Consider the following 72,089-nt stretch of genomic DNA (forward strand, 5'->3'; position numbering starts at 1 on the left):
GACGGCGGCAGCGACTTGAACCTGTTATATCAGGACACAATCCGCAAACTTGGGGTAAACCCAATCGCAATCCATCTCGGCAACACTTCCTTTCAAGGAGTAACGCCAGGTTCGGATACCCCTAGTATGGGTTCCCTTACGTTAGAAGTCACGTTCGGATCACCCGACAACTTCCGAAGAGAAAAGCTAACATTCCACATCGCCCCATTCGTAAGTAGCTATCAAGCGCTACTGGGACGTGAAGCTTTCGCCCGCTTTAACGCAATACCGCACTACGCATCCCTTACACTTAAAATGCCCGGTCCAAAGGGCATCATCTCATTAGAAGGGAACATAAATTGACCCCCAAAGTACGGGCAGGGGTGCGGTTGCCTAGACAGCCGCCCACAAATCCATCCCTACTATCCCGGACATGCCTCGACGAGTCCGGCGTCAATATGCTTAAATTACCGCATACCCTCGTGCAAGGGGCTCCGTATGCTCACGCCCGGAGACAATACGGCCCAACTCTTGCTCCAACTATATTTTGTTTACTTCGATATAGATTTCTCGCACGCTTATTTTTTACTAAGTTCCTCTCTTTCGCAGACGAGCATCGTGCTACGCCCGTCCAGGATACGGCACGACGGAGACACAGGCGCAAATGTGCAGCAGGGACCCGTTCCAAGGATTCTTTTCAGATTAAGACCCTGCGTAAACCTTTTTTACTATCTCTTGTTGATAACATCCCCCGGTTTTCTCTATAGCCAAGGAGGAGGCTGGCGTCTTGGCATGTGGCCACGCCAGAATTTTTGCACATACCTGGACACTAGGGGCTTTTTTACCAAGGGCTCTATTTCGGCCCGTCTTCATAAAGACCGAACACCTTAGGGAGTGTTCGGCGTCGCGAGTTTGGCCCTATATGCATCATCTCCGAATCATGTCTTTGGTCAAATGTTGGGTTTGCCCGGCTCCTGTGTTTTGCTGCCTTACGTTCCGTTATATCGGCTAACACGGCACCAGGAGAACTACTGCGATTGTGCCCCGGTTCGGCCGGGTGAGCACCTTAGTAGAGAAAGCCGAAAACTGACTGTCATGATATAGCGAGAGACTGGTCAACCACTCGATGACCTTCGGAATCTTTAGGATTCCCCCGCATTAACGAAGGGCCGCTTCCCGGTCAGGCACACTCGCGCCCCGAATTCAGGCGAGCACGGTGCCCCTAGGGGCTATTCAGTAGTCCCACTGTCAAACTCCTTTGGCTAAGTGAAAGTGATAAAGCATTATAGTCCGGTTGCCTAGTTCGATGCGCCACCACCTCCTTTATAGGACCAAGACGTTGGATTAAGTGTGAACAGGCGCCTTTTTGTGAACACCCCCGCATTCTATGCGTGGGGGCTGAAGCCAACGACTGCCATCTTTCAGGTTATATACAAATATATACATTAAACGGCCGCACAGGAGGCATCATGATTCCTGCAAGCACAAGTATAAAAAAAGCTTTTTTCATAAAAACACAATTCGTCTTACAAATAGTATAAGCTATTCGAACACAACATCCTTCGAGCACTGCGACTCTATTATACGAGCGCCAGGAAGAACTTCCTCAAAATAGTGCTTGGCAGGTACTCGGCTTTCGTCCAAATCTTGGGACGCAACAATACTGGCCTTCATATCTGCCCAGTATGTCTTGACACGGGCAAGAGCCATCTGTGCGCCCTCTATGCACGCCGACCTCTTCATTGCATCAGCATGCGGCACCAAACCAAGAAATTGCTGCACCAAGCCAAAATAACTCTTCGGCTCCGGCTTCTCCGGCCACAGATGACTCGCAACATATTTCATGGCGAGTCCGGATAATCTGTTCAGCTCTGCCCAGGCGGCTAAATGGTCGGAGACTGACAGTGGGCGTTCTGGATTGTGGTACTGCGACCAAAAAAGCTCTTCCAATTCATGGTCACCTCGGCTGCAGAAGTGTTCGATCGCGCCCGCCGCACTTGCGGCCAAATCCAGATAAGCGTTGTCCGAACTCCACTGCCGGTCTAATGGAGCATACTTGGGGTCTCCGAACTTCATCCGCAGCATATAAGGCTTTCCAGCCGTGATATCTCCGACCTGACGCAGCTCCTCCTTCATCGCTCTCATGGCAGAGCGAGTATCCTTGGCTTCAGCAGTGATCTTTTCAAGATCCTTCTGAGCCGCCCTATCTTGTTGTTCAAGCAATCTACAGCGGTCGGTAGCATCCCTCAATTTTATGGCCATCTCGGCCATTTCCTTCTTGCTCTGGCAGTGAGCAGCCTGTTCGGCTTTTAGCTCTTCAGCCGCTTTAACGGTAGCCGCATCACTCTTCCTTGTTTGCTCCTTTGCTCGGGCAAGTTCCGCCCAAAGGTTCTCCACGGCAGCAGCACCATCTACATAAAACATATATAAGGCCCGAGCATCAAGCCCCTATTGCTGGGTGTCTTTTGAACATACCTTGAGCCTCGTCTAGCCGCTTATGTACAAGCGCGATGTCGGCATCTGCTACGTCAAGTTGCCGCTTCAGTTCGGCAGATTCATCAGTCCGGCTAGCCACCGAACGCCTCGCCACCTTCATGGAATAGGCGGCACATTATACCTGGGGTTATGATCCTCTATGCACCGTCACTCGTGACGACACACAGAGTCTCAGGGGCTACTACTCATACAGGGCACATTTAATATGCGGCTCTACCAAAAGATACACCTTTTTACATACCTCAAGCCTGCTAGTAAACTCCTGGCAGCCTCGTACAATCCGCTTTCCGCGGATGAAATCCTTCCGATCACCGTATCCATCAACATACGGTGTTCTTCTGAGATGGACGCCCAACTAAGTAGATCCTTCAGCCCCTCCGCCGGCGCGCAAGAGGGTGCCGGACTAGTCTCATGACCTTTCCCAGGGTCCGGACTTGAAAAAGCCCTCCGGGACGATACCTCGGGGTCGCCAGCCTCATAAGACGGTGGAACAAGGGGAGGCGTTTCGCTCTCTATCATCTCTGGACGAAGATCCCCTGAAGATGAGCTCTGCTGAGAAGGGTTGAGATCCGAACTGCAAGATAATGTTTCGGTTATTTTCCTCAGGAATAAAACATGAATGTGATTCATTATGGAACCCCTCCCTTCACTTACGCCTCGGGGGAGAGTGGGTCCCCTTTAGGGGGCGATTCGACTGAAGCGTTCTCCGGTGTCGAACCCTCTGACGAAGATTTCTTTCCCCGTTTTGAGGTTATCACCTCCGGGTCTTCAGAGGCAGTCCTTTTCTTTCCCTGGTCGGGAGAATTTTCGATTCTTCCCTTCCTAACGGCCTCCTTCGTGGATGTGGTAGCTCCTTGGTTCCCCCCTTCACCTTTCGCCAATGGCGTGGCCTCTAGCATCCTGGTCAGCATGGGATTCGGCACGGTCTCGGGCAGGGGGGCTGGACACCTGATAAGCTTTGCCTTCGCTATCCACTCATGTTCAAAGGGCAACTCTGCTAAAGGGTAGATTTGATAAAAATATGGATGGTATGTGCAAATACGGGGCTACTTACTTTAGCATCCAGGCGGTTGCAGCTCAGACCAGCGTCCTCGGACAAATCCGGACACCTTGCTTGTGATCCGAAGAACAATTTGTACATCTCCATGGGTGTCATTCCCATGAAGTGTTGTAGGACCCGTGGTCCCTCAGGATTGAACTCCCACATGCGGAGAGGTCGACGTTTGCAGGGCAGTGTGCGGCGAATCACCATGACTTGCGCCACCACGGTCAGATTGATATCTCTTTCTAGGATATCTCGAATACGGCCCTGTAGCAAGGGCACGTCTTTTGGCGGCCCCCAGATAAGTCCTTCATTAACCCATGATGCCAGCCGTGGTGGGGGGCCCGAGCGAAAAGTAGGTGGTGCCACCCATGTGGTGCCCCTAGGGGCTGTGATGTAAAACCAGTCCCGTTGCCATAAGCCGAGCTCCTCTTGAAAAGAGCCTTCGGGCCATGGAGCGTCGTCCATCTTGCTTATTATAGCCCCTCCGCACTCAGCGTGCTGCCCCTCGATCACTTTCGGTTCCACTTTGAAGGTTTTTAGCCACAATCCGAAGTGAGGGGTGATATGGAGGAAAGCCTCGCACATGACAATGAATGATGAGATCTGGAGGATGGACTCCGGAGCTAGGTCGTGGAACTCCAGCCCGTAGTAAAAGATAAGCCCCCTCACAAAGGGATCGATCGGGAAGCCTAGTCCCCGAAGGAAATGAGATGCGAACACCACGCTTTCACCAGGCTGGGGGCGGGAATAGCTTGCCCTTGAGTAGGCAGTCTATGCGAGATTTCACCGGTTAGATACCTGGCATCTCTTAACTTTCGCACATCTTCTTCCGTAATGGAGGAAGGCATCCACCGGCCTTGAGGGTCGGAGCCGGACATCTTCGAAGGTCCGAAGCGCCTAAAACTAGAGCTTTGGGTGTTGGAACTCGAAGTGAGGGGCGGATTTGATTGGTTCAAGAACAAGGTGGCTGGGCCTTGGTTCCTTTATAAAGGAGGTGAATACCAAGAGCCCTCCCCGTAACCGTTTGAGACTCGCTTTCAATTAGGGAGTCATACCTGAGTCACGGTTGGGTTACCCACACCCGTATTGATGAGAATCCCGGAATAAGGGGACATGATCTCTGCTTTCACAAGACGTGCCAAGGAAACCGCCTCGCTAAACGCGCTGAGGTGGAACAATAAAATGAATAAAAGCCGGGCCGTGGCATGATGTCACGCCGTGGCATACGTCAGCAGATCCAATTGATACAAATGTTATTCTCTCTACGGTAGAACGTGGAACTTATTTTTCAGAGCCGGACACTACCCTGGTGTTCAACATCTTCTATGAAATATTCGGAGGAGGAACCCGCCTTGCAATGCTGAAGACAACTTGCGCGCCAGACTCGTCGTCATTGAAGCCTGGTTCAGGGGCTACTGAGGGAGTCCTGGATTAGGGGGTGTCCGGATGGCCGGACTAAGACCTTTGTCCGGACACCCGGACTATGAAGATACAAGATTGAAGACTCCGTCCCGTGTCCGGATGACACTTTCCTTGGTGTGGAAGGCAAGCTTGGCGATACGATATGAAGATCTCCTCCCATTGTAACCGACTCTGTGTAACCCTAGCCCTCTCCGATGTCTATATAAACCGGAGAGTTTTAGTCCGTAGGACGAACAACAATCATACCATAGGCTAGATTCTAGGGTTTAGCCACTCCGATCTCGTGGTAGATCTACTCTTGTACTACCCATATCATCAATATTAATCAAGTAGGAGTAGGGTTTTACCTCCATCGAGAGGGCCCGAACCTGGGTAAAAACATCGTGTCCCTTGTCTCCTGTTACCATCCGCCTAGACGCACAGTTCGGGACCCCCTACCCGAGATCCGCCGGTTTTGACACCGACAATGATCATCACACTTTTATTTTTCTTACAACTCAACAATTACAACTCGATTCTTAGAACAAAATATGACTCTATATGAATGCCTCCGGCGGTGTACCGGGATATGCAATGAATCAAGAGCGACATGTATGAAAATTATGAAGGTGGCCTTGCCACAAGTACAATGTCAACTACATGTTCATGCAAAAAGCAATATGACAAAAGTAATGTGTGTCATATGAGTGGAACGGTGGAAAGTTGCATGGCAATATATCTCGGAATGGCTACGGAAATGCCATGATAGGTAGGTATGGTGGCCGTTTTGAGGAAGATATATGGTGGGTGTATGATACCGGCGAAAAGTGTGCGGTATTAGAGAGGCTAGAAATAATGGAAGGGTGAAAGGGTGCGTATAATCCATGGACTCAAGATTAATCAAAAGAACTCATGCACTTGTTGCAAAATTTTAGAAGTCATCAAAAACCAAAGCACTACGCGCATGCTCCTAGGGGGATAGATTGGTAGGAAAAGACCATCACTCGTCCTCGACCGCCACTCATAAGGAAGACAATCAATAAATAAAATTGTGCTCCGACTTCATCACAAAGCAGTTCACCATACGTGCATGCTACGGGAATCACAAACTTCAACACAAGCATTCTTTAAATTCATAATCACCCAACTAGCATCACTTTGATATTATCACCTCCATATCTCAAAACAATTATCAAGCATCAAACTTATCTTAGTATTCAACGCACTCAAAAGAAAGTTTCACATATCTTGAATACCAAGTATATTAATATTAAGCAAATTACCATGCTATTAATGACTCCCAAAATAATCTAAGTGAAGCATGCGAGATCAATAGTTTCTTTAAAACAAATCCACCACCGTGCTCTAAAAGATCTAAGTGAAGCACTAGAGCAAAAATTATCACGCTCAAAAGGTATAAGTGAAGCACTATGAGCAAAACTTTCAAGCTCAAAAGATATAAGTGAAGCATATAGAGTATTCTAGAAAATTCCAATCTGTGTATGGCTCTCTCAAAAGGTGTGTACAGCAAGGATGATTTTGGTAAACTAACAAGCAAACACGCAAATAATACAAGACGCTCCAAGCAAAACACATAACATGTGGTGAATAAAAATATAGCTCCAAGTAAATTACCGATGGAAGTAGACGAAAGAGGGGATGCCTTCCGGGGCATCCCCAAGCTTTGACTTTTTGGTGTCCTTGGATTATCTTGGGGATGCCATGGGCATCCCCAAGCTTAGGCTCTTGCCACTCCTTGTTCCATAATCCATCAAAAGAATTCACCCAAAACTTGAAAACTTCACAACACAAAACTCAATAGAAATCTCGTGAGCTCCGTTAGTGAAAGAAAACAAAAGACTACTTTAAGGTACTGTGATGAACTCATTATTTATTTATATTAGTTTTAAACCTACTGTATTCCAACTTCCTTATGGTTTATATACTAATTTATTAGCCATAGATGCATTGAAATAAGCAAACAACACACGAAAAACAGAATCTGTCAAAAACAGAACAGTCTCTAGCAATCTGTAAGTAACGCAAACTTCTGGAACTCTAAAAATTCTAACAAAATAGGACGTACTGGAAAATTTGTTTATTGATCAGCAGAAGGAAGAATCAATGCAAAATCACGTTTCTGTGATTTATTGAATTTTTTCTCGTGAGCGCAAAGTTTCTGTTTTTCAGCAGAATCAAATCAACTATCATCGTAGGTTATCCTATAGGTTCTACTTGGCACAAACACTAATTAAAACATAAAACCACATCTAACCAGAGGCTAGATGGATTATTTATTCCTAAACAGAAGCAAAAACAAAAAATAAAAAATAAAATTGGGTTGCCTCCCAACAAGCGCTATCGCTTAACGCCCCTAGCTAGGCATTGAGATTTCAATGATGCTCACATGAAAGACAAGAATTGAAGCATAAAGAGAGCATCATGTAGCATGTGAAAAACACATCTAAGCCTAACATACTTCCTATGCATAGGCATCTTGTAAGCAAATAAATTATCAAGGCAAGCAAAAACTAGCATATGCAAGGAAGAACAAAGAGATGAAAGCAATCTCAACATGAAGAGAGGTAATTTAGTAACATAAAAATGTCTACAACCATATTTTCCTCTCTCATAATAATTACATGTGGGATCATAAGCAAATTCAACAAAATAGCTATCACATGAACTATTTTCAACACGATCCACATGCATGCAAAGTTGACACTCTTCCAAAATAGTGGGATTAACATTAACTAAAGTCATGACCTCTCCAAACCCACTTTTCTCAAAAATTTCATAAGATTGAACATTATCCAAATATGTGGGATCTAAAGTTGACACTCTTCCAAACCCACATTTAATATTGAAAACACTATTATAAATCTTATATTCATCATGGGGCTTAAATAAATTTTCAAGAACATAAGAAGAATCACCCCAATCATGATCATTGCAACAAGTAGTGAACATAGCAAAACTAGCATCCCCAAGCTTAGGGTTTTGCATATTATTAGCACAATTGACATCAAGAGAATTTATAGTAAAATTACTGCAATCAAGGTTTTCATCGAAGGAACTACCAAGTATGGGTGCGATAGCAACAATCTCATGTTTAACATAAGGAACTATAGCAAATTCATGTTCATAAATATTGGCATCATGGCCACAAGGATAGTAAGCATTTTGTTCATCAAGGGATATTTCAATCAAATCATCGGAATCATCATTATCTATAGATTCATGCATATCATTATTTTCTTCCAAAGCAACGGTCATTCTTTCAATAAATTCTTGGACATAGACATTATGAGCAAGGTTTACATTGCAATATTTAAGTATGATGGAATTTTCAGATTTGTTGAGAGTAAAATCATACTTTTCAATCATAGAAGCAACTTCATGAGCACCCTTAAAAATGACAAATTCTTCAATTTGTTCGATATCATAGTAACTATAAACACCCTTTGCATAAGAAGATAAGATTTCATTATCATTGAACTCACATAGGTAGGGAAGGTGTTTTTTAGGGTTCTTAGAGCAACAAGTAAAATCACACATTTCACAAAGATTCCAAGCATATCATAGCAAACTATTTATATGATACCGTAAGAGTCTCCCTTTTTCAGATAAACGATGACGCACAAAATGAGCATGCTCATCTAAAGATTTCCCATCAACTAGGCTTGTTGGGGTTTCAGCACAAGCACATAAGGATCGAAGATGGTCCAAGTAGAACACTTTAAGTGGATCCATATCAATAGATTTTTAGCAAGCAAAGATGCAAGCATATAGAAGGCACAAGGAAACACAAACAAAGATACATACGGGAAGAAGGCGAACCAAAAAGAGAGGGCGAATAAAATGGCAAGGGTGAAGTGGGGGAGAGGAAAACGAGAGGCAAAAAATGTAATGCGAGAGATAGGGATTGTGATGGCTACTTGGTGTGGTTGACTTTTGCGCAAACTCCCCGGCAACGGCGCCAGAAATTCTTCTTGCTACCTCTTGAGCACTGCGTTGGATTTCCCCGAAGAGGAGAGGATGATGCAGCAAAGTAGCATAAGTATTTCCCTCAGTTTTTGAGAACCAAGGAATCAATCTAGTAGGAGACCACGCACAAGTCCCTCGTACCTACACAAAACGATAGCTACTCGCAACCAACACGATTAGGGGTTGTCAATCCCTTCACGGTCACTTACGAGGGTGAGATCTGATAGAGATGATAAATAATATTTTTGGTATTTTTGATATAGAGATGCAAAGTGAAAAGTAAAAAAGCAAAGTAAAAATAAAGCAAATAATAAAGTGATGGAGATTGATATGATGAGAATAGACCCGGGGGCCATAGGTTTCACTAGTGGCTTCTCTCAAGAGCATAGATATTCTAGAGCATAGATATTCTATAGTGGGTGAAGAAATTACTGTTGAGCAATTGACAGAATTGAGCATAATTATGAGTATATCTAGGTATGATCATGTATATAGGCATCACGTCCGAGACAAGTAGATTCTGCATCTACTACTATTACTCGACCCATCGACCGCTATCTAGCATGCATCTAGAGTATTAAGTTAAAAACAGAGTAACGCCTTAAGCAAGATGACATGATGTAGAGGGATAAATTCATGCAATATGATAAAAAACCCATCTTGTTATCCTCGATGGCAATAATACAATACATGCCTTGCTGCCCCTGCTGTCACTGGGAAAGGACACCACAAGATTGAACCAAAATCTAAACACTTCTCCCATTGCAAGAACTTCCAATCTAGTTGGCCAAACCAAACGGATAATTCGAAGAGACTTGCAAAGATATTCAATCATACATAAAAGAATTCAGAGAAGATTCAGATATTATTCATAGATAAGCTAGATCATAAACCCACAATTCATCAGTCTCAACAAACACACCGCAAAAAGAAGATTACATCGAATAGATCTCCACAAGAGAGGGGGAGAACATTGTATTGAGATCCAAAAAGAGAGAAGAAGCCATCTAGCTACTAGCTATGGACCCGAGGGTCTGAAGTAAACTACTCACACTTCATCGGAGAGGCTATCGTGTTGATGTAGAAGCCCTTCGTGGTAGATGCCCCCTCCGGCGGAGCTCCGGAACAGGCCTGAACATGGGATCTCGTGGATACAGAAAGTTGTGGCAGTGGAATTAGGTTTTTGGCTCCGTATTTGATCTGTCGGGGGTATGTAGGTATATATAGGAGGATAGAGTACGTCGGTGGAGCAACAGGGGGCCCACGAGGTAGGGGGCGCGCCCAGGGGGAGGGCGCGCCCCCCACCCTCGTGACCTCCTCGGTTGTTCCTTGGAGCAGGGTCCAAGTCTCCTGGATCACGTTCGGTGAGAAAATCACGTTCCCGAAGGTTTCATTCCGTTTGGACTCCGTTTGATATTCTGTTTCTTCAAAATACTAAAATAGGCAAAAAAAACAGCAATTCTGGGCTGGGCCTCCGGTTAGTAGGTTAGTCCCAAAAATAATATAAAAGTGGAAAATAAAGCCCAATATAGTCCAAAACAGTAGATAAAGTAGCATGGAGCAATCAAAAATTATAGATACGTTGGAGACGTATCAGTCGCCTCGGCGGTGCCGCCACTAGACATTGATGCTGCCTCCAAGATGATTTCTAAGAAGGATCAACTTACTAGTATGGAGATTGCGGCTGAAGTGATTGGCTTCTTCACCGAGTCCACTTAGCATACCTCTTTGGTTATCATGATTCCATGATTTGATACAATAAAATTGAATAAATTTGATTTGGTTGTAAGCTCTATGAGAGCATAAACTTATTCTTTACTTTGGCGATTGGATGACATTTATTTCATTCATTTATTCCATTATTTATACATGATAGCATGTTATGTTTTGAGATGTGTGCATTTATTTTTCATGTATTTTCTTCCTCATTACATTAATTAGATGTCATATTTTAGAACACTTGTGGCGCCCGAATGGAGGAAACGTGCCTTGTCGATAGCGCCACCACTCATACCATTTTAGGAGATACTAAGTACTTTGAGTCCATTAAAAAATCTCCGGGAAGTATTATGACAATCACCGGCTGTGGTTCTCACATAGTTGACTCCGGACAAGCCACTATTATACTCCCTATGGGAACAACTTTGACCATTAATGATGCGTTGTTGTACCCGGAGTCGACTCATACTCTTTTGAGCTTTAGAGACATCCGCGCTAATGGTTTGCATGCTGAGACCGGCGATGAAAACGGCAAGGAGTGCCTACTCATTACAAAGCGGGATGCAGGTGGTAAACATGTTATTGAAAGGCTTCCTTCATTTGACACAGGGCTATACTACACTAAGATAGTAGCACCGCCCATGTACACTACCCTTAAGACCGTATTTAGAAGCTTTGAACTCTTCTGCCTCTGGCACGATAGGTTAGGCCACCCCGGACTTAGGATGATGAGAAATATAATTAACAACTCGCATAGCCATAATGTTAACATGAAGAACTTCCCGAATCCTGATGATTTCGTGTGCTCCGCATGCGCTAAGGGGAAGTTAGTCATTAGGCCATTGCCCTTCAAGGTGAGGGATGAAATCCCCGCTTTCTTGGAATGTATCCAAGGGGACATATGCGGTCCAATTCAGCCCCTCACGGGGCCGTTTCGGTACTTCATGGTGCTCATTGATGCTTCCTCTAAATGGTCCAATGTTTGCCTGCTGTCAACACGGAACCATGCCTTTGCAAAGTTGATCTCTCAAATCATACAAATGAGGAATAATTTCCCGGATTATCGTATAAAGTCTATTCGAATGGACAACACCGGAGAATTTACTTCAAAGGCGTTCGATGATTATTGCATGGCAATGGGAATCAAAGTTGAGCACTCGGTACCACATGTTCATACACAAAATGGACTTGCCGAGGCATTGATCAAAAGAATTAAATTCATTGCCCAACCGCTCCTTCAGGGTTGTAATTTACCAACTACATGTTGGGGCCACGCGGTGTTACACGCGGCTAATCTCATCAACTTTCGACCATCGCCCTACAACATCCACTCTCCTGTTCAACTTACGCAAGGGTCGGCACCGAAAATTTCCCATCTTCATAGGTTCAGTTGCCAGGTATATGTACCAATACCACCCCCTCAGCGATCGGTGATGGGCCCACTCCGTAAGTCGGGGATATACGTTGGTTATGAGACTGTGTCCATAATCAGTTATCTGGACCCCCATGACAGGTGACTATCACACGGCTCGTTTTGCTGATTGCATTTTTGACGAGGATTTTTTCCCGACTTTATGGGGAGAGAATCAACCCCTTGATGCTAAAAGTTGAGAAATCACGTGCCAAGCCACGAGGATCCACGCTCATGACCCGTGCACTGCTGACACTGAGAGAGAAGTCAAAAAGATAATAGATTTGTAGTCTTTAGCAAATCAACTGCCTGACCACTTTAGTGACTTAAAGACTGTGACAAAATCGCATGTGCACGCGCACAATGCACCGGAAAGGGTTGAAATACCGAAGAAAAATGATGGTATACCCGCTCCTGTCCAAAAGCCTAAAAGGACAAGAAATCCGGCTTCTCAAATCCCAAGTACTCGGGGACGCCTGACGAAAAAGGATAAGAGAGATTTATTACAGCCTATCACCAAAGTACCCCAAATTGAAATGGGGAGCCAGTCGAGACCTGGCACAAGTACGGAAAATTCAGTGCACGAAATCCCGGACTTAAACTTTCCCATAGGGGAAACACACAACGGAGATGTGAGCGCACACATCGGCGCGGGAAATCTAAAGGACCTTGCTCCCATAATGGGAAATTTGGTAGAGCAAGTGTTTGCACCGGATGTGCTCCATGACGAAATGGCCATAAATTATATTTATATGGGGGAGTCCCTGAACCGAGGAACGGTGATTGTCGAAATCAACTTTGCTACGAAAATTGCCTCAATCATAGATCTTGACCCTGAGCCTAACACGCTCGCTGATTGCAAGAAAAGGTTGGATTGGAAAGATTGGCAGCAGGCAATTACTGCCGAATTATTATCTCTCAACAAAAGGAAGGTGTTCGGACCAGTTTGTCGAACTCCTCCCCACATTCGCCCTGTTGGCCGTAGGTGGGTTTTTGTTTGAAAGAGAGATGAAAATAATAAGGTAGTACGGTACAAAGCAAGGCTTGTCGCTCAAGGGTTCACTCAACCACCAGGTATCGATTTTGAGGAGACTTATTCCCCGGTCATGGATGGAGTTACCTTTAGATACTTGATCTCGATGGCAATAAACATGGGCTTGAAAATGAAACTAATGGATGTTGTCACTGCTTACCTGTATGGTAACTTGGATTCGAACATATACATGAAGGTTCCAAAAGGTATCCCTATTCCGAACCATGATAGAGCAAATAGGGGTCTATACAGTGTTCAACTTCAAAAGGCACTGTACGGACTCAGACAGTCTGGTAGAATGTGGTACAATCGCTTAAGCGATTTCCTTCATCAGAAGGGCTACACGAGCAATAAAGATTGCCCATGTGTTTTCATACGGTGATCCCAAGATGGATTCTATATAATCTCAGTGTACGTGGACTATTTAAACATAATCGGTACACCTGAGGATATTGAGGAAGCAAGTTCCTACATGATGTCGAAATTCGAGATGAAGGATTTGGGTAAAACCAAGTTCTGTCTAGGTCTGCAACTTGAACATTCCCCTAATGGGATTCTAGTGCACCAGTCGGCCTACACCCAAAAGGTGTTGGAAAGATTTGGATTTGATAAGGCATATCCTCCTAAGACCCCGATGGTCGGGAGGTCTTTACAGCCAGACAAGGACCCGTTCAAGCCAAAGGAAGAGGGGGAGGAAACTCTGGGACCAGAGGTTCCTTACCTGAGTGCAATTGGAGCACTCATGTATCTCGCAAACTGTACACGGCCAGACATTGCGTTCGCCGTTAGTTTTCTTGCGAGGTACAGTTCTGAACCTACCAAAAGACATTGGAAAGGTGTTAAGGACGTCTTATGTTACCTGCAAGGGACCAAAGATCTTGGCATGTTTTATAAAAGGAATCAAGACCTATCTATTATAGGCTATGCCGATGCTAGGTACCTATCGGACCCGCATGATTGCAAATTGCAGACTGGATATGTTTTCCTTTGTGGTGGAACTGTGTTTTCCTGGAAATCATCCAAGCAAACTCTTGTGTCGGCTTCCACGAACCACTCGAAAATCATGACACTATTCGAAGCATCAAAAGAATGTGTGTCACTTCGGCAGATAATCGGCCACATTCAGCAGACATGTGGGATGAACACCGTACAAACCCCTACCATTATCTATGAAGATAATGCTACTTGTGTTGCACAAGTCCAGATGGGTTATGTGAAGAGTAACCTCACAAAGCATATTAGTCCCGAGTTCTTCTATGCACATGAGATGTAGCAGTTGAATGAGGTGAAAGTTTCGCGTACTAAGTCCTGTGACAATCTTGCTGATATGTTCACTAAATCATTACCGACATCAACCTTAGAGAGGTGTGTGCGTGGAATCGGTATGATGAGACTTAGAGAGATGCAAGGTCCAGGGGGAGAAACTTCACAAACTCATCGCTAAAATCTCAATCCTGATGATCGAGTTCTCAACTTGATGGTTGAGTGATTTTCGGGATGTGTCAGCTCATAAAGCTTACAAATGGCTCTAGAAATCTTCTGCCACAATGAAAATCAAAGTCTTTGGGTGGCTACTTCTCTCTGATCGTCTTAACACAAGGAATATGCTAAAGAGAAGAAGCTATAATATTGGAGACAACTATGGATGCATCCTCTGCGGTAGTAATGACAAGGAAACTCTTGAGCATATGATCTTTCACTGCCCATTCAGCAAGTCTTGTTGGGACACTTTGCATATCATCTGGGGTACACAAGGAGATAGATTGTTTTGGATCCAAGAAGCCAAAACTGCTTGGAACAACCCAATGTTCATGGAGATTTTCATGTATGCCTCTTGGAGCCTGTGGAAAGAGAGGAATAATAAACATTTTTGAGGCATTGCTCCTTCTATCAGCTCGTGGGCAATAAGATTCAAAGAAGACTTCTCTCTCCTTATTCATAGGGCCAAGGAGAAACACAGAGGATTTGTTACCTCTTTCCTAGAGAATTTTGTACATCCGTAGGGTAGTCCTTTACCTTACTCACCCCACCTAACACTCTGTTTTATATCATGGCCATGGATATAAGGTTATGATCTTGTAAGAACTTTTTGATACTTTAATTAATATACACAGTAGGAGCCTCTCCTACTGTTTCAGGTGACAAAAAAACTTGATGGTTGAGTGGATTGTACTCTTTTTCCCTTGAGTGAGTTTTCCCGATGTTTCTCACATGAGGTTTTTGACGAGGCAATTCGTGCAATACAACAACGTATATTGTGTGCTCTTTCTCCATATTTTTTCCCACTCGGGTTTTCGAAGTTTTGAGGCATGGATATACAGATAATTACCCAAGCGGGAGTGTTGGGAAACCGGGGCCACCATGAGGGTGGCGACGGCTAGCACACGAAGCGCTTGGGATAGCCCCTCCCGTTTCCCCTCTTTACGTTAAGTGGGAACTTATCCCTTGACCCCCTAGTCCCTATATAAAGGAACGAGGAGCCATCATTATAACCCCTGATCATTGATTAATAAAGCTGCTCTCCTCCATATCTCTCTGTGTCATTTACTTTCGCGTGTTCGACTACTTCAACTACTTCATCTACGACGCTCGTCCCTCGCTCCGCAACCTTGGACCGGACTCGTCGGCGGAGTTGCGCAACACATTTTACCTTGATGGAACCGCATGTAAGAGTTCATCCGTGGCATCTCTCACTGTCATGTGGGACCAGCTTGCAGGGGTCTACTTGGATCATGTACTCGCAACAGCACAAGAAGTCGCTTAAAAAAGGGTCCCGATAACTGCCACACGTGTGGCGTGGGCAGGAACCCGCCTGCACGCCTCGTGTGGCATGGACAGGAACCCGCCCGCACGACCGCGTCCGGGCGCACAATGGCACAGCCCGCACGTCCGGTGTGTGGCAACCCCGCCCGCACGACCCCGTCCGGGCCAAACGACCCTGCTGCCCGCACGACCCAGTCGTTCCCGGCCTCCGATCGATCCCCACTCTCGACTGCCGCCATCATCCCCTACCTCTCGAACCCCTACCTCCATCACCAGCCTTCTCTGGTTGCCATGGCAACCAGAGCAGATCCGTAGGGGCTTCCCAACGCAAACCACACCCTAACCCTCCCCCACCCCCTACCCCCCACTCCAACTCTTCCCTCCCAAGACGATCAGCTAAAAGCAGGTGAAAATCTCCCGATCTCATACTGCTTCTCATCTTTCTTATGGGCAGAAAATTGCAAATTTACAGATGAAGGTGGCGACTGGATACACGCCATAGGGGTAAAACACTACATGGTTCTGTGTATCTATGCATTTGCCCTGCAGAATACACCAGATCTGCCATGTACTATGCTTGAGATTACCTTAAGTTCCTAGTTCGCTTGACGCAAGTAGTTGGTAATGAAATGGATGAGTAGGAGTCCCTAAAAACGGAGAAGAATGAAAAATTTGGAATAAAGGAGGTGGGAAAAATTAATTGCCACTTGTGTCTAATGTCAGTTGCCACCTTTCGTTGTCAGTGATTGCCACCATGTTAACCTGTTGCTTGTCATCCTATTGTAGTGGTTGTTGCCATCGAATTGAACAGATAGCTAGCACCCAAATTTTAGAAAAAAGAGTGTGGATGTGCATGTCCTACTTGCCGCGATGTGTTGGTTGCCTACGCATGAAAATGTGATAACACTGACGTGTTATCTTCTACGTGCAAGCAGCAGAAGAATACAATTTTTGTGGATTGTTGATGCGTTCTTGTTCGTGCAGTGATTGAGAACACATTGGAAGAAACGAGACGCGGAAAGGATGAATCACGAAGATGGCGCTGATACTTGGGGTTCTCAAAGGCCAGAAACGCCCCCTTGGGATGCATCAGAGTACATGCAGTTCATTTCTGCAGGGCCGCTGCTGCCACTACTAGAACAGTATGCAGGCATTGGTATGATGCGTGATAACAACAGAAAAGAACAGTTGCCATGTTCGCAACTATGAAGATGACATTCTACTTATGTCATACACTGTCATTTTTTCGCAGGTTCTTATGACCAAAACACACTCAGGGGGCCTCCGTGGCAAGTTCAGTCACAGGGCGCTAACACTGACAAATGTACGGGCAACCAACTTCAACTAGCTAATATGGCTAATCAAGGTAACACATATGAAAAAGAACACATACTAGTCTGGACATGAAAAATAAACTTGCAAAGGTTGGCAAAAGTCTCACGAGTTATGACGGGGGAAAAAGCAGAGCCTTCATGCAGCACGTGGCATCAGGCAGCACCCATGTACCTGCCGTCGATGTCATACGCAGGTGAGTCCATAAAAAGTAAAGTTGTGGACGGTGAATTAACAGAAGGAGCATAGTTGACAACTGCAGTTGCCATGACTGGACAACTACAATTGCCATGAATAAATAACTGTAGTTGTCATCCCTGGACAACTGTTGTTGACCTCAAAGAACAACTGCAGTTGCCATGGAAGGACAACTGCAGTTGCCATGCCAGGACAACTGCAGTTGCCATGCCAGCACAAACTGCGGTTGCCATGTATTGACCAACTACTACGATGCTTGCAGGTTATTACGGTGGTGGTACCCCGGCAAACGTCTCGTGGCAAGCTTCACAGATTGCAGATAGAGCACGTCAATTTGGTGTGGCAGACCACACAAGATGGGCACATGCAACACAACAAGGTAAGAAAAAAAATTGAACCACAAAAGAGCACTACATTTGTTTTTGTGGAAAAAATAGCACGTGACCAAAGAGAAGGTTTGTAGCAGTGATGGTGGACAAAATCAAGCATAAAACGCTAACAAGCGGTTGTGTGCAATGAGTCATATATTGTATTCGGAAATTTGCCAACTGCTAAAAGCATGTGTGCATCACTAATGGTTGATCGCATTTGCCTAGTGAGATCAAGCCTAGAATGCAAAAGTTTTGATGCTAGAACACAGTGGTTGCCATGTATTGGTAGCAGTATTTGCCATGTATGGAGGAATGCAGCTGCCATGCATATAGAATCCAAGTTTTTGTACTAAAAAGGAGTTGGTTGTCGTGCATTGGCAAACAATAGTTGCCATGTTTGTTGGACTGTAGCTGCCATGATTGGACAACTGCAGTTGCCATGCATGTCCACACGCAGACTCACGGCTTGCTGTTTGAATGATGTCATGCCAAATCACTCGAAGTTGATGTGATCCGTTGCGATAAACATGTTATTCAAGCGAAATCTTACTCTCGTATCTGTTTTTCTATTACAGGGCCTACAACTACAGTGAATATCGGTGCGGGGACATCTACTGCGGGGAGCTCTGAGCGCACGAAAGACGCGTTCCACCAGCCAGCAGACAATCATGCCGCAAACAGTGCCGAATCAGAGTCGGAAATGGCAATAATTCCAGCAATGCCGACAGGCACCCCTTTGAACACAAGCACTGGCAACACTCAAGTAGATGAAACTGTCGCCGATACTGGAGTGAATGATGAAACTAATGACAAAGCACAAGGGGATGAAGATGATGGGCAATCAGAGATCGTGGTACCTCAGCCACCGTACGTTGGGCAGAGATTTGAATCATTTGAAGAAGCAAAGGAATTCTACCAGACATATGCAAAGTTCCATGGGTTTGCGGTCAACACCGAATACCATAGGAAAATTAAGAAAACTAATGAGTACAGCAGAAGTGAGATGAGGTGCCACAAGGCACGAAGGAACAAGAAGGGGAAAGGTGTTGTGCCTGTCGTTCCGGAACAAAAGAGAGGTATCATTCTCAAGAAGGGATGCCCTGTCCGGTGTAAGCTAAACGTAGACGGAACATAGTATGTGGTTACTGAATATTTGGACGAGCACAACCACAAACTCATAAAGAAGTTCAACCTGGTAAAATTTCTGACCGCCCACAGAGGATTCACCCCCCTTGAAAGGAAATTCATAAAGCTGCGACATGATTGTAACGTCGATCCATCAAGAATGGTCCAGATACTATCACTCATCCACAGCAAAAAGGGGACTCTGAGTAGCATGCCCTACATACCAGCTGACGTCACAAACCTAAAGGCAAAGTACCATAGAGAGAGCAAGTTGGCTGACATAGAGGCCACAATGTCCTACTTTGATGAGAAAGTGAAGGAAGATTCAGATTTCTTCTACAGGATAAGGTTGGACGATGACGACCGGGTCAGGAACATGTATTGGGTGGATGGTGCTGCAAGGAGAGCCTACAAACATTTCTAAGATTGCATTTCATTTGACGCGACGTATCTAACTAATATGTACAAGATGCCATGTGCTCCATTCATAGGAATAAATAACCACGAACAGTCGTTGCAGTTCGGCTGCGGGCTCGTTCGGAACGAAGACACAGATGGGTACGTTTGGCTGTTCAAGACCTTCTTGGAGTGCATGGATGGACTTGCTCCCATGAACATAATAACAGACCAGGATTTTAGCATGCGTGCAGGCATAGAGGAGGTCTTTCCGTTGGTAGTGCACAGGCACTGCAGGTGGCACGTTATAAAGAAGGCTGAGGAGACGCTAGGACCGTTCTTTGCTGACCGTCCGGAGCTGCACAAGGCATTCGAGATGTGCATGGACCACAGCTTGACGGTGGAGGAGTTTGAAAGGAGCTGGATGGCCATGATTGAAACATATCAAGTACAAGACAACGAGACTCTTGCTAGCCTGTGGGAGAAGCGAATGTACTGGGTGTCGGCCTACTTCATGCACTTCTTCCCATTTCTGCAGACTACGCAGCACAGCGAGGGGTTCAATGTTGTTTTGAAGCGGTGCGTGAGCCGTGGCAACTCATTGCTACAGTTTGTCAAGCAGTACATGGCTTTGCAACAAAAAATACTGGGATCTGAGCTACAGCAAGAAGCGAACACCGCGCTAAAGCAGCCAAAATTGCTAATGTATTTACCGATGGAGAGGCAAATGAGCAAGATATACACCAACAAGATCTTTAACAAGTAAGTCAGTTGTGTTACAGTCTTATTTGCGCAAAGCATGAAGGCAGTAGGTGCCATATAGAATGCAATGCAGTTGCCATGATATGTGGTTGCCATGTTTAATGAAATACTGTTTGCCATGCTTACTCAGCTGGAGTTGCCATGTTCAATGAAAATTCTATTTGCCATGCTTGCTTGGATGCATTTTCCATGTTCAATGGAATGCAGTTGCCATGTGTAATGAACTGTACTTCCATTGGGCATGTTGGTATGCAAATGCCAATGTCGACTGAAAATGTTATGTTGTCACCACATATGCTAAAATGCAACTGCCCCATGTTTACTAAAATGCAACTGCCATGTTTGTTGAAATGCAATTGCCATGTTTACTCAACTGTAGATGCCATGTTTAATAAAATGCAGTTGCCATGTTTTATGCAATGTGCTTCCATTGGGAATGTTGTCCGGAAATGAATGATGGCCAGTTGAGAATGTACTACAGTTTCCATGTCTAGTGTACTACAGTTGCCATGTCTAGTGTACTGCAGTTGCCATATTTACTATGCTACAGTTGCCATGTCTATTGTACTGCAGTTGCCATGTCTAATGTACTACAGTTGCCATGTTCAAGGTACTATATTTGCCATGTTCAATGTACTATGTTTGCCATGTTCAAACAAAATGTATTTTTATTTCCACGACAACATAAGGTGCTACAAAAAAAGAGTGCATGATAGTTTAACAGAAAACACACAAAACTTGCAGATTCCAGGAAGAAATAAAGCGTGCCAGCATGTTCACGGCTTTCCAGGTGGACGAACATACATTTAAGGTGTGTTCTATTTTGGGCATGTCAGATTCAGAACCTGAAGACCCAGACAAAGGAAGGAACTACTTCGTGAAAGCCTCGATCGGCCAAGGCGAATACTACTGCCAATGCTGCAAGTTTGAACGGGACGACATTGTGTGTTGTCACATACTAAAAGTAATGGACATGAACGCTGTGACACGGATGCCCCGCCATTTCATACGGCAGCGATGGACTTGGGACGCTGACGATGCGTTGGCACCGCAGACAACAAATGCAGTTCTGGATGTGCATGACGAGAGACCTGAGTCAACCATGGAAGCCGTGAGGCATGTTGTGCTGACAAAGAAATATGCTGAGCTAATTGATGAAGCGTGCAAGAGTGATGAGACAGCGAGAGTCACAGAAAAACACAGGAAGGCCCTGAAAAGAGAGCCTGATGAGATCAAGAAGAGGAAAGCTGAGGAAGCCTTACACCGGTTCCCCCGCACATCGAGTGTGCCTTCATCCACGGGGCCATCATCTGAAAACTCGGAGATAGGATCTGGAACAGCAAGCACACAAACCCAGGTCAAGGACCCGCCCCGTTCCATCACAAAGGGTCGTCCAAGAGAGATAAGGTACAAATCGGGATTGGAGATTCAAGCAAAACACAAGAAAACGAAGAAAGGGACGGGCAATCCATAAGCAAAATTGGGGCGCTATGACATGGTCCTTGTGGACATTTTGTTTTCTACCCTAGATGTTGTGAATTTTTTGTTAAATTGGGAGAATGACTCTTGAGGGGCAGCAGAAGTTGAAGGAAAATACGTTGAATGGATAAATGCAGTTGCCATGTTATGGGTACTTAATCTGCCATGTTATGTGTAGTTAATCTGCCATGCTATTTTATACTAAATATGCCATGCTATTTTGTACTAAATATGTCATGTTAATTGTACTGGATCTACCATGTTAATTGTACTGGATCTGCCATGTTAATTATACTGGATCTGCCATGTTAATTATACTGGATCTACCATGTTGCTTATGCTGAATCTGCCGTGTTGTTTGTACTGAATCTGCCATGTTAGCTGTACTGCAATATGCCATGGTATTTGTAATGACTCTGCATCGCCAAATGAAAAATGACGATGACTTTCACTAACCATATCTGATGAACTACATTTTGCCATGTTTTAAAACATCGTAGACGCATTAGAAGCAGCAAACTGTTGCTACAAACGATGAAACCATAATAATAATGATAAACATAAAACGTATCTGCTGTCACGCCTAAATAGGTTCACATCCACACATATATTACAGAAAATATTCAAATGTCTCTCACACACCACCACTACATACTAGGCTACGCGGGGTTGCAGTCGTAACATGGCACACGAACATAGTTTTGACACAGAAACAAAAGATAGTACCTTACATTCCTCAGCAACAGAATGTAAGGTATGCGTCCGGTGTGTAACGCCACGTGACCACTTGTACTTCTTGATGAATTTCTTGACAGCTTCCTCCACGAACTCGCGTGCTCCGGACCGCTTGTTGAAATCTTCATTCGTCAACCAGTTCCATGTGTAAATTTTCCGGAGCTCAACAACCATTGCAGCTGTGACAGCGGGGACAAGTCTACCTTCCCACTTTGCAAAGTATTCCAACGTGTGAAAGCCATAGTCCGTCCTGCACAAGAAAAAGAGTCAGGTGAACTCGCAAAAAGGACAGACATAGCAATGATAAACTTCAATTCAGATGTAACAACATGAAGGAGGGGGTAGGAAATTACGTGTTCCCTTGATTCGTGGTCGCCACGTACTCAATCGGGAAATGTCTGATCTGAACCTTTGAGTTTTCGTAGTGACGGTTCCATGTCTCTTTGACGTTGTTGATGAAGAATTCAGCATGCGAAGTAAGGTCTGCATCAGCTGTCGAACGCATTGAATCAAGCACCTCAAAGCGTTGGTTCTTCAGGTCAAGACAGATCGCATAGTGGTGACCACACTTGTCGTGTGGGTCGTGTGGTGCAAGCTCCTGGAACATGGGGAACATGACCTGCATGTAAAAGTGAAGGAAATGAGAAGCAGAGTTCACATGAAGAACAACAGAGGGACAAAAAAAGTAGAATCACGTAGAATGTTTAGTTATGGTGGGGTAGTTGAAAGAAAGTTGTCGTCCATGTATGAACAAAATTTGCCGTGTATTTTACTTCGAAGTTGCCACATAGTTTGCACGTGATGCAAAAAATCAAAAAGTCAGTTTGCATGGCAGCTGATGCCACATGAAACATCTGCCACATAAACAGAGTGCAGATGATGGCAAAAAACCATACCATGTGGAAAAAAGTGCAAACAGGGGAGGAGAACTCACATATTTCTTTAGTGTGAGCTTGAATTCACCGTGTTAAGCAAAATTCTTCCTCGGGATTTTGTGGTGGAAGTCACCATCCCATATTTTGCAGGTCACACTATAATGCATGATTGTTTTGTCAGCACACACATCCATATGATTGTTGATGTAGTCAATCCCGCATGCAACTACATTCGTCAACATTTTACCATTTGGCCTCACGGACTCGGCAAGATCACCCAAGTCGACGTACGTCGCTTCGCATTGAATGACCTTGGTTCTGTCCAAACATGAGCTGTATGAAAATGATATAACACGAAAGAATCATGCCTACTAAGTAAAATAATAAAAGAACTAAAACGTAAGCGGATCATGTATAGAAAGTACGAAGAAAATGAATGGTAAAAAAAGAGCAAAGCAAATTGAGAGATTGTGTGGTGTGGTCATTTATGCTTTCAGCTCCTTCATGTGCTTGCTGCTGGCCCTCGCATTTCCAAATCGCTTGACAATATCGTACAGCTGGGTCTGTTCCTTTGTGGCCCTGAATTCAGGCTCGTAGTCTTCCTTGGGAGGTGGGTGAACTACCCTCTGCTGCCTCACAGAACCAGGGGTGACAATCCTAATGGTATCCTCAGATACCGTATCTGCAGGCATGTTGGAACTTGATTGCCCCTGACCTCATGAGGACCTCCTCTACAATGTTGCCTCCTTGATCCTGCGGTAAGCTTCATCAAGTGATGGTGAAATCTCCTCAGGGGTGCCTGCAGGGAGCAAAAAAGTGGATTAGGATACCTGGAAATCAAAAACAGATGGATTATGAGAAGATAGGGTGCATGATGTGAAATGTAGGTACAAAAAGCAGTGAGTTGCCATGTGGAGGCAAATCCAGTTGCCATGTGTGGTGCACTGTAGTTGCCATGTCACAGCAACTACAGTTGCCGTGTTGTGTCAACTCCACTTGCCATGTGATTGCCGAATGGAAGAATGCAGCAAGGAAAACAAAAATGCAGGTGACATGGTGCAGCAAATCCAGTTGCCATGTGTATTGCACTGTAGTTGCCATGTGACAACAACTACAGTTGCCATGTTGAATCAACTTCAGTTGACATGTGGTTGCCGAATGTAAAATGCAGCATGGCAACAAAAAAATGTAGGTGACATGGTGCATCAGACCCAGTTGCCATGTCATCACATAACAGTTGCCATCACAAGTGAGAACCCCAAAAAATATGATTGGGACAAAAGTCAAACTATAAAGATGTATACAAGAAAATGATAAGCACATGAGAAATGTACCTTGGACTATCGGCTCTGCGAACTTGACAGCCTTCCTGCCCTCGACCATTGGCTGCGCCATCATTACGGGCATGCCTCCCGAGAAAGCAAAGGCAATTGGCATATGATCTGGCACCACTGGTTGATCTTGACTGATGCCAAGGCTGAAGCTCAGTGGGGTGAAGGCCATTGGGTGCCTCTCATGCCTACTGGCCGGACCACGAACAACTTGCCGGGAAGAATCCAAGGGTGAAAGATCAACAAACATATCTGAATCGGCCGCTACAGAATGATCAGGCTTATTTGTAGGGCGGGGCGTGTTGTCAGCGGTGTCAGCCGTAGCTTTCTTGACAATCTTCTTGTTTGGGCTGTAGGGGACACCCACATTGACTGGGAGCCTGGAAGTGCGTAGATTTAAGCTGGGGATTTCCACTGCGGGTAAAGGCGCAGTCTGCTCCGAATGTTCACTTGTGTCACTCGTGCCTGGCTTGACACCTGCATCAGTTGTGCTCTAGTCTTCTGGTTTCTCCATCACATTGCTTTTGGCAGGTGGCGGGAACAGTGTGGACGCAGGAACATAACCAGACTCGTCTCTGCTGCTCCTAGCTACAGCTGGTGCGTTGGGTATGCCTGTTGATTGCTTGCGGGGGCTACGACGCCTAGGTGGAAGACTAGCACGCGAAACAGTCGCCTTAGCAGTATCTGCACCAACAGGAGCTGGAGTTGTTGTGCCAAGACTCTCACCCGTAGATGGCATATCATTATGAACTGTCACCTCAGCCACTTTTGTCGTGGGCACAGGAGTGCCACCACGCACGCGCTTGGAATCTTTGTCAGATGAGCGGGAATCTTCCTTGCTTAGGTTGGTCTCAGGAGCGTCCACTTCAACGCGTGCTGATGGGGTGGCATGGCTCACAGCAGCATCCTTCATTGCCAGAAGAGTTGGCAATATTTTAGCTGTCCTGGCAGATACCGACTCGTCACTCCTCGATGTACGGATGCCTGTTGTTCTAACCTCCACATCTGCAACCGTCGGAGATGGTCAGCCACTTGCGTCAGAGTTAGTGGGAACAGTTGACGGTGCAGCAGCAGTTTTGTCGCCTGGCGCCTCATGAACATCTGAGTTGCCCCCTGTTGACAACTTTGAATGAAGGCGTTTTCTACCTCTTGAGCACTACGTTGGATTTCCCCGAAGAGGAAAGGATGATGCAGTAAAGTAGCGTAAGTATTTCCCTCAGTTTTTGAGAACCAAGGTATCAATCCAGTAGGAGATCACGCACGAGTCCCTCGTACCTACACAAAACGATAGCTACTCGCAACCAACGCGATTAGGGGTTGTCAATCCCTTCACGGTCACTTACGAGGGTGAGATCTGATAGAGATGATAAATAATATTTTTGGTATTTTTGATATAGAGATGCAAAATGAAAAGTAAAAGGCAAAGTAAAAACAAAGCAAGTAATAAAGTAATGGAGATTGATATGATGAGAATAGACCCGGGGGCCATAGGTTTCACTAGTGGCTTCTCTCAAGACCATAAGTATTCTACGGTGGGTGAACAAATTACTGTTGAGCAATTGATAGAAAAGCGAATGATTATGAGGTTATCTAGGTATGATCATGTATATAGGCATCGCGTCCAAGACAAGTAGATCGAAACGATTCTGCATCTACTACTATTACTCCACTCATCGACCGCTATCCAGCATGCATCTAGAGTATTAAGTTAAAAACAGAGTAACGCCTTAAGCAAGATGACATGATGTAGAGGGATAAATTCATGCAATATGATAAAAAAACCCATCTTGTTATCCTCGATGGCAACAATACAATACGTGCCTTGCAACCCTTTCTGTCACTGGGTAAGGACACCGCAAAATTGAACACAAAGCTAAACACTTCTCCCATTGCAAGAACTACCAATATAGTTGGCCAAACCAAACGGATAATTTGAAGAGACTTGCAAAGATAACTAAATCATACATAAAAGAATTCAGAGAAGAATCAAATATTGTTCATAGATAAGTTGGATCATAAACCCATAATTCATCGGTCTCAACAAACACACCGCAAAAAGAAGATTACATCGAATAGATCTCCACAAGAGAGGGGGAGAACATTGTATTGAGATCCAAAAAGAGAGAAGAAGCCATCTAGCTACTAGCTATGGACCCGAGGTCTGAAGTAAACTACTCACACTTCATCGGAGAGGCTATGGTGTTGATGTAGAAGCCCACCATGGTAGATGCCCTCTCCGGCGAAGCTCCGGAACAGGCCCCAAGATGGGATCTCGTGGATACAGAAAGTTGCAGCGGTGGAATTAGGTTTTTGGCTCCGTATTTGATCTGACGGGGGTACGTAGGTATAGGAGGAAGTAGTACATGGTGGAGCAACAGGGGGCCCACGAGGCAGGGGGGCGCGCCCAGGGGGGGTTGTGACCTCCACGACTGTTCCTTGGAGCAGGGTCCAAGTCTCATGGATCATGTTCGGTGAGAAAATCACGTTCCTGAAGGTTTTATTCCGTTTGGACTCCATTTGATATTTTGTTTCTTCGAAATACTGAAATAGGCAAAAAACACCAATTCTGGGCTGGGCCTCCGGTTAATAGGTTAGTCCCAAAAATAATATAAAAGTGGAAAATAAAGCCCAATATAGTCCAAAACAGTAGATAAAGTAGCATGGAGCAATCAAAAATTATAGATACGTTGGAGACGTATCAGGCATCCCCAAGCTTAATTCCTGCTCATCCTCGAGTAGGTAAATGATAAAAAAAGAATTTTTGATGCGGAGTGATACTTTGGCATAATTTCAATGTGAATCTTCTTAATTGTGGCATGAATATTCAGATCTGAAAGATTCAAGACAAAAGTTCATATTGACATAAAAGTAATAATACTTCAAGCGTACTAATCAAAGCAATCATGTCTTCTCAAAATAGCATGGTTAAAGAAAGTTATCCCTACAAAATCATATAGTCTGGCTATGCTCTATCTTCATCACACAAAGTATTTAATCATGCACAACCCCGATGACGAGCCAAGCAATTGTTTCATACTTTAATAATCTCAAACTTTTTCAACTTTCACGCAATACATGAGCGTGAGCCATGGACATAGCACTATAGGTGGAATAGAATGGTGGTTGTGGAGAAGACAAAAAAGGAGAAGATAGTATCACATCAACTAGGCATATCAATGGGCTATGGAGATGCCCATCAATAGATATCTATGTGAATGAGTAGGGATTGCCATGCAACGGATGCACTAGAGCTATAAGTATATGAAAGCTCAACAAGAGAAACTAAGTGGGTGTGCATCCAACTTTCTTGCTCACGAAGACCTAGGGCACTTTTGAGGAAGCCCATCATTGGAATATACAAGCCAAGTTCTATAATGAAAAATTCCCACTAGTATATGAAAGTGACAACATATGAGACTCTCTATCATGAAGATCATGGTGCTACTTTGAAGCACAAGTGTGGTAAAAGGATAGTAGCATTGTCCCTTCTCTCTTTTTCTCTCATTTTTTTTATTTTGGTGGGCTTCTTTGGCCTCTTTTTTTTTTATTTGGGCTTCTTTGGCCTCTTTATTTTTCATAAAGTCCGGAGTCTCTTCCCAACTTATGGGGGAATCATAGTCTCCATCATCCTTTCCTTACTGGGACAATGCTCTAATAATGATGATCATCACACTTTTATTTTTTCTTACAACTCAACAATTACAACTCGATACTAGAACAAAATATGACTTTATATGAATGCCTCTGGCGGTGTACCGGGATATGCAATGAATCAAGAGTGACATGTATGAAAGAATTATGAACAGTGGCTTTGCCACAAATACAATATCAACTACATGTTCATGCAAAAAGCAATATGACAAAAGTAATGTGCGTCATATGAACGGAACGGTGGAAAGTTGCATGGCAATATATCTCGGAATGGCTATGGAAATGCCATGATAGGTAGGTATGGTGGCTGTTTTGAGGAAGGTATATGGTGAGTGTATGATACCGGCAAAAAGTGCGCTGTATTAGAGAGGCTAGCAATGGTGGAAGGGTGAGAGTGCGTATAATCCATTGACTCAACATTAATCAAAAGAACTCATGCACTTGTTGCAAAAATTTAGAAGTCATCAAAAACCAAAGCACTAAATGCATACTCCTAGGGGGATAGATTGGTTGGAAAAGACCATCGCTCGTCCCCAACTGCCACTCATAAGGAAGACAATCAATAAATAAAATTGTGCTCCGACTTCATCACAAAGCGGTTCACCATACGTGCATGCTACGGGAATCACAAACTTCAACACAAGCATTCTTTAAATTCATAATCACCCCAACTAGCATTGCTTTGATATTATCACCTCCATATCTCAAAACAATTATCTAGCATCAAACTTATCTTAGTATTCAACGCACTCAAAAGAAAGTTTCACATATCTTGAATACCAAGTATATTATCTTTAAGCAAATTACCATGCTATTAACAACTCTCAAAATAATCTAAGTGAAGCATGAGAGATCAATAGTTTCTTTAAAACAAATCCACCACCGTGCTCTAAAAGATCTAAGTGAAGTACTAGAGCAAAAATTATCACGCTCAAAAGATATAAGTGAAGCACTATGAGCAAAACTGTCAAGCTCAAAAGATATAAGTGAAGCACATAGAGTATTCTAGCAAATTCTAAATCACGTATGGCTCTATCAAAAGGTGTGTACAGCAAGGATGATTGTGGTAAACTAACAAGCAAAGACGCAAATAATACAAGACGCTCCAAGCAAAACACACAACATGTGATGAATAAAAATATAGCTCCAAGTAAATTACCAATGGAAGTAGACACAAGAGGGGATGCCTTCTGGGGCATCTCCAAGCTTTGACTTTTTGGTGTCCTTGGATTATCTTGGGGGTGACATGGTTATCCCCAAGCTTAGGCTCTTTCCACTCTTTGTTCCATGATCCATCAAAAGAATTCACCCAAAACTTGAAAACTTCACAACACAAAACTCAATAGATATCTCGTGAGCTCCGTTAGTGAAAGAAAACAAAAGACTACTTTAAGGTATTGTAATGAACTCATTCTTTATTTATATTGGTGTTAAACCTACTATATTCCAAATTCCTTATAGTTTATAAACTAATTTATTAGCCATAGATGCATTGAAATAAGCAAACAACACATGAAAAACAGAATCTATCAAAAACAGAACAGTCTGTAGCAATCTGTAACTAACGCAAACTTCTGGAACGCTAAAAATTCTACCAAAATAGGACGTACTGCCCAGTTTGTTTATTGATCAGAAGCAAAAAAATCAATGCAAAAGCACGTTTCTATGATTTATTGATTTTTTTCTCGTGAGCGCAAAGTTTCTGTTTTTCAGCAGAATCAAATCAACTATCATCATAGCTTATCATATAGGTTCTACTTGGCACAAACACTAATTAAAACATAAAACCACATCTAAACAGAAAGTAGATGGATTATTTATTCCTAAACAGAAGCAAAAACAAAAACACAAAATAAAATTGGGTTGCCTCCCAACAAGCGCTATCGTTTAACGCCCTTAGCTAGGCATAAAAGCGAAGATAGATCTAACGAGTGCCATCTTTGGTAGGCGATCCATAAGTGGCTCTCATGATAGATTTATATGGTAATTTAATTTATTTCTAGGGAAGTGTTCCATACCCTTTCTCAAGGGAAATTGGAATCTAATATTCCCTTCCTTCATATCAATAATCACACCAATCGTTTTAAGGAAAGGTCTACCAAGAATAATAGGACATGAAGGATTGCAATCTATATCAAGAACGATAAAATCTATGGGCACATAATTCCTATTTGCAACAATAAGAACATCATTAATTCTTCCCATAGGCTTTTTAATAGTGGAATCCGCAAGATGCAAGTTTAGAGAACAATCTTCAAAGTCACGGAAATCTAGCAAATCACACAAAGTTTTGGGAATAGTGGAGACACTAGCACCCAAATCACACAAGGCATGAAACTCATAATCTTTAATTTTAACTTTAATAGTAGGTTCCCACTCATCATAGAGTTTTCTAGGGATAGAAACTTTCAGCTCAAGTTTTTCTTCATACGATTGCATCAAGGCATCAACAATGTGTTCGGTAAAGGCCTTATTTTGACTATAAGCATGAGGGGAATCTAGCACGGATTGCAACAAGGAAATACAAGCAATCAAAGAGCAATTTTCATAATTAAATTCCTTGAGATCCAAAATAGTGGGTTTAGCAACATCAAGATTTTTATTTCTTTCAATCCCACTTTCATCAATTTCATCATCAAGATCTAGATCCTCCGAATTCTTAGAACGCCTTCTAGGTAAAGGAAGATCATATTCAGTTTCATCAAGATTCATATTGCAAAACAAAGATTTAATAGGAGACACATCAATAACTTTTAGATCTTCATCTTGATTTTCATAGGAATCGGAAAAACACGTTTTAATAAAGGCATCTTTGGAAGCACGCATCCTAGCGGTTCTTTCCTTGCACTCATCAATGGAAATTATCATAGCTTTGAGAGACTCATTGATATCATGCTTAGGAGGAATAGATCTAAGCTTTAAAGAATCAATTTCAAGAGAAATTCTATCAACGTTCCTAGCCAAATCATCAACTTTAAGCAATTTCTCTTTGAGCAAAGCATTAAAATTCTTTTGTGAATTCATAAACTCTTTAACACTACTCTCAAATTCAGAGGGCATCTTATTAAAATTTCCATAAGAGTTGTTGTAGGAATTTCCATAACTATTAGAAGGATTACTAGGATAAGGCCTAGGATTAAAATTCCCTCTATACGTGTTATTTCCAAAACTATTCCTACCAACAAAATTCACATCCATAGATTCATTATTATTCTCAATCAAAGTAGATAAAGGCATATCATTGGGATCAAGAGAAGTATTTTTAGTAGCAAACATCTTCATAAGTTCATCCAACTTTTCACTCAAAACATTGATTTCTTCTATAGCATGCACTTTTTTACTAGAAGATCTTTCGGTGTGCCATTGAGAATAATTAGCCATAATATTGTCAAGCAATTTTGTAGCATCTCCTAACGTAATTTCCATAAACGTGCCTCCCGCGGCCGAATCTAAAAGATTTCTAGAAGCAAAATTTAATCCGGCATAAAAATTTTGTATGATCATCCATAAATTCAAACCATGAGTAGGGCAATTGCGAAGCATCAATTTCATTCTTTCCCAAGATTGGGCAACATGCTCATGATCAAGTTGTTTAAAATTCATAATATCATTCCTAACAGTGATGATCTTAGCGGGAGAAAAATACTTAGAGATAAAAGCATCTTTGCACTTGTTCCAAGAATCAATACTATTTTTAGGCAAAGACGAAAACCAAATTTTAGCACGATCTCTAAGTGAAAACGGAAATAACTTCAATTTGACAATATTGTTATCCGTATCTTTCTTCTTTTGCATATCACACAAATCAACAAAATTGTTTAGATGAGTAGTGGCATCTTCACTAGGAAGGCCGGCGAATTGATCTTTCATAACAAGATTCAGCAAAGCGGTATTGATTTCACAAGACTCATCATTATTAAGAGGAGCAATCGGAGTACTAAGGAAATCATTATTATTGGTATTCGAGAAATCACACAATTTGGTATTATCTTGCGCCATGGCAACAAGTAATCCAACACACAAGCAACAAAAAGGCAAACGAGAAAAAGGCAAAAGAGAAAGAGAGGAGGAGATTGGGAAAGAGAGGGCGAATAAAATGGCAAGGGTGAAGTGGGCGAGAGGAAAACGAGAGGCAAATAATGTAATGCGAGAGATAGGGATTGTGATGGGTACTTGGTATGGTTGACTTTTGCGCAAACTCCCCGGCAACGGCTCCAGAAATTCTTCTTGCTACCTCTTGAGCACTGCGTTGGATTTCCCCGAAGAGGAAAGGATGATGTAGTAAAGTAGTGCAAGTATTTCCCTCAGTTTTTAAGAACCAAGGTATCAATCCAGTAGGAGATCACGCATGAGTCCCTCGTACCTACACAAAACGATAGCTACTCGCAACCAACACGATTAGTGGTTGTCAATCCCTTCACGGTCACTTACGAGGGTGAGATCCGATAGAGATGATAAATAATATTTTTGGTATTTTTGATATAGAGATGCAAAGTGAAAAGTAAAAGGCAAAGTAAAAACAAAGCAAGTAATAAAGTAATGGAGATTGATATGATGAGAATAGACCCCGGGGCCATAGGTTTCACTAGTGGCTTCTCTCAAGAGCATAAGTATTCTACGGTCGGTGAACAAATTACTGTTGAGAAATTGATAGAAAAGCGAATAATTATGAGGTTATCTAGGTATGATCATGTATATAGGCATCACGTCCAAGACAAGTAGATCGAAACGATTATGCATCTACTACTATTACTCCACTCATCGACCGCTATCCAGCATGCATCTAGAGTATTAAGTTAAAAACAGAGTAACACCTTAAGCAAGATGACATGATGTAGAGGGATAAATTCATGCAATATGATAAAAAAACATCTTGTTATCCTCGATGGCAACAATACAATACGTGCCTTGCAACCCTTTCTGTCACTGGGTAAGGACACCGCAAGATTGAACCCAAAGCTAAACACTTCTCCCATTGCAAGAACTACCAATCTAGTTGGCCAAACTAAACGGATAATTCGAAGAGACTTGCAAAGATAACTCAATCATACATAAAAGAATTCAGAGAAGAATCAAATATTGTTCATAGATAAGCTGGATCATAAACCCACAATTCATCGGTCTCAACAAACACACCGCAAAAAGAAGATTACATCGAATAGATCTCCACAAGAGAGGGGGAGAACATTGTATTGAGATCCAAAAAGAGAGAAGAAGCCATCTAGCTACTAGCTATGGACCCGAAGGTCTGAAGTAAACTACTCACACTTCATCGGAGAGGCTATGGTGTTGATGTAGAAGCCCTCCATGGTAGATGCCCTCTCCGGCGGAGCTCCGGAACAGGTACCAAGATGGGATCTCGTGGATACAGAAAGTTGCAGCGGTGGAATTAGGTTTTTGGCTCCGTATTTGATCTGACGGGGGTACGTAGGTATATATAGGAGGAAGGAGTACGTCGGTGGAGCAACAAAGGGGCCACAAGGCAGGGGGGCGCGCCCAGGGGGGCGCCCCCCACCCTCGTGACCTCCACGGCTGTTCCTTGGATGTCGTCGTACGAGGAGATGACCTGGTGGAAGGGGGTGTCACCAGCAATGGGGGCACCTTTGTTCAACCGAGCAGAAGCACGGGTTGGTGTTGGTGCCTGTTTCTTCGTAACTGCTCGTCCACCAGCTGTCGCCTCACTGCACGTATAAGATGGAGGAAAAAAAGGTGGCAATTGTCAGACAGCAAACTCGTTGCCGCGCTTAGTAAAATCAAGTGCAAAAAGGGATCATTTTGTTCCAAAATATAGATAAAGCAAAAAACTAAAATTAAAGTCGAACCCCCTCCTGGCAGCTACGGGATCGGTCCTAGACCTCTTGCCAGGAGAACCCTGCCCAACATCCTCTGGAGCCCTCCCCCTCTTTAATAGCAACACCCCCTCGCCTCTCGCAGCCGTATGTTCTTTGACTTTCTCTGGTGGAGGGACATCTGGTGCATCCTTCCCCTTGTTACCACCTGCACGAACTTCAGCATGTTCATCATCGTCGGTGTCCTATTGCACGTTCTCCATGTCATCATCGTCATCCTTGCTGAAACCATCGTCTCCCTCTGGTTCATCTTGTGTGTCAGAAAGCTCTTGGGAATTGTTGTAGTCATACCGGCCACGGCAACCAGTTGGCCGATGTGTCTGTTCTGGGACAAATGAAGTGAACTAACTCGCAATTGCGTCGCTGTCAGAGCCACTAAGAGACGTCCACCCCTCAACCAACTTCCCGAGCAAGCCGGTCATTCCGGATGCAAACTGCCCAATTAGATGCTCAACAGGTGCCCTCGCCTATGCACGAAACAAGAAGGAGCAATAACAACCCATATTACAGTCACTTGCGCGACATCAAAAATAATCCAAGGCAACCATAGATGTAGATCTTTTGATTACCTTAGTAGGGCAAGACGGAGCTGAGTGCACGTCCATCCACTTTCCAAAGTTTTGAGGCTCCCCAAACACGCTGTAGTCTATAGCATGCTTGGCCATCAGCTGGAAAAAACAAAAAAATAGCTAGGATGTAAGAGAGAGAATGATGAACACTGACTAGCAGTTCATGTGTTGCAAAAATGGAAAAAAGAAGAAGACGCGAATGTAAGTTTCAGCACGAACGACAGAGTTGCCATGTGGAGTGAGACATGGATACCATGCGTAGACAACCATGGCTAACAAAGGTAGTCATCTCTTGTGAACCACAAACGGTTGCCGCATGCCAAATTTGTAAGCATGCCGTGTAGAGAAAGAAACCAGAACTAACTTGCAGTTTTCCATATTTGGTATCAATTACCCTATCTACAGCAAGCACAACCTTGACAGCGTTGATAGTCCATGCAGAAACAGCAAACTTGTGCGTAGGCGACGGGCCTCCTGTCCTAGTGAAATCCACGGTGGACAGATCAAGACAGTCGATGTACATGAGCTGATGTACAACAATTTTAACAAGAAAGAAATATCAGTTGCCGTCATGGTACTTTGCGGAAAAAATAGGATAATCTATGTTCCCATGATAATCAAGTTGAAGTGCATGAAAAAGAGAAAAAGAAAAAGTTGCCATCTGTATGCGCTAGTTGTCATCGTAGTGTGATAGCAGTTGCCATATTGTCATGATGGCAGTTGCCATCATAGTATGATGACAGTTGCCATCATAATATGATGGCAGTTGCCATATTGTCGTTATGCCAGTTGCCATATTGTCATTATGGCAGTTGCCATCTTGTTATGATCAGGTTGCCATGCAAGAATAAAAGGGTGTTAAAAAAGAGTGTTCATAGAAAAGACTGGTAAAAAATACCATTAAATGCAATCAACAACCCTTTTGGTACATCTTGCTTGAGAATGCATCGTGCAGGAAGTCGGCTGTAAACTTACACCAATTCATGTTCTTCACATCTTTCAGTTTTGCCTGCACCGCACAAAATTTCAGGACAATGAGTTGCCGCATCAGAAATCGAATGGAAAAAAACATCAAAAAACACTGGCAGTGACTAGATTTACACATGACATCAGAGCCAAAAGATTGAAGGAAAATAAAGTAGTAAAGATGGATCATTCACCAGGATGGGGAAGCATTTGTTGCTTGGGCGAAGAGAAGTGGTCAGCGCGAAAACAGCTGAGATGAGGTACATGAGAAGCTTCATCTTAAAAACATCTCCATGGGTTGTCATGGCCTGCAGCGAATCTGCCAGTACAGACGTGTTCGGCATGGATTCCAACCCAGGAAACAAACGGGGGAATAGCGCTTCCTCGATCTCATTATTGACCTCGTACGGGACTTTGATCTGTCCATGAGGCACACCCAAAGTGCAGAACACGGATTCCTCATTCAATGGTAGTCTTCCACGTCCGGAATCACAAATTCCCTGGAGGCGGGGTCGTAAATCTCACCAAGCCAGTCGCATACAGGGTTGACAAGATTCGTGCACCGGACATTCATCAGAGCCTGCATACCCATCCCAGCGGTAGCTCCCTTCTGATCGTTGGTAAATCTGTCAGTCAATGTAGTCAGTCGTTCTTGGGAGGCTCTGTTGCGAATACGTTTCTTCTTCTGCAAAAAACAGACAAAAAGTGATCAGTTGTTGCCATGTTTTGCACTGTCATGAAATTTTAGTTCATGACAGACAACTGCAAAGCTCGAGGTGGCAACCAATAACATATGCACGAGGAGAAGGGGTGTGTGGACAGTTACCTCATCGCCCTCTTTCTCCGTCCAGTTGCCCGATTCTGTTGTGGTGGATCCATGAAATCATCATCATCATTTTGATGATGAACGCGAGCCATTCTGCTGAGGTAGGAACGGAACAAATTGTCACGGTGGAAAATGAAAACGGAATGCAGGAAGTAAGCAGTTGCCACATAACAGAAAATGTCAACTAGTGAATGCAAAATATCACATGAACACGCACGCACCCCCCCTATGATTGTCGAAAACATAAATGTGGCAATTAAGCACATTGGTTACATTTGAAAAAAGTGTACTGATCATAAATGCACTTGAAAACAAAATGTTGAAGTTGCCATGTTAGCACAAGATAGTATTTATTGAAAGTCACAAAATCCTCCACTGCACAAAACCTAAGATGTGGCAGCTCACACCCTGTCCTAAATACACCAATGAAATTGCCATGTGTTCAGCGGCAAAAATGTGCTAGGTTGAAATTGCCATGTTAAAATGCAACACATAATACAGAAAAGCGATGAAAAACATCTAATGAAGAACCAGAAAATTGCCACAATGTGTTCAGATATCGCAAGTCATCATGGCAAAACACGAAAATTGCGTCTGCCGTACAATGAATTTGCCACATTATACTGATTGTAACATGGCAACAGACATGCTGTGGTCAGACAAAAATACTTGCCACATGGAAAGCATATGGCATCTGACACAATTGATTTGCAAATTAGTTGCCATGTTATGCAGCCAATTTACCACATTATCCTGTCTACAATATGGCAACAGACACGGTGTGTTCACATTCTATTTGCCACAAGAATATACTATCTATGTGGCAACAAACACAGTTGATGTGCAGATTAGTTGCCATCCAGTGCAATTGGTTGCTGAAACTGCAGTGACTACCGATTAACTACACTTTACCATTCATACAGTGTGGCAACTATCACAATCATTCAGAAAAAATAGTTGCCACAATGAGAAGCATGTTTGTGGCTACTATCACAGTAATTCAGGAAATGAGTTGCCACATGGAAAAGCATGTTCGTGTCAACTATCACAGTCATTCAATAAATTAGTTGCCGCATGAGAAAACATGTTTGCGGCAACTATCACAGTCATTCAATAAATTAGTTGCTGCATGGAAAAGCATGTTTGTGGCAACTATCACAGTCATTCAGGAAGTTAGTTGCTATACAGTCATGATAGTTACTCAAGCTACCACGTTTGCCTTCATACTGCAGTTTCAAAAACAACTAAACTAGATCTAGGGTTCAATGGCAACTATATGACTTGAAATTCAACCTCAAAATTCTCCCCGAATTGATCACAAATACCAATTCGAAGCAATGCGCAACTAACAGACCGAAAAACGACGACCCAATCCTAAGACACAACCAGTGTGTGTCTCCAGACAGGCAAAACCACACCGGCAAGACAGCCGCCGCGGCGGCGATGAAACTGCCCAGTGCCACCGAAAACGGCAAGCACAGGACTCCGCCGCCGGCGGGAACACCGACGCATCGTCAAATCGCCTGAATCTCTACGAATCTCGAGCGAAGCATTGAACAGGGAGGGAAGGGGAAAATGCAGGCAAGGATTGTGAGAGTAGGAGCGAGCATTACCTTCAATCTGCAGGCGCTCCGGCGAAGCCGCTCCGGTCCGACGAGCACCACCGACGGGCGCGAACACCGTCGACTCTTCCGCCTCCGCCGTCGCCTTCTCCCCTCGTCTTCTCCCCCAATGGTTTGAAATGCGAAGTGGGTTGTGCGAGTAACTGCGGGCATGAGTAAATGGAACCGTGGGGGGAGGGGGGCGAAGTGCGCGACGTGTTTGACGTCAACCACGGTCGGCGCGTGGCGTGCGGGCGCATAGCAGTTCCACCGCACGCCCCCGAGTGACAACCGCTGACCGCGGGAGGGCAACCAACGCGCGGACGAACTGTGTTACAGACCACACACGCGTCTTGTCCTACGTGGCACAGAAAATCGATCATATTGTGCTAAGCTTCGTGCATAAAGTACTGGACGGTGATCGATGCGTGTGGTCAAGATGGTGAACGCCCACACGTGTGAGCGTTAACGTTTACGGAAAAAAAAAAGCAGCACAAGAAGTCTCTACCCTCTCTGGTGAGCGCCATCATCCATCCACATCCACTCTTCGATTCTCCGCTTCTCGCCAACTCCCTACGGCTCAACCGCCATGGCCTCCACCGTGGCCTTCACCCCCGCCGTCGCCGTCGGCGCCAATGTGCAGCACTCTCGGAGGACATCCTCGCTGCGGCCCGTCCCGAGAGCCAGGCCCGTGGCCGCGAGGGGCAGCGCCGAGCGGGACGGCGCCGCGGCGGCCGTCCAGGCCCGGTCGGGGCGGACCATCGAGGAGTGCGAGGCGGACGCCGTCGCCGGGAAATTCCCCGCCGCGCCGCCGCCGACCAGGCCGCAGCCGCCCAGCGGCACCCCGGAGATCAGGCCCCTCGTACGTGACACCCCTTCTCATCCCGGCATTTGCCCAAGTTCCAATTGCTGTGCTGAATTGTGGCCATGTGGGTGTTTGTTTGATGTGTGTGTGCAGGACATGGCGAAGCGCCCTCGCCGGAACCGGAGGTCGCCGGCGCTCCGGGCAGCGTTCCAGGAGACTAGCATTACCCCCGCGAACCTCGTCCTCCCTCTGTTCATCCACGAAGGTTGGTGATTGGGATACTGAAACATGGTTGGTGCAAGCACATAACTGAGATTGGTGGGTACAGTTTGGTTGATTGGCATTTTGGTACTGATGTGCAGGTGAAGAAGACACTCCCATTGGAGCTATGCCTGGGTGCTTCAGGCTTGGATGGAGGCATGGGCTTCTGGAAGAGGTATCGAGCTTACCGCAGTTTACATGATTCGGTGCCATTGGAGCTATGCCTGAATTATCATACATTAGGTGATTTTCTGTAGTAAGGACATTGCTGTCCATATAACTTCAATATCACCATACTAGAAACAGCGCATGTATATCCATATTACGAGTTTACGACGATAGTTAATAATGCGATGGAAAATTAGCAACTATTGTCATATCCTCTTGTTCTAGTCTTAGTTAGCCACATCTATCTTCAGGCAAATTTGTGACTGAAGAGAACAGTTTTGTTGAGCTGCTATTTTTAACAGGTTTACAAGTCACGCGATGTTGGTGTTAACAGCTTTGTGCTATTTCCAAAGGTTCCTGATGGATTAAAGGTGTTGCCAGAATCATAAGCTTTTTTTTCCGCCCAATTGAGTTGCATTGGCCATATGGAATAACATAGGCCTTCTTTGTCAATCAGACGCAAACGGGAGATGAGGCATACAATGATAATGGTTTAGTGCCCCGAACAATCCGTCTGCTCAAGGATAAGTACCCTGACATTGTGAGTCATGTGTTTCGTTTGATAATCATTGCTGCATTACATCACTTATGCTAAATGCTAACATGTTTGCTTTAGGTTATCTACACTGATGTTGCTTTGGATCCTTATTCTTCTGATGGTCATGATGGCATTGTGAGGGAAGATGGTTAGAATTTATTCCTTACACATTTGCTTCCAGAGAGATAATGTTTGTAGTTTACTTCCATCCATTGCTTCGATGTGATATCCTGAGAATTTAATTTGGCATGTGCCAAAAATCTAGTCATATTAAGGTAACGGTTATGGCTTAATACTGCTATTGCTGTAGTGTTACAGATTAAACCAAACTTCATTATCAAGTTCTTTCCAGACTAACAAATATACCTGATTTAGAAAAACAGTGTTGTATAGGCTTTGCAGGCATATGAGTCCCTTCGATCATGCTTGAATTGTGCTATCACAGAGTCCCTGTTCATTATGTGGGTCACAACTGATTTCTACTTTTGGATTGTGTCGGACGATGTTATTGGAGACTGCCGTTTTACGATTTAATCGTAGTTTGTGGGACTGATATTGATTTATATGTTCTAAATCAAGCAGCTTTGATGGAGTTCTGTGGCGTATATATGAGTTCCATCAAAATTCAACTGGCCATGATGCTGTTTGTATACAAATGAAAGGAACAGAACATCAATCTGTTGCTTCTGACATTGTAGATTTAAAGAGAAAGAAGCTGTTAGGTTTCCCCTGTTTGTGTATGAGATGAGGACGTTAAATTCCACAACGAATATGTTTGCATGCTGAGTCACTTAAATGTGCATTCCATTTTAGTATTTCGTACCAGCAAATGTGCATTTGCAGAAATTGTGTTTATTAATAGCCATGGTTCCACCTAATTTTGGGCCTTTTATGTTTTATTCCATTGTAGGAGTCATCATGAACGATGAAACAGTGCATCAGCTGTGCAAGCAGGCAGTTTCCCAGGTTCCTTTTCTTGGATCCACCTTGTAGTCATGGCTTAGTATATCTTTAAATACATATTTTATAGGAAATGTTGCTGTTGCTAAATAGGCTCGAGCTGGTGCTGATGTTGTCAGTCCTAGTGACATGATGGATGGTCGTGTTGGAGCAATTCGGGCTGCACTAGATGCAGAGGGTTTCAATGATGTCTCCATCATGTCCTACACTGCAAAGTACACATCTATCCTGAAATAGAACCTATTGTCATCTTATTATTTGATAATTGCCTTCTCTCCTGCATTGTGAAATGCAAGTGGGATGGCATGTATGATGTATGTGATATGTTATTGCAGGTATGCTAGTTCGTTTTATGGTCCATTCCGTGAAGCTTTGGATTCAAATCCACGATTTGGAGACAAGAAGACGTATGTATCTAGCAGCAAAACTTGTCGTTTCATCCAGTGTACAATTTAAAATCTTCGTATCTAAGTGCACTTGTGCGCCTCTCTCGATTCTTAAGTTATCAGATGAACCCAGCAAATTACAGAGAAGCCCTTATAGAAACTGCAGCAGATGAGGCAGAAGGGGCAGATATTCTTCTGGTAATTCTGTTACTGTGTACACAGAGCGCCAGATTATCAAGGTCTTTCTTTGCTTCATTGCCTGTGTCATGTACTAAAAGCTATGTTATCAATTGTCAGGTGAAACCCGGATTACCATACCTGGATATTATCCGACTTCTACGGGATAATTCAGCCTTGCCGATTGCTGCATACCAGGTTAATTTGCCAGCTCTCAAATGATTTCAAAAGGATTATTGCTTGCATGTTCCCTTAACTCTGTTCGTACTAGACCGGGTGTATTGTGGCGATTATTTTGAGTACTACATCTAGAAATCTGCGTCAATTCCTCATTGGCACCTTTTTGAGCACAACTGATGCATTCCAAAATAACTCTGATTCTAACATCTTTTCCCTTGGCCATGAACCTCCTTTCCTTTTTGGATTGACTTAACTTAATTCTTCTACAAGCTTTTTACCTGCAACTGTATCTTCCATATTTCACCTGAAACCAGAAATTATTTTGCTAGCGTCAAGTACAATGTTGTCGATGAAGCCATTTTCAGGGTGACATGTACTGCATAGTGCCACCTAGATTCGTCTTGTTATTCTCTCTTTACCCAGAAGCAGATTTAGGTTGATGTGTAGGCCAAATGATCTTTAGCAATAAGCAAAGCAGGCATTTTCGAGATGGTTTTCTCAGAAATAGCTTCTGGCCTTCCCTTGAACCCTGTCCCTGTCTATAACACCACCCTGAAACTGATCTCCAATATGGATGCTCTGGAGAATCCCCTTGAATCTGTTTTGCACGTCCTCCAATGCGTATCACCTGCTTGATGTGATCATATGAGATGTACTAGTAATCTGTCAAACAGATCAATGCCACTTATTTCGACGCGTTGTTTGTAACCGCATCAGGCTTGCTGTGTTCAGGTGTCGGGCGAGTACTCGATGATCAAGGCCGGCGGCGTGCTGAAGATGGTGGACGAGGAGAAGGTGATGATGGAGTCGCTGCTGTGCCTCCGGCGCGCGGGCGCCGACATCATTCTCACCTACTTTGCCCGCCAGGCCGCCAACGTCCTCTGCGGGGCCAACCGGCCGTAGCTGATCACGGAAGTCAATTTCTTGTACTAGTACCATGGCCATGGCTTCTCCAGGTACGTGGAGCGGCACGGCCATGCTCTTCGGTAGATAGAGGTTTGTTACTGGCTTCAGTTTGGTGCAATTAACGAAGCTTTGTCCTGAGTAATTATTTTTAACTGATTTTTGGACAGTTACTAAACTAATTAACTGATTGTTTAGGTTTTTTTTAGAAGCGATAAGAATTGAGAGGCTTGCGATAAGGAGACGCTCGTTCATGATCACTGACAGGTGGGCCCGCCAGGCCTGCTTGCGTGGGCTGGGCCGCCGGGCTGCACGCACGGGGTCAGCTTGACGTTCCGGTGACATCACCGGATTTTTTGAATTGCACGCGACCTGGGACACACCGTCCCTCTGCTCTGCTCCCACCGAGTGCTCCGCTTCCCTAATTTCTCCGGGGTTCAAATGGTTCTTCACACACACGCAGAACCCCTGCACCTGCTGCACACACAATAACAAGCACCAGCGCATCCAGGGCCGGACAGCATCTGCACACTCCTGCGCCACCACCATCACCGCTCCTCTATTATTGCGTCATGACATTTCACACCATCTCCTTTTTAGAACCATTTCACACTGCCTGTCCGTAGGAGTACTACTGCACTATATTTCCCTCAGCAGAAAAGAAAAGATAAATCTTAGGTCTCCTCTTCGTTTCTTCGTTTCTTGTTTGACTGTCCGTAGGAGTACCACGTGTTTGGTTTACCGAGCACACATGTCGATGCCGCACACTCGTTTTCTTGCCACCATTTGCTTCAAAAGATCAATGTGCGGGTGCCCCGTACACTTGTTCGGAACTTCAGTGGTCGTCGATAGGGGATCACCAGATCAGATCATGAGAGCAAGGGCAGGTCAACTGTAGTTGTTGAGGCAGACCCGGTTGACCCAAGCAAGGCCCCAAACCAATACCGGCTCACCATGCTGGTCAGTGGTCACTGCCTGCCTTCTTTACTACGAGTAGCATTTTTAGCAAATGGCACGTACATGACCAAATGTGTAATTTGCTCCGGTCGACATTTGTTTCTTTACACCCATCTGAGTACTACACATTTTCTTTCCGAATCTTATCTGAAAACACATGATTACTGCCTGTTTACAAGAGGTCCGTACTACTACTAAAATTTCAGGAACAGTGTTATTTTAGCTTGGATCTGCGGCCGCCCCACGATGATGCCCAGCAGCCAGCAGGCCAGTACCCACCGGCCACTTCCTTGCCATTCACAGTGAGCGCTCGCTCGCTCAGTCCCCTTGTCTGTCTCCGGACACGGCTCCTCTGCCGTGCGCTAGGTGACGTTGGGCCGCTGACATGTGGGCCAGGTTTCCCACAGGCCCACATGTCAGTGGTAGAACGGCAGGCTACCGAACGGTAGAGGATCCTCGCGCGTCTGTCTCCATGGATGGATCGGCACCGACAGCGACACGACTTTTCCCCTACCCTGGCTGCTTTGCCCTTGGCGCGTTGCCAATGGCCAATGGCCATTGCCGTGCACCCATGCGTGATGGCCGGGCAGGTGCTGGGGCCCTCCATGATCGAAATGCCCATGCATGCATGTACGTCGTCCTCGTCCTCTTCCTCCTTCCCCCACGACAAGTACAACAACAAGGTGGTGGATGCGCTGGTGGACGCATGGAATGGATGTCTGATTTATTGCAGCATCGCGCAGCTGGCGTGAGCCGGGAAAATGGCATGGCCTTTTCATGTGCAGCAGTTCTGGGGGAGGGAGGGACCAACCCGTGTGCGCCCCGCACCTGCGCCTGCTCCCCCAAAACGCCGCATTTTCATCTTGATCTCATTCCTCTTTCGCGCCGGGAAAATGTTGATCCGAAAGAGGAAGAAGAAAGAGCAATTGATGCCCAAGCCTTTTTGGCAGCTGCGTTTTGCGCCTCCCCTACCACTACCAGTATGTAACCCGTGTTCAGAGCTGGGAGGAGTAGATTTACTTTTCTTTGTTGAGAAACTCAACCAATTGCACATTTGATCATGTTCGTGTATGCATCAGGGACATCGAGATGTTTTACTGCAGTAGAAGGTGCAACTCATTATCTTGTGTAGGCTCAAAGATTACACATCCAAATTAATTTAATAAATCCGGGCATCCAGGGCAGAAAGAATACATAGGAGGGCCTCTTTTTAACTCCATCCAATCTCTGTAGATCGTGGATCAAATACTCGCAACAAATTAAGAAGAAAGAAGAAGAGATGAAAAAAAAAATCCAAGGTGAAAAAAAAAATACTACGGGTAATGGCAGAGCGCGAGATGAGGTATTATACTGGCGGCGGTGGGCGGCTGCTCCGGCGATGGATCAGGAGGAATTAGTTGTACGGCTTCATTGGCGGCGGCGGCGACCCGTATGCCATGCCGTACACCGGCGGGAACGGCAGATTCGCGCCGGCCGGCGTCGGCGACGGGTGTCCGGTGCTGCCGCCCTGGGACGGCGGCGCGCAGTGCTCGGGGGACGACGGCGTTGTTGACCCCGACGGCGAGGACGGGGTGCCTGGGTGTGTCTGCGATGGAGGCGTGGTGCCTGGGGTCCCCGACGAGTGGGGAGGCAGCGCGTAGCCGGGGTACTCTGTTGGCGGCGACGGCGTGTGCTGGCCGGACGGCGGCTGTTGGCTGCCGGAGGAAGGTGGCGTCGAGCCGGAGGGCGGTGTGGACGACGACGGGGGCGTCGATGGGTTGGGGCCGTACGAGCCCGGGGGAGGCGCGAACCGCCCGTCTGGCATGTGGGCTGAGGTCGGCGGAGGCGGCGCGTGGCCTCCTACTGGCGTCGGGGTTCCTGACGAAGGAGACGGGTACGACGGAGTTCCCGGCGTGCTCTGCGGCGGCGAGTGGGATGACGGGGTGCTGGAGCTGGACGGCGGCGTCGGGTACGACGGTGTGGTTGAGCCTGGAGGCGATGGCGTGGTGGATCCCTGGGGTGGCGAGTGGTACGACGGGGTGCTGGAGCTCGACGGAGGCGTCGGGTACGACGGCGTGGTTGAGCCGGGTGGAGATGGCGTGGTGGATCCCTGAGGTGGCGAGTGGTATGACGGGGTGCTGGAGCTGGACGGCGGCGTCGGGTACGACGGCGTGGTTGAGCCTGGTGGCGATGGCGTGGTGGATCCCTGGGGTGGCGAGTGGTATGACGGGGTAGTGGAGCTTGACGGTGGCGACGGGTAGGACGGGGTGGTGGATCCCTGATGCGGCGACGGGTATGCCGGCGTGCCGGAGCCCTTGGGAGGCGAGTGGGACGACGGCGACGGGTAGGACGGGCTGGAAGGTTTGCCACCACCGGGCATGGGAGTAGCAGGAGAGTACGCCGGGAACTGGCATTGCGCCTTGCTGCAGTCGAACGGGTGGGAGGCCGCGGCGGCGCACTGCGCCGGCGGCCGCTGCGCGGGCGCGCCGGGGATGCAGTTCCACGCGCCGTCGGCGGTGGCCTGCGCGCAGCCGGGGCGCGAGGTGATGAAGTTGTCGGTGTAGGTGAAGTTCTTGAGCCCGGCGAGGCCGCAGACGGCGGCCGGCACGGCGCCCTCGAAGAGGTTCCCGGCGACGTCGAGCTCCTCGACGGCCGCCATCCCGCCAATGGCCGCGGGGAGGGCCCCCTGGAGCCGGTTGCCGCTGACGTCGAACACCGTCACCTTCTTGAGCAGGCCGACCTGCGGCGGGACGCAGCCGGTGAGCAGGTCGTCGATGAGCACGATCTCGTTGAGCGTCTCCGCCATCTTCCCGATGGAGGGCGGGATGCATCCGCCGAGCCGGTTGTGCGCGAGCACGACGACGGAGGCCGGCGAGTTGCCGAGGTTGGCGGGGATGGGGTTCCGCAGGCGGTTGGAGTTGAGGAAGATGGCGTCGAGCGGGCGGTCGAAGAGCGCGGACGGGATGGTGCCCTCGAAGTCGTTGAACCGGAGGTCGAGGTACTTCAAGGACGGCAGCGCGAGCACCACCTCCGGGAAGGCGCCGACGAAGCGGTTGTTGCTGAGGTCGAGCTCGTGGAGCAGGCGCAGGCGGCGGAAGGTGTCGGGCACCACCCCGCAGAAGCGGTTGGAGTTGAGGTGGAGCAGCGCCAGGTCCGGGAGCCCCAGCGGGAGGGAGGCGGGCAGGTAGCCGGCGATGTCGGCGTGGTTGAGGTCGATCCCGGCGACGGTCACCGCGCCGTAGGCAGACGGGGCGGGCGCGCAGTAGACGCCGTTGTAGCGGCAGACGTCGGGGCCGAGCCAGTTGGCGGTGAAGTTGGCCGGGTCGGAGAAGATGGCCGTCTGCTTCCAGGCCTGGAGGGCCGCGTAGGCGGCCCGCAGGCGCGGGTTCGGGAACGGCCAGCTCGCCGGCGCGTCGAAGCGGGTGGCGAGCGACGCCGCGTACTGCTCCGGCACGTTGCCCTCCTGCTGCGCGCTCGCTGCGGTGACCGCGGTGACAAGCAGGAGCGCGAGCAGCGGCGGCATGCCGCGCCGGATCATGGTTGCGTTGAGCTGTGATCTAGGAAGAATGGAGAATGTAGCTGGATGCAAGCAAGGGAGGAGTGCGAGGGAGGGAGGGGGAGAGCTGAGGCTGAGGGAAGTCGGGATCACGGAGAGATCAAGTGGGGGAGGGGAGCGTGGTGATGAGGTGTGAGGGCAGTGGCATTCAGGGCGGGTCACATGGGGCGAGAGGGAGGGGTCACATGGGACGAACGGGAGAGCAGCGCTATGTATGATGCTGCGACGACGCGGCTCGTGGACGACGGCTGGCTGGCGCGGCGTCGGTCCGTCGGCGAGGAAGGAAAGGTGAGTGGCGTTTCAACGTGTGGGGCTCCGCGGATTTTCGTTCACCCTCCTTTCCATTTTTCTTTCGCATGGGGATAGATAGATTGCAGATGGGCCATGCGATGGCCAAGTTCGAATTCATGATGCCAGTGATTTTTCGCCGGACGATAAGACCTATATAAATTCATTTAGAAGAGCTTCACAGCAAACGTCTCGGGGCTACGCCGTGATCCAGGCATTTTACACGCGAGTCGACGGGCCAGGTTGGCGCCAAGAATCGTCCCAACGTACGCTACATACATACATGCTCTGGCTGACGCCGGCCCTAGACCAAAATTTGATTGATTGCTGGCCACCTAAGCAACACATGCATGCATGGAACTCTTGAAAGCGCAGATCTCCGATGGAGCCTCTCCCTTTCCCACCATCAACAAAAAGACCTGCATCGTGTCAAAAAAACAAAAAAGAAGTTACCAGCAAGTCCAACCCAGTGATCAGCCACCGACCACACCGTTGGGCTCTTCTCACCTACCGTTTCAAACCAAACAGTCCTGGGGTACTGCCGGTATCAACTAATTTTGCAATGCAACAGCCAACGGGAGGTGATTAAATTAGGTTAGCGAGGGCCAGATCCAGGCTAACGTGCTCGTCAGACTAGTATAATGCGTCCGCCACTAATCAACAGCGCCTCGTGATGCGCACCGTACCGATCACCTCGTGGGCTCCCAGCGCAGAGCTTCAGACATTTATTTTACTGATGATCAGTTTGGTTCACTGGCTCGGGAATTCAAACTTTTGAATTACTCCACTGCATGCATTCTCGGATGGGATGAACACATGCATGTCCCACGCGGATCGTTGCAGGCGGAGGTGTCAGTTGTTTACTGGCCATCAAGCTGGTTGCTTCCAAGCCGTTTGATGAGGCGTCGTTGTATTTTTATTGCATGTTTGCGATTCAAACAAGAGCTTCGTTAACTGATAACAGGATTACAGTCGCTTGTCTAGTAGTACTACGTACACATCAGGTTGTTATCCGGCGCCTGATGTACCGGGCGGGCACACTCCGGATTTGATTCAGAAGCAAATTTAGCAACTTTGTGAGCCGACGAAATACCAGGTGGGTCTCGGGTCTCAATGGAGCTGAATTTAAAAAAAAACATATTTTGAAACTGCAGAAAAGAGTAAAAATGCCAAGAACTTTTTGGGACCATACATTATCAGGTGTTAGTAAAAGTTCCACAAAGGAATAGCTTCGACCAACTCCCGGGCCAAGAAAATAAAACCGAGTTCAAAAAGTGTGAACAGTAACTTTCATATAGTGTCGATTTTGGTTTTTTTTCGCCCACAATACCACAAAAGTTATCCATTCACGAAACTTTTCACACGCGTGTAACACATGATCATGTTTGATTTCAAAACGTTATAGGACTTTTTGACTTCTTTTACAATTTTTGAAATTATCTTTTTCAATTCGGATGCATTGGCACCCGAAAGTTTCGCGTCACTTTATGAGCTGCTATATTGCCTCCCGCCTTACATGATAAATATCAAAACCACTACATTCATCTGCCAACCATTGTATTTCATTGATAGAATTATCGGAACAACTACAAAATTGTGAGTACAAAAAGTTTGAATAGTAACTTTATATGGTTTCTTGTTTATAAAGAGCACTAGAATTTTTTTCCGAATATTTTTGTAAAATAATAATCCCAAATCGGGGTTATTGGCAACCGAGACCAAAGAAATTGCAGAAACCACCAACAATTGGTGCCGATTTTGCACACTATGGCACTACTAGGGAAAACCTTATATTCGTGTGATTCGTTGCATCTAGGTCTAATTCAACATTTATGTACATTGGTGTGATTCGTTGCATCTAGGTATGTACATTGGTGTGATTTTCTGACGGGTGAGTCTCACTTGTAAGTGCATGCGTGGCAAAAAATAAACGAAAATATTAACGCCCACACGTGTGGGCGTTTGCACATCGCCCACACGCCTCCATCACCACTCATTTTGCCACGTATGAATAGATGACATCAGCAGAATTTTTTTTGTTTTCGGCTTAAAAATGTTGTATCTCCTAAATAAAAAAGCGAACTAAAAATCCGTTTTCACCATTAAATCCGTCTCGACGAGATCTTCAAAACTAGACCCCATATTGATATGTTTCGACGAATTTTTTTTTGCCAGAAGTTGCCATGATGTTTACACTGTAATTGCCATAGGGCTTAAACTAAAGTTGCCATGTGGCAATTTTAGTTTGTAGATCATGGCAATTTTAGTATTTTGATGATGGCAACTCCAGTACTTTGACCATGAAAATTATTTTTTGTATGAACCATGGCAATTTTACGTGCATGTATCATGACAATTTTAGTTTATGGTTCATGGCAAGTCTAGTTTCTTAATTCCCCGTTTTATAAATGTCAAAATTTACTTTTAAATGTAGAAGAAAATAGCTGAAACATATCATGACAACTTCAGTGTAAACATCATGGCAATTCATATGCAATAGACATGGCAACTTTTAATCCAAAAAAATTTCATCAAAACATATCAACATGGGATCTAGTTTCGAAGATCTCATCGCGAGGGATTTAATGGTGAAAACGGATTTTCAATCGGATTTTTCATTTAAGAGATAAAACATTTTAAAAACTGAAAATTCAAAAAGATTCATGCATGCATGCATGCGATGACGTGGCAATCTGTTTACATTAGACACGTGTGGTGCGTCTTTCTTCTTGCCACACGTGTGGCAGTTAGCGCGACCCAAAATAAATCACACAACAGACAACATGTCAAACCGAGGACTTCCGCTCGCAGCTTCAATTGGCACACTTAATTATTATTTTTGACTCCAAATTTTACATTTTAAAAAAGAATAAAAAGTAAATCAAGCATGTATCCAGTACTATTTTGGGCAAAATGCAACTCACTTGGACTAATGATTTGGTAGAGATTGGAGGTTTTAGTTGTTTCATTCAAATTTTGGATCAAAATTCAACAATTTTAAAAAATATGAAAAATCTAGTAAACCATAAACATATCTAACACTGATTTGGGAATATCCTAACTCATTTGGACTAGAGGTTTGGAAGATAAGTGCAATTTTGGTTACACTCATTCAATTTTTTGGTCTAAATTTAACATTTTCGTAAAAATGCGAAAACATTTTGTTAAATCGTTTAGCTTCAGTTTAGATGCAAACGCTCGCACGCACATTCATCCAGGGCGTGTTTGGTTTATTGGCTCGCACTTGCATCGCACCACGCATGCATAATCTGGCCTGTTTGGTGTCCTGTGTGGCCTCCTCAGCCTGGCCCAACTGATGCAAACAGAGGCCCATCAGCCAAGCTGAGAGGAACGCAGGAATCGGGCGTTCCTACGTTGCAGCCTCATGCCTGCACCCGCGCTTCCACTTAAAACGAAGCGGTACACGGGATAGGCCTTGATATTTATCAGAATTACTTCAAAAGTGCCACCACAACTCTCTTTCTTCTCCCCTCAGATCAGATCGAGGACCCAAACCAATCGCCGCCGCCGCTGTCAGGAGCTCCTTCTTGTGCCACCGGTCAGGACTACCTCGTCCGCAACTGGTCAGAGCTCCCTCGTTCGTCTGAACCCCGCCACCCTAGCTCCCTCTTTCGCCATCGCTCTGAGCTCCATAGTCCGTTGCGACTCCGCCGCCGGACTTCCATGCCTCTCTGCCCGCCGGCGCCTGGATGCATGTACTTTGCAAGACCTGCATCGGAAGGGGAGGCGCGCCTGCGATGGCTCGGCAAGACCGCAGTGGTCGCGACGGCGTCATGGCCTCATGGGGCGCTGGTGGTGCAGGAGCTGGTCGATTTCTCTACAGGCTTCCAAACGCCATCTCACATTGACGTGTCCCTGAACATGCACACAACCAAACATACATCTCAACCCATTTTTTCATCACCTTAGCCAGGCTAGACTCACCCAGGATGGTGGATGTGATGCAGCGTAAGGCTATGCATGGAACCAAACACGCCCCCAATGAACACATACACGTAACCCTACTCATATGAGCACCTTCGAAGACTGAGCTGATAGATATTGAGATTGACAAAGTCATGAGAGACAAATCATATATGGTTGACAGATACATCATACCACTGAAAGAATAGCATGAGAGAACCTGATATAAATCCAAAAAAGTATGCGAGCATAAGAGTCAAGTCTATGACTTGAATCCGGGTAAACTGATTCCTACACAAGAAAACTATCCATATAAACTAGGCTTAGTTGGCAGCGTCGCCATGTGGGTTCTCGACAGCACTGACGGCTTCATATATCTGCAGTATGCTACTGCTTTGGTGACCTTGTTGATGATCTGCTCGTTGTATATGAATGTTGAAATGTGACGGTCTAGCTTGCAACAATAACATCTTCATTGAAAGTGGGGACGACAGTACATGAAGACTTAAGTGTGGTGGTGCTCTTTAGCACAGGGTCTCGAGCTCTAGAGTCAGAACTCTAGGTATGACCTGCATTGGTTGTTGCTGGCAATGGTGGTGTTTCACACCATTCCCTTCACAAGGGCATGGTCTGGAATTTGCTTGGATATTTCTTCAGGGGTGAACACCGAAGATCTAACCTCCATGGGTGGATCTGGCGACGGTGGCGCTCAAGCGTCGTGTCCTTCTTGAATGCGTCATTTTTTTGAGGGGTAAAGGGACATTTCTATTACTCAAAGAGGCAAATCAGCCAGAACCAAGTTTACAATGTCACGCATACCCGAGCCCAACCATACCGCAGTACGGGGGGTACTCCTGTCGTAAGCCGCAAGGAGCGTGGCTAACTTTATTTTGCGGACGACTAATAGAAGTAATAGAGATCTCCCTAGCTTCAGCATCCTTCATCCTCTTGACCTCCTCAACTAGCACGCGGTGCCTCGAACGGTCCCTTATCGAACCGTTCATCATATTCACAGCTTCCAAACTATCCATCTCAATGAGAATGGGCAAGTATGACCTGTGTAGGGCCAATTCGAGCCCCTCCCTACATTCAGCCAACTCGGCTTCCAGGCCATTATCACACGTAAGAAATTCCCTACAAGAAGTGAAAATTATGCCTCCCCGGTTTGACCGCAGGATCATGCCTCCTCCAGCTGCTCCTGTTGCCGGTACATAGCTACCATCAACATTCAATTTTGTCCAGCCGGCTGGAGGTAACACCCACCCCACTTCGGCCTTCTGCTGTACATGCTGTGGGGGCACCAAAGCATCAACCTGAACGACCATCTTTCCTTCCTCCATGTTACCTTGGGGCCATTGGTGGATGCATAATAAGGAATTGATGTAGCCTTGTAAAAATTTGTGTGATGCTTCCGTTGGGTGTGGGACTTGCCATGAGTAATTTGATTCCGCACATACCACACACGCCACATGGTCACGAGGACAATCATACGTGTAGTATCAGATAGAGGCTCCAGAAGTGAGAACAACCATTCCAGGCCGGTGTGTGTAACGTCCTCCACCTTGGGTATGGGCCAGTCACGCGCCATAGCACACCAGAACTCTGTCACCAAGGGGCACCTGCACATAGCGTGGAATCCATCTTTTCGTTCCACACCACAAAGGGGACACACATCAGAGAGTTCGAGGTGTCGAGAGAATTTATTTGCCCAAGTAGCGAGCGAGTTGGAAACCAGCCTCCATGAAAAGACTCGTACCTTTGGGGGAGCAGGACACCCCCATATGATCTTCCAGATGGCGCGATGACCATCCGGTGCCCTGCTCGTCGCGGTAGCCAATGGACACTCGCGATCGTCCATGGCAAGGCGATATGCGGAGCGAAAGGTGAAGATATCGTTCTTCTCCGGAGCCCATGTGATGATGTCGTTGGTGATGCAGAGTGACGTGCGAATGCTGGTGATGGTCGCAACATCCGCCGGGAGGAAGTACTATCGTAACACGTCCGTACGCCAGGCGCCGGACTCGTCCAGGAGCTCAGAGACCCGCCTAAGACGGCAAGTCCCTTGCCGTGTCATCAACTACCCTGTCGGTTCCATTGGGAGCCAATGGTCACGCCAAATGCGTATATGTAGGACCTTGAGAAGAGGTGTCTAGAGGGGGGGTGATTAGACACTAAGTACCAAAGTTGCAGTTTTTAACTTCTTTAGGTTTAAGTGGAGTTTAGGCACAAGTTTAACATTCACAATACATAATAAGAAAGCATGCAAAGAGTATATGAGCAGCGGAAAGTAAAGCATGCAACTTGCAAGAATGTAAAGGGAAGGGTTTTGGAGGATTCAAACACAATTGGAGACACGGATGTTTTTGTCGTGGTTCCGATAGGTGGTGCTATCGTACATCCACGTTGATGGAGACTTCAACCCACGAAGGGTAATGGTTGCGTGAGTCCACGAAGGGCTCCACCCAAGAAGGGTCCACGAAGAAGCAACCTTGTCTATCCCACCATGGCCGTCGCCCACGAAGGACTTGCCTCACTAGCGGTAGATCTTCATGAAGTAGGCGATCTCCTTGCCCTTACAAACTCCTTGGTTCAACTCCACAATCTTGTCGGAGGCGCCCAAGTGACACCTAGCCAATCTAGGAGACACCACTCTCCAAGAAGTAACAAATGGTGCGTTGATGATGAACTCCTTGCTCTTGTGCTTCAAATGATAGTCTCCCCAACACTCAACTCTCTCTCATAGGATTTAGATCTGGTGGAAAGAATATTTGAGTGGAAAGCAACTTGGGGAAGGCTAGAGATCAAGACTCATATGGTAGGAATGGAATATCTTGGCCTCAACACATGAGTAGGTAGTTCTCTCTCAGAAATGGTAAGTTGGAAGTGTAGGTTTGTTCTGATGGCTCTCTCCACAAATGAAGAGGAGGTGGAGGGGTATATATAGCCTCCACACAAAATCTAACCGTTACACACAATTTACCAATCTCGGTGGGAACGAATCAACAAACTCGGTCGGACCGATTCAGTAAACAATGTGACCGTTAGGGTTTTCGGTGGGACCGATATGCAACTCGGTGGGACCGATATGGTTAGGGTTAGGGCATAACGTAATCTCAGTGAGACCGATTACACAAACTCGGTGAGACCGATTTTGGTAATTAGCTAACCAGAGAGTTGGTCAGGCAAACTTGGTGGGACCGATTACTCAAACTCGGTGAGACCGATTTTGGTAATAAGCTAACCAGAGAGTTTGCATTGTAATCTCGGTAGTACCGATTGCTCAAACTCGGTGAGACCGATTTTGGTAATGGAAATACACAGAGAGATTACGATCCCATCTCGGTGAGACTGAGATCCCTATCGGTGAGGCCGATTTGCCTAGGGTTTGTGGCAGTGGCTATGACATCTAAACTCGGTGGCGCCAGATAGAAAGAATCAGTGGAGCCGAGTTAGACTTTTGGTTTAGGACATATGTGGATGTGGGAAAGTAGTTGAGGGCTTTGGAGCATATCACTAAGCACTGTGGAGCAAGAAACTCATTAAGCAACACCTCATCCCTTCTTGATAGTATTGGCTTTTCCTATAGACTCAATGTGATCTTAGATCACTAAAATATAAAATGAAGAGTCTTGAGCTTGAAGCTTGAGCCAATCCTTTGTCCTTAGCATCTTGAAGGGATTCCACATCCTTTAGTCCATGCCACTCCATTGTTGAACTTGTCTGGAATATACTTGATAAAAGTGTTAGTCCAACAAGAGACATGTTCACATTAATTACCAAAACCACGTAGGGAGCACTTGTGCTTTCAATCTCCGGTTTTTTGGTAATTGATGACAACATACATCAAAGCTTTAGATAAAGATATAGAGAATAGCAAGTAAAGCTTTGGAAAGACATGTAACAAGCATAGGCTCACCCTACATGTATGCAATCATGTGAATAAGGAATATAGAAGCATTTGAGAGCATAACCATGACAGAGTAGGCAATATGTTACATGTATCTTGGCCACATGCATCAGAGTAAAGAATATTAAAGAAAAAGCCTTCATGCTCATGAGTCCTTCTTGCAAACAGTATGTACATCAGCAAGAATTCCTCATACACATGATTGTGATGCATATACTTACCTTGTGGTCTTGAGTTGGCTTAGGATGGAATGAGCCTGCGTAAACAAGGTTAGATAACACAAATACATCTACTAGCCAGAGCAAACAAAAGAAACCACAAGAATACCAAGACTGGGATGACATGTAAAGAGTGAGTACTAAGTACCACATTGGATTAGACATGTACCCAAAGGTAAAGATATGCAATGAATTTAAATGATTTCTTTCCCTTAGATGTCTTGCTCCCCCTGAATCTAGCATGGGATACTGGGAGAAGATAGGGAACAGAAAGTCAGAGCTAAAAGATACAAATGAACAGAGCTAATGCAAATAAGCACATATGAACATGTCTTTCCCCTCAAGAAGACATGTGGCATCTCTCCTCTTGAACACCAAGCATCTGGGATCCTTGAGAATTACCCTCTTCTTGAGTATTCTCTCCCCGTGGAGATCTCTTTCTCCCCCTGTGGAAGTGATACTCTCTCTCCCTTTGGAATAAGCTTTGATGTGATCTCTCTCTCCCCCTTTAAAATCAATTTCCAAGAAGGGCCTTCTGGAATTTGTCGTGAATGGGTTTGGTCCTTGAGTCACAATACAAAGTACTGATAAAATGTGATGCTTGTAGAGGACAAGATTAATTGAGTGGAGCTGGATCAAAAGAAACATAGAATAAGTGGCAAACTGTTTTTCCTGTTGTGAAATCGGTGGCACCGAGTGGTATGCTTCGGTTGTACCGAAAGGATTCGGTTGGGCCGAAAATAACAGACCTGTGAGAACGAGTTCATCGCAGATAAAACACTTGTCACCTCAGCTCACTAGACTAGTAAGATCTCACAAAGATTTGCAAGGAATTTACTGAATGATATGCAATGAATTGGATGCAGGAAATGCAGAGCAAACAGAAAAGAAAAGAAAGAAATCTAGATGAAGTTTTTTTTGAAAGGGGAAACAAACATGCATGAGACAAATGCAAGAGCACAGAAAAGAACACAAGAGAACTTCATCTAGAGATGGTCGGCGACAAAGTCACCTATGTTAGAGTATATTGACTTAGGAGTCAAGTGAGATCACTTGATCATAGGTCATACTCATCGTTTAAGCTCAAAATGGGGTTACCATTTTTCGTTTAAGCATCTTGATGTTTTCACATCTTGTCGAGTTGCTTTAGCTCATGACTCGGAGTAAAGCTTCTCTAAGATGGAATAACATACCTTGGGTGGTGGTGCTGATCATGTAGTTGAACTTGTGTGGGTTGCTCAAGATTGATGTAGCTCATCAAGAGTTGGGAGCACCACTTGGAATTTCAGTTCATCTACCTACATGGGTTAGTTTTTGCAAGGAAGGGCACTTGTGTATCCAAAATGACAATCATGAAGCTTAACACAGAATTTGTCAAAGGATCTGGTTGACTGGTTTCGTGTTTCCTTGTCTTCAACCACCATAGTGTAGAGACTTGGTGATGTAGAGACTGCTCAAGATGTGAGTGTTGGGGAACGTAGTAATTTCAAAATTTTCCTATGCACACGCAAGATCATGGTGATGCATAGCAGTGAGAGGGGAGAGTGTGTCCACATACCCTCGTAGACCGAAAGAGGAAGCATTATGAGAACGCGGTTGATGTAGTCCTACGTCTTCACGATCTGACCGATCCAAGCACCGAACGTACGGCGCCTCCGAGTTCAGCACACATTCAGCTCGATGACGATCCCCGGACTCCGATCCAGCAGGGTGTCGGGGATGAGTTCCGTCAGCACGACGACATGGTGACGATGATGATGTTCTACCGACACAGGGCTTCGCCTAAGCACCGCAACGATACGACCGAGGTGGAATATGGTGGAGGGGGGCACCGCACACGGCTAAGGAACGATCACAAAGATCAACTTGTGTGTTCTGGGGTGCCCCCTTGCCCCCGTATATAAAGGAGGGAGGGGGGAGGTGCGGCCGGCCCCTAGGGGTGCGCCTGGAGTAGTCCTACTCCCACCGGGAGTAGGACTCCCCCATCTTGCCTTGTAGGAGAAGGAAAGGGGGAAGGGGAAAGAGGAAAGGGGGGCGCCACCCCCCTTCCTTGTCCTATTCGGACTAGGGGGGGAGGGGGCGCACGGACTACCCTGGCCGGCCCTCCTCTTCTCCCTTAGGGCCCATGTAGGCCCATTAACCCCCGGGGGGGGTTCCGGTAACCCCCCGGTACTCCGGAAAAATCCCGATTTCACCCGGAACAATTCTGATATCCAAATATAGGCTTCCAATATATCAATCTTTATGTCTCGACCATTTCGAGACTCCTCGTCATGTCTGTGATCACATCCGGGACTCCGAACAACCTTCGGTACATCAAAACATATAAACTCATAATGAAACTGTCATCGTAACTTTAAGCGTGCGGACCCTACGGGTTCGAGAACTATGTAGACATGACCTAGAACTATTTCCGGTCAATAACCAATAGCGGAACCTGGATGCTCATATTGGCTCCTACATACTCTACGAAGATCTTTATCGGTCAAACCGCATAACAACATACGTTGTTCCCTTTGTCGTCGGTATGTTACTTGCCCGAGATTCGATCGTCGGTATCCAATACCTAGTTCAATCTCGTTACCAGCAAGTCTCTTTACTCGTTACATAATGCATCATTCCGTAACCAACTCATTGGCCACATTGCTTGCAAGGCTTATAGTGATGTGCATTACCGAGAGGGCCCAGAGATACCTCTCCGACAATCGGAGTGACAAAACCTAATCTCGAAATACGCCAACTCAACATCTATCTTTGGAGACACCTGTAGAGCTCCTTTATAATCACCCAGTTACGTCGTGACGTTTGGTAGCACACAAAGTGTTCCTCCGATAAACGGGAGTTGCATAATCTCATAGTTGTAGGAACTTTGTATAAGTCATGAAGAAAGCAATAGCAACATACTAAACGATCAAGTGCTAGGCTAACGGAATGGGTCAAGTCAATCACATCATTCTCCTAATGGTGTGATCTCTTTAATCAAATGACAACACATGTCTATGGTTAGGAAACATAACCATCTTTGATTAATGAGCTAGTCAAGTAGAGGCATACTAGTGACATTAAGTTTGTCTATGTATTCACACATGTATCATGTTTCCAGTTAATACAATTCTAGCATGAATAATAAATATTTATCATGATATGAGGAAATAAATAATAACTTTATTATTGCCTCTAGGGCATATTTCCTTCAGTCTCCCACTTGCACTAGAGTCAATAATCTAGATTACACAGTAATGATTCTAACACCCATGGAGTCTTGGTGCTAATCATGTTTTGCTCGTGGAAGAGGCTTAGTCAACGGGTCTACTACATTCAGATCCGTATGTATCTTGCAAATCTCTATGTCTCCCACCTGGACTTGGTCCCGAATGGAATTGAAGCGTCTCTTGATGTGCTTGGCCCTCTTGTGAAATATGGATTCCTTTGCCAAGGCAATTGCACCAGTATTGTCACAGAAGATCTTCATTGGTTCCGATGCACTAGGTATGACACCTAGATCGGAAATGAACTCCTTCATCCAGACTCCTTCATTTGCTGCTTCCGAAGTAGCTATGTACTCCGCTTCGCATGTAGATCCCGCCACGACGCTTTGTTTAGAACTGCACCAACTTACAGCTCCGCCGTTTAATAAAAACACGTATCCAGTTTGCGATTTAGAATCGTCCGGATCAGTGTCAAAGCTTGCATCGACGTAACCATTTACGACTAGCTCTTTGTCACCTCCATAAACAAGAAACATATCCTTAGTCCTTTTCAGGTATTTCAGGATGTTCTTGACCGCTGTCCAGTGATCCACTCCTGGATTACTTTGGTACCTTCCTGCTAAACTTATTGCTAAGCATACATCAGGTCTGGTACACAGCATTGCATACATGATAGAGCCTATGGCTGAAGCATAGGGAACATCTTTCATTTTCTCTCTATCTTCTGTTGTGGTCGGGCATTGAGCCTGACTCAACTTCACACCTTGCAATACAGGCAAGAACCCTTTTTTTGCCTGATCCATTTTGAACTTTTTCAAAACTTTATCAAGGTATGTGCTTTGTGAAAGTCCAATTAAACGTCTTGATCTATCTCTATAGATCTTGATGCCCAATATGTAAGCAGCTTCACCGAGGTCTTTCATTGAAAAACTTTTATTTAAGTATCCCTTTATGCTATCCAGAAATTCTATATCATTTCCAATTAACAATATGTCATCTACATATAATATCAGAAATGCTACAGAGCTCCCACTCACTTTCTTGTAAATACAGGCTTCTCCAAAAGTCTGTATAAAACCATATGCTTTGATCACATTATCAAAGCGTTTATTCCAACTCCGAGATGCTTGCACCAGTCGATAAATGGATCGCTGGAGCTTGCACACTTTGTTAGCACCTTTTGGATCGACAAAACCTTCCGGTTGCATCATATACAACTCTTCTTCCAGAAATCCATTCAGGAATGCAGTTTTTACATCCATTTGCCAAATTTCATAATCATAAAATGCGGCAATTGCTAACATGATTCGGACAGACTTAAGCATCGCTACGGGTGAGGAAGTCTCATCGTAGTCAACCCCTTGAACTTGTCTAAAACCTTTTGCAACAAGTCGAGCTTTGTAGACAGTTATATTACCATCAGCGTCAGTCTTCTTCTTGAAGATCCATTTATTCTCAATGGCTTGCCGATCATCGGGCAAGTCAACCAAAGTCCATACTTTGTTCTCATACATGGATCCTATCTCAGATTTCATGGCTTCAAGCCATTTTGTGGAATCTAGGCTCATCATTGCTTCCTCATAGTTCGCAGGTTCACCATGGTCAAGTAACATGACTTTCAGAACAGGATTACCGTACCACTCTGGTGCGGATCTTACTCTGGTAGACCTACGAGGTTCAGTAGAAACTTGATCTAAAGATTCATGATCAATATCATTAGCTTCGTCACTAATTGGTGTAGTTGTCACAGGAACCGGTTCTTGTGATGAACTACTTTCCAATAAGGGAGAAGGTACAGTTACCTCATCAAGTTCTACTTTCCTCCCACTCACTTCTTTCGAGAGAAACTCCTTCTCTAGAAAGGATCCGAATTTAGCAACGAAAATCTTGCCCTCAGATCTGTGATAGAAGGTGTACCCAATTGTCTCTTTTGGGTATCCTATGAAGACACATTTCTCCGATTTGGGTTCGAGCTTATCTGGTTGAAGTTTCTTCAAATAAGCATCGCAGCCCCAAACTTTAAGAAACGACAACTTTGGTTTCTTGCCAAACCACAGTTCATAAGGCGTCGTCAACGGATTTTGATGGTGCCCTATTTAACGTGAATGCGGCCGTCTCTAAAGCATAACCCCAAAATGATAGTGGTAAATCAGTAAGAGACATCATAGATCGTACCATATCCACTAAAGTACGATTATGACGTTCGGACACACCATTTCGTTGTGGTGTTCCGGGTGGCGTGAGTTGCGAAACTATTCCACATTGTTTCAAATGTAAACCAAACTCGTAACTCAAATATTCTCCTCCACGATCATATCATAGAAATTTTATTTTCTTGTTATGATGATTTTCTACTTCACTCTGAATTTTTTTGAACTTTTCAAATGTTTCAGACTTATGTTTCATCAAGTAGATATACCCATATCTGCTCAAATCATCTGTGAAGGTGAGAAAATAATGATACCCGCTGCGAGCTTCGACATTCATTGGACCACATACATCGGTATGTATGATTTCTAACAAATCAGTTGCTCGCTCCATAGTTCCGGAGAACGGCGTTTTAGTCATCTTGCCCATGAGGCACAGTTTGCAAGTACCAAGTGATTCATAATCAAGTGATTCCAAAAGTCCATCAGTATGGAGTTTCTTCATGCGCTTTACACCGATATGACCTAAACGGTAGTGCCACAAATAATTTGCACTATCATTATTAACTCTGCATCTTTTGGCTTCAACATTATGAATATGTGTATCACTACTATCGAGATTTAATAAAAATAGACCACTCTATAAGTGTGCATGACCATAAAAGATATTACTCATATAAATAGAACAACCATTATTCTCTGATTTAAATGAATAACCGTCTCGCATCAAACAAGATCCAGATATAATGTTCATGCTCAACGCTGGCACAAAATAACAATTATTTAGGTCTAAAACTAATCCTGATGGTAGATGTAGAGGTAGCGTGCCGACCGCGATCACATCGACTTTGGAACCATTTCCCACGCGCATCGTCACCTTGTCCTTAGCCAATCTTCGCCTATTCCGTAGTCCCTGTTTCGAGTTGCAAATATTAGCAACAGAACCAGTATCAAATACCCAGGTGCTACTGCGAGCATTAGTAAGGTACACATCAATAACATGTATATCACATATACCTTTGTTCACTTTGCCATCCTTCTTATCCGCCAAATACTTGGGGCAGTTCCACTTCCAGTGTCCAGTCTGCTTGCAGTAGAAGCACTCAGTCTCAGGCTTAGGTCCAGACTTGGGTTTCTTCTCTTGAGCAGCAACTTGTTTGCTATTCTTCTTGAAGTTCCCCTTCTTCTTCCCTTTGCCCTTTTTCTTGAAACTGGTGGTCTTATTGACCATCAACACTTGATGCTCCTTCTTGATTTCTACCTCCGCAGCTTTTAGCATTGCGAAGAGTTCGGGTATAGTCTTGTCCATCCCTTGCATATTATAGTTCATCACAAAGCTCTTGTAGCTTGGTGGCAGTGATTGAAGAATTCTGTCAATGACACTATCATCAGGAAGATTAACTCCCAATTGAATCAAGTGATTATTATACCCAGACATTTTGAGTATGTGTTCACTGACAGAACTATTCTCCTCCATCTTACAGCTATAGAACTTATTGGAGACTTCATATCTCTCAATTCGGGCATTTGCTTGAAATATTAACTTCAACTCCTGGAACATCTCATATGCTCCATGACGTTCAAAACGTCGTTGAAGACCCAGTTCCAAACCGTAAAGCATGGCACACTAAACTATCGAGTGGTCATCAGCTTTGCTTTGCCAGACGTTCTTAACGTCGTCAGTTGCATCTGCAGCAGGCCTGGCACCCAGCGGTGCTTCCAGGACGCAATTCTTCTGTGCAGCTGAGGATAATCCTCAGGTTACGGACCCAGTCCGTGTAATTGCTACCATCATCTTTCAACTTAGCTTTCTCAAGGAACGCATTAAAATTCAATGGAACAACTGCACGAGCCATCTATCTACAACAAACATAGACAAGCAAAAAAACTATCAGGTACTAAGTTCATGATAAATTTAAGTTCAATTAATCATATTACTTAAGAACTCCCACTTAGACAGACATCTCTCTAGTCATCTAAGTGATCACGTGATCCAAATCAACTAAACCATGTCCGATCATCACGTGAGATGGAGTAGTTTTCAATGGTGAACATCACTATGTTGATCATATCTACTATATGATTCACGCTCGACCTTTCGGTCTTTGTGTTCCGAGGCCATATCTGTATATGCTAGCCTCATCAAGTTTAACCTGAGTATTTCACGTGTGCAACTGTTTTGCACCCATTGTATTTGAACGTAGAGCCTATCACACCCGATCATCACGTGGTGTCTCAGCATGAAGAACTTTCACAACGGTGCATACTCAGGGAGAACACTTCTTGATAATTTAGTGAGAGATCATCTTAAAATGCTACCGTCAATCAAAGCAAGATAAGATGCATAAAGGATAAACATCACATGCAATCAATATTAGTGATATGATATGGCCATCATCATCTTGTGCTTGTGATCTCCATCTCTGAAGCACCGTCGTGATCACCATCATCACCGGCGTGACACCTTGATCTCCATCGTAGCATCATTGTCGTTACGCCATCTATTGCTTCTACGACTATCGCTACCGCTTAGTGATAAAGTAAAGCAATTACAGGGTGTTTGCATTTCATACAATAAAGCGACAACCATATGGCTCCTGCCAGTTGCCGATAACTTCGGTTATAAAACATGATCATCTCATACAATAAAATATAGCATCACGTCTTGACCATATCACATCACAACATGCCCTGCAAAAATAAGTTAGACGTCCTCTACTTTGTTGTTGCAAATTTTACGTGGCTGCTACAGGCTGAGCAAGAACCGTTCTTACCTACGCATCAAAACCACAACGATAGTTCGTCAAGTTAGTGCTGTTTTAACCTTCGCAAGGACCAGGCGTAGCCACACTCGGTTCAACTAAAGTTGGAGAAATAGACACCCGCTAGTCACCTGTGTGCGAAGCACGGCAGTAAAACCAGTCTCGCGTAAGCGTACGCGTAATGTCGGTCCAGGCCGCTTCATCGAACAATACCGCTGAACCAAAGTATGACATGCTGGTAAGAAGTATGACTTGTATCACCCACAACTCACATGTGTTCTACTCGTGCAAATAACATCAACGCATAAAACCTAGGCTCGGATGCCACTGTTGGGGAACGTAGTAATTTCAAAATTTTCCTACGCACACGCAAGATCATGGTGATGCATAGCAACGGGAGGGGAGAGTGTGTCCACGTACCCTCGTAGACCGAAAGCGGAAGCGTTATGACAACGCGGTTGATGTAGTCGTACGTCTTCACGATCCGACCGATCCAAGCACCGAACGTACGACGCCTCCGAGTTCAGCACACGTTCAGCTTGATGACGATCCCCGGACTCTGATCCAGCAGGGTGTCGGGGATGAGTTCCGTCAGCACGACGACGTGGTGACGATGATGATGTTCTACCGACGCAGGGCTTCGCCTAAGCACCGCAACGATACGACCGAGGTGGAATATGGTGGAGGGGGGCACCGCACACGGCTAAGGAACGATCACGAAGATCAACTTGTGTGTTTTGGGGTGCCCCCTTGCCCCCGTATATAAAGGAGGGAGGGAGGAGGTGCGGCCGGCCCCTAGGGGTGCGCCTGGAGGAGTCCTACTCCCACCGAGAGTAGGACTCCCCCCTCTTGCCTTGTAGGAGAAGGAAAGGGGGAAGGGGAAAGAGGAAAGGGGGGCGCCGCCCCCCCCCCTTCCTTGTCCTATTCGAACTAGGGGGGGAGGGGGTGCGTGGCCTACCTTCGCCGGCCCTCCTATTCTCCCTTAGGGCCCATGTAGGCCCATTAACCCCCCCCCCCCGGGGGGGGTGTTCCGGTAACCCCCCGGTACTCCGGAAAAATCCCGATTTCACCCGGAACAATTCCGATATCCAAATATAGGCTTCCAATATATCAATCTTTATGTCTCGAACATTTTGAGACTCCTCGTCATGTCTGTGATGACATCCGGGACTCCGAACAACCTTCGGTACATCAAAACATATAAACTCATAATGAAACTGTCATCGTAACTTTAAGCGTGCGGACCCTACGGGTTCGAGAACTATGTAGACATGACCTAGAACTATTTCCGGTCAATAACCAATAGCGGAACTTGGATGCTCATATTGGCTCCTACATATTCTACGAAGATCTTTATCGGTCAAACCGCATAACAACATACGTTGTTCCCTTTGTCATCGGTATGTTACTTGCCCGAGATTCGATCGTCGGTATCCAATACCTAGTTCAATCTCGTTACCGGCAAGTCTCTTTACTCGTTACGTAATGCATCATTCCATAACCAACTCATTGGCCACATTGCTTGCAAGGCTTATAGTGATGTGCATTATCGAGAGGGCCCAGAGATACCTCTCCGACAATCGGAGTGACAAAACCTAATCTCGAAATACGCCAACTCAACATCTATCTTTGGAGACACCTGTAGAGCTCCTTTATAATCACGCAGTTACGTTGTGACGTTTGGTAGCACACAAAGTGTTCCTTGGTAAACGGGAGTTGCATAATCTCATAGTTGTAGGAACTTTGTATAAGTCATGAAGAAAGCAATAGCAACATACTAAACGATCAAGTGCTAGGCTAACGGAATGGGTCAAGTCAATCACATCATTCTCCTAATGATGTGATCTCTTTAATCAAATGACAACGCATGTCTATGGTTAGGAAACATAACCATCTTTGATTAATGAGCTAGTCAAGTAGAGGCATACTAGTGACATTAAGTTTGTCTATGTATTCACACATGTATCATGTTTCCGGTTAATACAATTCTAGCATGAATAATAAACATTTATCATGATATGAGGAAATAAATAATAACTTTATTATTGCCTCTAGGGCATATTTCCTTCAGTGAATAGGTTACAATCTCATGGGATTTGATTCAACCAAGTACCTACATGGCTTAGATAACATGCAAGATGCAAATATGTCCAAGACATAAGATTATCATCATAAGAGAAATATCATGGATTAGTCATAAGCTCATGTCTTGCATGTATCCGATGGAGTTTCTACTCCAAGTTTGAAGCATCACTGATGTTCAATTCTCCTCTCAACCTGCAAAACACTTTCTCATCAAGAGGTTTAGTGAAAATATCTGCTAATTCCTTTTCGGTGCGAACATGCTTAAGATCAATGTCACCCTTAGCAACATGATCTCGAATGAAATGATGACGAACTTCAATATGCTTAGTTCAAGAATGTTGCACGGGATTATGACCAATTTTGATAGCACTTTCATTGTCACAAAGCAATGGAACATGTTTCACATATATCCCATAATCTTTAAGAGTTTGGGTCATCCAAAGTAATTGAGCACAACATGAACCAGCGGCAATGTACTCTGCTTCGGCGGTGGATAAGGATACCGAGTTTTGTTTCTTGGATGACCAAGACACAAGAGATCTACCAAGAAATTGACATGTACCCGAAGTGGACTTTCTATCAACCTTGTCCCCGGCATAGTCCGAGTCGGAGTAGCCAACAAGATCGAAAGAGGCCCTCTTAGGATACCAAATGCCAAAATTTGGCGTATGAATTAAGTATCTCACTATCTTTTTCACGGCCTTTAGATGACATTCTTTAGGAGCAGCTTGATATCTTGCACACATGCACACACTTAGCATAATATCGGTACGTGAAGCACATAGGTATAAGAATGAACCAATCATAGAGCGATAAACCTTTTGATCAACCGGTTCACCATCTTTGGTCAAATCAAGATGTCCACTAGTAGGCATGGGTGTAGACATACCTTTGCACTCTTGCATATTGAACTTCTTGAATAAGTCCTTAGTGTACTTCTTTTGAGAGACAAAGGTACCTTCCTTAGTTTGCTTGATTTGCAAACCAAGAAAGAATTTGAGTTCACTCATCATTGACATCTCAAACTTCTCCGACATTAGCTTTCCAAACTTCTCACTAAAATGAGGGTTAGTTGATCCAAATATAATATCATCAACATAAATTTGGCATACAAATAATTCTCCATTAACCCTTTTATTAAAAAGTGTAGAATTAATTTTCCCAATTTCAAATCCTTTTTCAAGAAGAAACTTGGTCAAGCATTTATACCAAGCTCTAGGAGCTTGTTTAAGACCATAAAGAGCTTTGCGAAGTTTATAGACATGATTGGGTTTCTTAGGATTGATAAAGCCGGGAGGTTGTTTAACATAAACTTCCTCCTCTATTTCACCATTTAGAAAAGCACTTTTAATGTCCATTTGGTATAAGGTGATATCATGGTGATTAGCATAGGCAAGTAAGATATGAATGGACTCAAGTCTAGCAACGGGAGCATAAGTCTCACCATAGTCCATACCTTCGACTTGTGTGTAGCCTTGGGCGACGAGACGTGCTTTGTTGCGAACTACTTGTCCATCTTCATCTTGCTTGTTGCGAAACACCCATTTGGTATCGATGATGTTGTGGTTGTTGTCGGGCTTCTCAACCAATGTCCAAACTTGATTTCTCTCAAAGTTGTGTAGCTCTTCATGCATAGCATTTATCCAATCCGGATCTTCCAATGCTTCTTCGACCTTCATAGGTTATTCACAAAAGTTAGCTAAACGAGTTTTAGAGTGAGTGATTCTCCCGGTTTGAATATCATTGTAGATTTGCTCGATGGGATGGTCTTTAGCAATTCTTGCTCGAACTCGTGAAAGCTTTTGCTTGGGTCTTGGTTGAACATCTTCTTCATCTTGTTCTTCTTCTTCTTGGCCTTCTTCATTATTGGCGTTGTCGTTCTCTTGTCGTGGTGGAGAAGGAGGTTGTTGACGTTCTTGATGTACTTCCTTGTTTTCTTCATCTTGGTGTGTCCCAATTGTGGATGCTTTCGTATCAACTCTTGGTTCACCTTGTCGTGAAGTAGAAGCTTCCACTTGGACGGACGAGGTACTCTCCTTCACCTCCGTTGGATGGACCTTGCCAATAGACAAGTCTTGGATTGCTTCCGAGGGATCTTTGTCTCCTACATCAATTGGCAATTGCTCTACTTGCGAGCCATTAGATTCATCAAACTTCACATCTACCGTCTCTTCAACCTTTCGGGTGAAATTGGTGTAGACACGGTAAGTGTGAGAGTTTGAGACATAACCTAGTAGGAAACCTTCATGAGACTTAGGAGCAAATTTAGAGCAACGATGCTTATCAAGAATGTAGCACTTTGAGCCGAATACTCGAAAGTATCCAACTTGGGGTTTGTTACCGGTGAGAAGCTCGTATGCTGTCTTGCCGAGTAGCTTGTGGATATACAAGCGATTTGTTGCATGACAAGCTATCTCAATCGCTTCTGCCCAAAAGTGTTTCGGCGTCTTGTACTCATCAAGCATCGTTCTCGCCATTTCGATGAGCGTCCGATTCTTCCTCTAAACAACTCCATTTTGTTGAGGTGTGTACGTAGCCGAGAACTCGTGTGAAATCCCTTCTTCCTCAAGAAAGGTGTCCACATTTGCGTTCTTGAACTCCGTTCCATTGTCGCTGCGAACCTTCTTGATCTTCACTTCAAACTGATTTTGAGCCTTCCTGGTGAAGTTTTTGAGGATCTTTTGGACCTGCGATTTGTCATCGAGAAAGAACACCCACGTAAATCTTGAAAAATCATCAACTATAACTAGACCAAAAGAATTTCCACCAAGACTTTTGTAAGCGTTGGGACCAAAAAGATCCATGTGAAGTAGCTCAAGTGGCCTCCTTGTGGTTATGATGTTCTTCACGGGATGCCTTCCTCCAACCCGTTTACCTGCTTGACAAACACTGCAAAGTCTATCCTTATCAAATATGACATCGTTAACACCAAGGATATGATTCCCTTTAATAAGCTTGTCAAGGTTTCTCATCCTAACGTGACCTAGTCGTCTATGCCATAACCAACCTTTTGAGGATTTAGCAATGAAGCAAGTTTTAGGTTGAGCCTTTTTAGAGAAATCAACAATGTAAAGATTACCTCTACGTATACCGGTAAAGACCATTTTATGATTGTCTCGACGAAACACTTGGCAATCTACTTCAGTAAATAGGACATTGAAACCAAAATCAGCAAGTCTAGATACTGAAAGTAAGTTGTAGCCAAGAGATTCAACGAGCATAACATTTTGAATTGAGCTATCATGTGAGATGGCCACCTTACCGAGGCCAACCACCTTACCCTTTGAGTTGTCACCAAAAGTGACATACTTTCGAGGACTATCATTTTCAGCAAGCTCACGAAACATGTCTTTATCTCCGGTCATGTGATCGGTACATCCACTGTCAAGAACCCATTCCTTTCCTCCTGCCATATATCCCCGAAGATTTGTCATAAGACCAAAGTGCCTCATTGCATCATCAAGATCAAAGTCATCATCATCATCCTCATCATAGTATCCATGTTCAACATCGTCATGTGGTGGATCAATTCCTAGTGAGAGTGATTCATTAGTATGAGTTTGACAATAATCTCCTCTATGAATTCTAGTAGCTTCGGAAATAATATCGCTAATAATTCCAACATTTCCTTTGGCACGCATAAGATTTGTAAGTTCGAATAGATAGTTACCAAACATAGGATCATTGGAATTCATCTTAGTCAAGGCAATAGACTTATGAAGAATTTCATCCAAATTTTTCAAGGAATAATTAGGAAATCGTTCCTCAAGAAATTTCCATATAGTGTAGGCACACTCAAGAGTAGGCAGTTTTCCAATCAAGTTTCTAGGCAAGCCTCTAGTGATAAGATTAACAATTCTAACATTTCTAATCATGTCAATAGACTCATCAAGGGTAGGAAGCATAGGATCAACATAAGGTGCACAAGGACTAGAAATGTACTTGTTCAAATGATATTGATTGAAAATTACAAGCATCTCATTTTTCCACTCATGAAAATACTCTCCATCAAGTATAGGCACTCTGTGTCTAAGACTCCCCAAAGTAGACTCATCCATCTTCCTCCAATGGTGATTAAACCAAAGCAATGGAGACCAATGCTCTGATACCACTTGTAGGACCTTGAGAAGAGGTGTCTAGAAGGGGGGTGATTAGACACTAAGTACCAAAGTTGCAGTTTTTAACTTCTTTAGGTTTAAGTGGAGTTTAGGCACAAGTTTAACATTCACAATACATAATAAGCAAGCATGCAAAGAGTATATGAGCAGCGGAAAGTAAAGCATGCAATTTGCAAAAATGTAAAGGGAAGGGTTTTGGAGGATTCAAACGCAATTGGAGACATGGATGTTTTTGTCGTGGTTCCGATAGGTGGTGCTATCGTACATCCACGTTGATGGAGACTTCAACCCACAAAGGGTAACGGTTACGTGAGTCCACGGAGGGCTCCACCCAAGAAGGGTCCACGAAGAAGCAACCTTGTCTATCCCACCATGGCCGTCGCCCACGAAGGACTTGCCTCACTAGCGGTAGATCTTCACGAAATAGGCGATCTCCTTGCCCTTACAAACTCCTTGGTTCAACTCCACAATCTTGTCGGAGGCTCACAAGTGACACCTAGTCAATCTAGGAGACACCACTCTCCAAGAAGTAACAAATGGTGCCTTGATGATGAACTCCTTGCTCTTGTGCTTCAAATGATAGTCTCCCAAACACTCAACTCTCTCCCATAGGATTTGGATCTGGTGGAAGGAAGATTTGAGTGGAAAGCAACTTGGGGAAGGCTAGAGATCAAGATTCATATGGTAGGAATGGAATATCTTGGCCTCAACAAATGAGTAGGTAGTTCTCTCTCAGAAATGGTAAGTTGGAAGTGTAGGTTTGTTCTGATGGCTCTCTCCACGAATGAAGAGGAGGTGGAGGGGTATATATAGCCTCCACACAAAATCTAACCGTTACACACAATTTACCAATCTCGGTGGGACCGAATCAACAAACTCGGCCGGACCGATTCAGTAAACAATGTGACCGTTAGGGTTTTCGGTGAGACCGATATGCAACTCGGTGGGACCGATATGATTAGGGTTAGGGCATAACGTAATCTTGGTGAGACCGATTACACAAACTCGGTGAGACCGATTTTGGTAATTAGCTAACCAGAGAGTTGGTCAGGCAAACTCGGTGGGACCGATTACTCAAACTCGGTGAGACCGATTTTGGTAATAAGCTAACCAGAGAGTTTGCATTGTAATCTCGGTAGTACCGATTGCTCAAACTCGGTGAGACCAATTTTGGTAATGGACATACATAGAGAGATTACAATCCCATCTCGGTGAGACCGAGATCCCTATCGGTGAGGTCGATTTGCCTAGTGTTTGTGGCAGTGGCTATGACATCTAAATTCGGTGGCGCCGGATAGAAAGAATCGGTGGGGCCGAGTTAGACTTTTGATTTAGGACATATGTGGATGTGGGAAAGTAGTTGAGGGCTTTGGAGCATATCACTAAGCACTGTGGAGCAAGAAACTCATTAAGCAACACCTCATCCCTTCTTGATAGTATTGGCTTTTCCTATAGACTCAATGTGATCTTGGATCACTAAAATATAAAATGAAGAGTCTTGAGCTTGAAGCTTGAGCCAATCCTTTGTCCTTAGCATCTTGAAGGGATTCCACATCCTTTAGTCCATGCCACTCCATTGTTGAACTTGTCTGAAATATACTTGATAAAAGTGTTAGTCCAACAAGAGATATGTTGACATTAATTACCAAAACCACCTAGGGAACACTTGTGCTTTCAGTATATTCCGGCTATCGTCGACGCGCCATACAATCCCCTTCTTGAGGAGCTCGAGATCATACTGAATGGCCTGCCACATGGGAGAGCATTCCCAAAGAAGATAGTGTCCTCAAGTCGGTAGTCTGGGTAATATCTAGCTTTGAGGACCTGCACAGATAAACTGTTAGGGTTAGACAGAAGTCGCCACGCCTGCCATGGCAATAAGGCTTGAAGGCGTCGTTGTTGAAGCACTTTGCCCAAATTCTGGGTGCTGTCATCGGTGGTGGTTGATGTTGATGGTTGTTGCTGCAAGCTTGAGTTCGTTTTGACAGGATTTTCGGTGGTTACTTTTTTCTTTTCTTTTTCGTGTGTGTCAGTGTTAGTGTTAGCTGTGTGCATTCTAGTTGTTCAGATGCCTTGTGTGTGCCTATAATGATTGTATTCTCTTGATGCCATGTTATGAGTCAATAAAAAGCACCATTTACTAAAAAAAAGTTGGCAACTTCGCCATAGTTTGTGAGTAGTTTGCATATTTTGTAGGGCCGTCCTTCATACAGTGCGTGCTTGACCGTTTTCAATCTGGCGAAACTTGGGTTGGCTGTCTGAAACAGACGTCAACTGTTTCAGGAGGCGGTATTGAACCAGAGATCCGTCCATGCAGCTGCACAGTGAGAGCGCTCTGCATTTTCGGCGCCCCATTCAATGATAGTTCAGATTTCTAAAGAACAATGAATCAATCGAAATTTTTCTGATATACGTACAGTAAGTACGTAGTAGCAGTGATCGATGGCGTTCCAGCCAAGACATGTCGATCGAGACATGCAGTACGTGCACGTGAGAAAACGCGTTGCTCTCCGCGTTCTCTCATCCTTTAATTCCGGCCACTTAGCTGGCGTGCATGCATGCATATCCATTTGTCCAAACACACGACGTAAAGTCTCCCCGTTGTATGTATACCTAGCAGTGCCATCGTAAAGTTATGTCCGTAGTATACAGTACAATACA

The 72,089-nt window shown here is 44.9% G+C and overlaps 2 protein-coding genes across 4 annotated transcripts; one reads left to right on the forward strand and one right to left on the reverse strand.

Annotated features, from left to right (window-relative positions):
* The first annotated feature begins 38,441 nt into the window (after positions 1-38,441).
* Positions 38,442-42,680, forward strand: LOC119324790 (delta-aminolevulinic acid dehydratase, chloroplastic-like). 3 transcript variants are annotated; one of them, XR_005157183.1, is made up of 13 exons: positions 38,442-38,762; positions 38,859-38,970; positions 39,068-39,141; positions 39,437-39,505; positions 39,592-39,675; positions 39,751-39,820; positions 40,583-40,638; positions 40,726-40,847; positions 40,968-41,039; positions 41,135-41,216; positions 41,316-41,393; positions 42,108-42,372; positions 42,479-42,680. XR_005157183.1 is itself a non-coding variant. In XM_037598561.1 (13 exons), the coding sequence occupies exons 1-12, from the start codon at positions 38,490-38,492 to the stop codon at positions 42,276-42,278; spliced, it is 1,263 nt and encodes a 420-aa protein (XP_037454458.1). In that variant the 5' UTR covers positions 38,442-38,489; the 3' UTR covers positions 42,279-42,307; positions 42,372-42,680. The 3 variants fall into 3 exon arrangements, 2 of the variants coding, with proteins under 2 accessions (XP_037454458.1, XP_037454457.1); XM_037598561.1 differs by having other exon boundaries at positions 42,108-42,307; positions 42,372-42,680; XM_037598560.1 differs by lacking the exon at positions 42,479-42,680 and having other exon boundaries at positions 42,108-42,460.
* Positions 42,681-44,333: 1,653 nt separating this feature from the next.
* On the reverse strand, positions 44,334-47,014 carry LOC119323068 (leucine-rich repeat extensin-like protein 7). The gene has a single exon (XM_037596647.1). The coding sequence runs from the start codon at positions 46,750-46,752 to the stop codon at positions 44,629-44,631; it is 2,124 nt and encodes a 707-aa protein (XP_037452544.1). The 5' UTR covers positions 46,753-47,014; the 3' UTR covers positions 44,334-44,628.
* Positions 47,015-72,089: the final 25,075 nt, after the last annotated feature.

This window comes from Triticum dicoccoides, chromosome 6B, assembly GCF_002162155.2.
Source record: "Triticum dicoccoides isolate Atlit2015 ecotype Zavitan chromosome 6B, WEW_v2.0, whole genome shotgun sequence".
Classification (NCBI taxonomy): Eukaryota; Viridiplantae; Streptophyta; class Magnoliopsida; order Poales; family Poaceae; genus Triticum; species Triticum dicoccoides.

Coding starts and splice junctions, on each gene's coding strand:
- LOC119323068 (XM_037596647.1), bottom strand. CDS start 46,752: ATGATCCGGCGCGGCATGCCGCCGCTGCTCGCGCTCCTGCTTGTCACC.
- LOC119324790 (XM_037598561.1), top strand. CDS start 38,490: ATGGCCTCCACCGTGGCCTTCACCCCCGCCGTCGCCGTCGGCGCCAAT. Junction 39,821..40,582: donor TGGCATTGTGAGGGAAGATG/GTTAGAATTTAT, acceptor ATTCCATTGTAG/GAGTCATCATGAACGATGAA. Junction 41,217..41,315: donor AAGGGGCAGATATTCTTCTG/GTAATTCTGTTA, acceptor ATCAATTGTCAG/GTGAAACCCGGATTACCATA.